This window comes from Oryza sativa, chromosome 10 (genome assembly GCF_034140825.1).
Source record: "Oryza sativa Japonica Group chromosome 10, ASM3414082v1".
Classification (NCBI taxonomy): Eukaryota; Viridiplantae; Streptophyta; class Magnoliopsida; order Poales; family Poaceae; genus Oryza; species Oryza sativa.
In genome coordinates, this window is record NC_089044.1 from 7,973,102 (window position 1) to 8,045,190 (window position 72,089).

Genomic DNA, 72,089 nt, shown 5'->3' on the forward strand with positions numbered 1-72,089 from the left:
ATGGAGAGGAATTCTTTTGGGTCAGTTTCGCCTGAGTAGCGTGGGACGGGTGGGAACTTGAACTGGGGTGGGATTGGACGGGTCTTGATTCCCCCACTCAGCGGTAGCCCCTTTTCGCCTCCTGCCCTGTTCACGGCACCTTGCTGCGGGTAAGGCGTGGTGAAGGGCGAAATCACGGCTTGCGCGTGAGGTTGGGCCATGGCATTCGGCTGCCCGGCTCCGATTGGTGATGCTTGCTGAGCCGCCATGGATGGGTCAAAAGTCGGCTGTGACCATGTCATGGCGACCTAGTTTGGTGCTTGGTTTGCTCCGAAGCCTGGCGTTGGTGCTCGTGGCCGAACGGTTGGTGCCTGAGCAGCATTGATGAAGTCGAACTACGGTACTTGACTCCACGGCAACCAACTAGGCTCACCTTGACTTGTATTCCCCTCCGTGTGAGCCGAAGGGGTTGCAACTGAAATGTTGTGGGGTTGGCTGAGCTGCTGAAGGAAAGCTTGGAGCTGCGCCTGCAGAGCCGAAGCCCCTTCTGCCATTGTTTGTGGCACTTGGCCAGGCTGTTGAGGATGTACTTGGGCAGCGAACGGTTGAGCTTGTAGTGTCGGCACTTGTGAATAGACTTGGGGTGGGACATAGCCTGCCGAATACTGGAGGATTGGTGCCAAAGTGACCTTGGACCGCCTTGCCGCCTCGTATGCTTGCTGCTGTTCTTGCATTTGGCGAAGCATGTCTTGGAGTTGTGTCATGTTTTGTCGCATGGCTTACATGTCGGCTTCGGTTTGTGTCTCGGGGTCAGGGTTGACTGGGGCTTGCACAGCGGCGAGCGCAGTTGGGGCCGCTGCCGGCTGCGACGGAGCGGCTTGGGGCACCAGCAGTTGGCTTATCGAAAGGATCTCCGCCCTGGTCTGGAGTGCCCTTGCCACCGTAGCCGCCTTCGCCATGTCAGCCGCGTTCAGCACCTGCACAGAAGTGGCAGGGGCCAAAGGCGGTAGTGATGGCACAGGTGCGGAAGCAGATGGCGCTCCTCCATCTTCGGCGACGGGCGCCGAAGGCTCTGCTCCCTCTTCGGCGGCCATATCCGCCCCGGCGTCGCTTTCCTTTCGCTTTGTAACCTTCTCCTTCACGACCTTCTTCGGTGGCATTCGCTCTCAGTGGTTTCGCTTAGAGGTCCCCACGGTCGGCGCCAGCTGTTACCGAAACGACAACCGCATACGTCGAAAGACGTGGTTACTCAACAGTGGTTGGGAAAGAAGTAAAGTCTATTAATTAGAGAATTTTTCTTCGGATCCCTCCATTCCATGGCCCTATGAGACTATTTATAGCCCCTATTACAGGTTCTTACTACTCTGGTTTTGGTTATACAGGGGAATTTACATGGTTACCCTTATGAAATGGACATTTACATGGGTACATAGTGTAATTGAGGTTCATGGACCCCTGATGGGCCGTCGGGCGATCGTCTGCCCAATAGCCCCTAGGCTTGATGGGTCGGAAAAGGCTTCTTCGGCCCTCGCGGGGGCGAGCTTGCTTTAGCGAAGTCGTCTCCCTTCGGCATATACTCTTCGCCTTGCATCCTTCGCCCAAGAGGCCTCTGGCTTGGCAGAGTACCCGCGCGATCCCTCGCCTCTCGCCGTCCTTGTTCCATAGTTTTCGCTATGGGGGGACTTCGCCCCGACTAACTTTGACGTCTCGGGCTTGAATCCCCACTCTTCGCATAGCTTTCGGTAGATCTTGGTCGAAGGGCCTCATGCCATACCGCCAACACTTATTATCACCAGGATTAGCCCTGTCCTACAGAGCAAGATTAAAAAATAGGGTGGGTGGTTGTATGCACTCCGACGAAAAGCATGAGCCTATTTGTTGAGCTAGGAAGACTCTCACTTGTTAGGCAGCTCAAGGATGTACGCTGGTTTTCTAGCAGCTTCAAGCCTCCAACTGTGTCTCTGTTCAGCAGTGAGGATCCCGAATTCAGCAGTGACGATAACATGAACACATCATGTAGAACTTTATGGATAGTAAGTTAAAAGACCATAAGCTTGTTAACTGGCAGTGATAAATGAATTTTGTTTGTGGAGACGCTTTTTTAATACCTTTTCATGCAAGAATTACTCTGAGTTTTTGTCCTTCAGCATATGCATTTTTTTGGATTGGTTTTGAAAATTATACTTCATCCTTTAGCATATTACTTTCAGTTTTTTAGTTTGCAGACTACTGAGAGTTTGTGTCCTTCAATATATGCAATGAAGCAATAAGAATTTATCTTTGGTACCTTTAATAGTATTTTCAGTTTGCACAGTTTTGGAAGAAGAATTCTCATAGTGTGAAAAATGAACATCAATAATCATCACTGCGCATTTCTCATTGTGAAGAACAAGTGCAAAATATCTGCTCATATGAATCGCACAAGGGAAAAATGGAAAATAGTTTGTTTACCTTAAATTCAGATGAGGAGATACTGAGGACGTCGAATGGAAACAACAGGATATGGGCACAAGAGGTCTCTGATTGGCGAGGTCACGCATGGCGGATCGCTGCTGCCAACGTTCTGAAAGCAGACGTTGAGACCTTCAGGGGATTAGGACTAAACCTGAAGCAGATCGAGCACTGGACCACCTTAGTGAAAGATCCACAGCTGTGCATGAAAAAATGGACCTGATCATCTAAAAACCCCTGTGCTAGATAACTTGGTATCAGCTTCACCCATAAGTGGAACAATAGAATACTTAATAGTGCTAACAACAAACCACCCAAAGTTTACATCTCAATAAATTGTACGTTTGCACTCATTTTTTTTTTCCAAAAAGCACACAAGCTCATCTAGCATGAAGATTTCACCAGCACAGACAAGTAAGCATCTTTACTTATTCAAGACTATCTTGCAAAACTTAAGTCTAATGCACTTGTTTATCAATGCAACAATTATTAACTACCACTGAGTATTCAATTAGAAATAAGCACCTAGAAGATAGTGCTAATTATATTCTAGTATATCATAAATTATATAACAATTTAACAATGACACATTTTCTCAGAATTTCAGAATTAACATTCTCAGAATTTCAGATAGAACCTTAGAGACATTATGTTGAGCAGTTCATTATAGTGAGGCGCGGAGGGCGGAGTCTTCTCCCTGTACGACGAGGAAATTCTGTAATTAGAGTACCAGTTAAGGACTTTAGCTAGATATGTATTGAATGCAAACGATAACATCAAAGGTATGAACGTTTCAGGGGACAAGGGAGTTGCTTGGTTAGTACTACAAACACGATCAGCACAGACATTATAATAGTAATGAAAAACAGACGTACACTTATAAAAGAACTAATTATGCCATTAATGATGATGATAACAGTAGTTGTTTCTTAGCATCTTACATATTAAGCTATCTGAAGAACAAATATGACAAGTTAGCAGCCGACGGAGGTCAGTCGACGGCTCCCGATGACGATGCAGGTGGAGCGGTCGGCGGCTCCTGTCGATTCGGCGGCTGCGCAGCCCATGGAGGAGGTCGGTCGACAGCTCCCGGCGACGATGCAGGTGGAGCGGCCGGCGGCTCCCATCGATTCGGCGGCTGCCACTAATGGAGAAACCATTTTTGCCCGATCGACAAAAAGCACAATAGTCTCGGATACAATAAAAACCGAGACTAAAAATGGTTTTTAGTCCCAGTTTATAAGTAGAATGGGACTACGTGATCTTTAGTCCCGGTTCACATGCTGTCAGGTGTTGTCAGCCCTCTCCAGGATCTTTAGTCCCGGTTGGTGTTACGAACCGGGATTAAAGATCAAAACACACTATATAATCCCTATTACTTACACTCTTTTCTCATCCACTCTTTTCTCATCCACACCAACTCCTCTCTCCCTCTATCTCTAATCTTATCTCTTCCCTTCCTCCTTATCTCTTTTCCTTCTTATCCCTTCCCAACTCCCCTTCCCAACTCGATCCGGTGTGCACAGCAGGAGGGGGTGGGCGGCCCGGCCGGCGGAGGGCAGCGCGGCGGCGTCCGGCGTGGAGGGCCACGCGGCGGCGCGTGACGGCGGCCAGGGCTGCGGGGGCCGGGGAGGAGGGGAGGCGGCAGCCGGCTCAGCCGGCCGGCGGCTTTGCTTCGTTTTTTTTTCTTTTTTTTTCAAAGAATTTGTGATCCATGTATAGATTGAGATGAAAAATCTGTGGTTCATTGTATGGATTGAGATGTATAATTTTTTTTTGGAATCTCATTGTATGGATCTGAGATGTACATGATTTGTGTATTTGGGATGTTTCTTTGATTTGGGGTTTGATTTGGGATGTATAATCTGTAGTGTATATGATTGATTGATTTGTGTATTTGGGATGGTACTTTGATTTTAGGGTTTGATTTAGGAATACGAATCCCACCTAATTTGGGAGAAAATAAATTAGAGATTAGATAGTAAGTAAATGAAAAAAAAACTATTGCCCACTCCCATCTTTAGTCCCGGTTGGTACCGGGACTAAAGATCAATCTTTAGTCCCGGGTATTTGAACCGGGAATCTTTAGTCCCGGATTTGTAGTCTTGGTTTGAAAACCGGGAATATAGGGGGGTTACGAACCGGAACTAAAAACGATTTCTCCACCAGTGTGCGTAGCCCATGGAGGAGGTCGATCGATGGCTCCCGACGACGTCGCAAGTGGAGCGGCCGGCGGCGCCCATTAATCTGGCGCAGGCGCAGCCCATGGAGGTCGTTTCATGGTTCCCGATGACGGCGCAAGTGGAGTGGCCGGTGGCTCCCGTCGATCTGTCGCCAACCCAGCCGATGGAGGCTGGGCTCCGCAGATCGTGGCAGCGCGACGGCGGTTTGGCGGCGGAGAATGGTGGTGGCGAGAAGGAACCGGCGAGGACTCCGACGATGTTTTGTCGGCGGAGATCGGGAACGGTGCAGAGGAGACCGACGAGCTGGGCGACGGTGATTTGGTGGCATCAGCGGAGCAAGGCGTGGCGGCGCGACGGTGGTATGGCGATGGAGAACGATGGCGGCGAGGAGGATTTTGCGAGGGCGAGGGCAGTGTGGGTCTAGGGTTTCGGCAGTGGAACGAGTTGGGGAAGCCCGATGAGGGCGGCATCGGGTGACGGGGTGAGTGCGAGAGAGAGGAGGGCGGTGATGGCAAACGGTCGACGGTGATGATGGCGCCGGCGCGGCGAGGTGGGGAGGCGGGAGGCGATGGGGGCGCGGGCGCGGCGATGTGGGGAGGCGCTGTTTCTTTTTTTTTCTTTTTGCGTTGATTCCGGATCTCGCGCGGCGCGATGGTGGTGCGGAGGTGGAGCGTGTCGCTCTGATCGTGTCGATGTACCTTTTTTTTTAGGTTGGATGGTGCGTCTACGTTGGCTTCACCATCACCACTATGAATTTTTTAGGTAGTAGAGATATAGTTAGTGGGTCGTATCTTTATAAAATAAGAGATTAGAAAAACAAGAGAATTTAGAATTTCAATCGATGCCACAAAATCAACCTAAAATCTCATGGAAGATTACAAGAATCTTAGTAGCACCTTAGGTTCTGGGTTCGACTCCCCATGGGAACGAATTTTTTAGAATTTAAAGGCTTTATGCTTCCAGTTGTTTGTGACATACCCGTCGACAGCGAGGCACATGTGGTGACTTCGTTGATCTCCAGGATTTACTGCCCAAGTCTTTAAAGATGCTCATAGAGGTAGGGTTTGCGTGCGTGCGTTTATAGAGATGAGTGTGCGTGTGTTGTGAGTGTCTGTATTGTACTCCCTCCATACCCACAAAACAAGACGTTCTGGGCTCTTGGCCCGTTTTCACAAAACAAGTCGTATAGTTTGGACGCGTATGCCCCTGATGCGAGAGCCGAGCGACGAGCGGCGAGGCAAGAAACGAGGCGACGTGATTAATGCCGCCTTAAGCTGAATGGACGTGATTAATGGCACACGCACGTCGCTCGCACACGCTCGCCGCTCGCACACGTGTGTCTCTCTTCCTCGCCGCCCGCTTGCCGAGCGCCATGATGGAGTACGTCGAGGCGCCGGACTCCGTCGACGAGCGCGCAAACGAGCACCATGCAAAATCAGTAAAAAAACAAGCCCACCAAGAATCGAACCCAGACACTAAGCCTTCAAACCTCGCTGTACTAGCCATTTGAGCTCTATTTGCTTCTCAAATAAATGCACCCGCACCCTCATTTAATAGGGGCAGACAAGGAAGAATAGCCCCTGATTAATCACTCCTTGGTAAGCACAATCTTGTTCTAAACGACTTGTTTTATGGGTATGGAGGGAGTACTGTGTAATTTAAAAAAAAAATCTCATGGGTTCCGACAGAAAACAACCGTACAACTTTCTTGGAGAAATGTTCACGCAGTACGCGTACGAGGACCCACCCAAGCAAAATGTGTACCCAAGTTATTCATGTTCCAGAAAGATCTAGCCATTGGACCGGCCGTTTCACGCACGCGAGCGAATCCGCGAGGCAGCAGCTTTTCCGACGCGCGGCGCGGTGGCGCCACAACGACGCAAGCCAGACCGCCGGCCACCTTTCTTTTCAGCAGGGGGTGAGTGGGGGTCGAGGGAATTATTGGCTGCCTGGATGACGACGGCCGGCGTTGGAATCAGGCAGAGGGAGTCGCATAACCGCACATCCATCCCTACGTCTACACTACGCTTGCAGCCTGTTGGAATCCTTTTTGCTGTGCGTGGAGATGAGGTTCCCAATTGGATTCGGGAAGCGTTGAAACACACGAGGGGTGTGGCCCTGATGGAATGGAATCTACTCACTCCGTTTCACAACGTAAGTCATTCTAACATTTTCTACATTTATATTAATATTAATGAATCTAAATAAATATATATGTCTAGATTAATTAACATTAATATGAATGTAGAAAATACTAGAATGACTTATATTGTGAAACGGAGGGAGTAGCTACCATCTTAACATCGTTAAGACATTTGGTTGCTAAGCAGCGTTCTTGTACGCGGATCGAGCAATAAAAATCTTGGCATGCTTTAACAACAGGTACTGTGCTGATCGGAATGAATTCTTTTTTAGACTTTGGCATGCTTAAGAAAGAGTATCTTCAACCATCCGTCCAAATGGCATTTACAAAATGCTTTACAAAATGTATACCGCATCAGTCACAAAATACAGTAGATTTCATCTACTGTATATATATAACAAATATAGTTACATGAACAAAATCCCTTATGTTTTGAAAAAGGTTAGTATATATTAAGGTTGTGTTGTTTGTTACCTTTTCCAACTCACCTCTCTCGTTTTTCACGTACACACTTTTCAAATTACTAAACGATGCATTTTTTACCAAAAAAAAATCTATACGAAAGTTGCTTTAAAAAATATTAATCCATTTTTTTAAAAAAAAGTTGCTAATATTTAATTAATTATATGCTAATGAGCATATATTAACATAATTAACATGTGCTAATGAGTACATCATCCAAAATTTAGGACGGACGGAGTAATACATAACATGTACATTTGCATGTTCGCTGCAGATCAATGAAAGAAATTCACTAATTATGGGTGTTTAGTTCCCACACCAAAACTTTACACGCTGTCACATCGAATGTTTTAACACATGCATAGAATATTAAACATAAACAAAAAAATAATTGTTTATACTCAAATTTGGCACATAGGTTAGAAATTGAATAGAGTTGCCAAAATTTGGAATCTACCAGTTATATCCTCTGGATGGCCGGTCTCACCGTCATATTGTGGCCAGTCAGACCGCCGGTTTGTGGCCGGTCTGTTTTCGTCAGGTCTTAGGTTTTCTTGCTTGGGAAGGAATATTTCGGATTTCCATTAATTTCTATTCCGAGTTAGACGTGAAGGACATATAGGAGAGACCAACCCCTATTTAAGGGCCAAGGCCAATTCTATTAGAGACACACGATCTAGTCTCAAGTAATTAGCCAATTGAATAGTTCTTTCACTTTTTTCATATAATTCTAATTAATTTGTCCATATTTATCGATTTGCGCCGTAAATCATTCGCCACCACTACAAGAGTACGACACCTCTTTGTAGATTTGTCTTGAAAACCTTCCGTTTACCCACGAGACGGGTAGTTATCCATCGTTCTATCTAAATTAGCTCCGCTAGCCGGTTTGATCTACAAAATCATGACTAACGATCATGTTTAAGCAGGTAATATGCAAAATACGGTCGAAACCTAAAAACCCAACAGGCAAGAAATATTACCTTCAGAATTCATGGAACATAATGCTGCAGTACAAGCACAAGAACTGTAGGACTCTTTCTGCATCAACAACGCTGCAAAAGAGAATTCTTCATGTTTTTCACTTCACAACGTTGAATCACTTGGAATCTATCACTGACTGGTTCCCGTTAGCAGAATTGTCCTCCTTCAAGGAATTTCTTAGATACGGCGAGTCTGTATACTTGGCGTATAATGGTAAATTCAGGGCCTTCTCTGCTATCCTTGCATCCTCGTGAATCCTCTCTATCAAGCTCTCTAGTGAAGGAAAGTTGGCCTAGGCATTTTCATAACAACGTGACAAGTCAGGAACATGAATTCACCATATAGTGGGATGGCTTTTGCAGTATAAATAGTCTGGTTCTAAATTACCTCGGGTCGTATGTAACCAACAATAACAAGGCGCAGCTCCTCTCCATAAAAGTCTTCACCAAAATCGTGAAGCAACCATGGTTCCTACAACCGATGTCTTTTAGAATAAACTAATATACTGAGGTACTAAACATGGAAGGGGCTGTATTGAGAAACACTCACAATAGTCTTCTCCGTGTTATCAAAATAAGGGTTCCACCCAATGCTCATGACCATCTTATATATACCTCGCGTTGAAAGTCCAGCCCAGCCAAAGTATACCCTTGATGTATGCTCTGATAGTACGTCGGAAAAGTTTTCTGCAGGTAAGTTGGCTGCAAGGAAAATATATAGCTATCAGTGACAGTGCTCACAATGGAAATTGGGCATGCTAGTATTGAAAAAATTAATCGGTTGAGTACTTTGACATGGTCCAGCAAATAAAGAAAGTAGCACACTACATGAGAAAAATCATTCTTGTGATTCATAGAATGTAAAACCACAAAAGCCATAGAGCTTATAAACTACTCTCTAGTTATATGCTCCACCATACCTGTTGGAATTCCTAGTACTTTAGAACCACGGCCGAATCCTTTAATCACAGATCCACCTATAAACCATGGTTCTATTGGTAAGGTATCATCAATCCCTGCATATAAAATATGTCAATAGATAAGATAAAGATGCCTGTAATTTTCTAACAGAAGTAGTCCCAAGAGTTAGAACATACAATCACTAAATGGCCGCAATCCCCATTTTTCAGGCCTTACGTCAAGGAGGGAATTGATCACCTCATCAGCAGAACTGAATTCAGCAGTCCTTTTGGGGACTGAAGGTACAGCTATACATGCATTCCTGCAGCTTTTCCAGCTGCAACACCTGGCCTAGCACAATCAATAATTTACAGTATTAGAGGTAAAGTTGTGAAGAGAAAAGTTTAATATGCACAGTTATGTTCAAGTGTAGATCAAGATAAAATGTACACAACTAATCATGAGGTGGAAATTTGCACATAGGAGAACCATATATAACAGGGAAAAAACTTACAAGGAATCCTCGATTACTAAGCAATTTGGAGGATTTGTGTTCATTCGTTTTGCAGCTTCCAAAAATCTTTAATATCAACACCCCAGCAGTTATAAGGAATGTCGGAACAAAATCAGATCAAAGCAAAGGAAATGATATGAGATGAGTTCAAAAGATCCATAAAGTACCAGTAACGAAAATGCTATATAGCACACTGCCTTACATATCTGGGGATGGCTTCCCCTTCTCTACTTCATCGCCACCAACAATTGCAGAGAATGACTCTTTCCATCCTAAACATGGTGAGAATACAGTAATTAATATATGATATATCTGTCGACAAAATCAATGAAAATAACATGCAAATTAACGAAAAAATTTTACCCTGAAGTATGAGAGGTTACCTTGATGGCAGGAAATTTTTGCTTCAATGTTTGATCCTGGTGAGTTGGAAGCCAAAGCAGCTGGTACTCCATTACTCTTCAAATGTTTTATCAACCGATTAGCTCCAGGAAGAGCTTTTATGTTGCACCATCTGCAATATGAAATTCATTGTGAGAACACGACAATTTTTCCCTTTTTCTACACAATCTTCTTTGCACAGTACAATATGAAAATTTTATCTTTTGAACAATGATTTAAAATCTTTCCAAAACTTCAGCTTAAAATAAAATCTGCATAAAGGGCTTTACTATGTTAGACATTGGACAATTCTTCTCCATTTATATAAAGTACTCTGCACTATATAGAAAGTTTCATGTTCAACTTGAATCGAAGGAGCTTAACAAACCAGATACTATAAGAAATTCGGCTATTTAGTGACACAGCCTACGTATAGTTTCTTCCACAGTGACTTACAAAGTGAAACTTGCATTTCATTATTTCAAACAAATGCTATACTAAAAACAGACATACTTCCTACATGGCACTGACAGTTTGACATGGTTCCATAACGTACTAGATGCTTGTTCATAGAGTAAGGTAGAAAAATTGAAATCCATGCTAATAAAATATAGAAGAATGTGTAAGGCCAACCTACTGATGACATTTTATATTACTATTATTTCCATGAATCATTAGGCACCAAATCCACCAGAGCATGGTGTGTTGATGCAGACATAGTAAAATAAGTACACCAAAGGAAGATATTTGGGAGATATCATTGAGAAGTGGTCTGTAAATGACATCTCTCATAATCTAAAATATTACGGGAACAACTGGCTGGTAAAACTACACATACACCCCTTCTTAAATATTAAAAATATTGAATAGACCGATGGGGTCTGGCAACAATTGATTCGTAACAAGTACTTGGGCTCAAAACCTGTGTCACAAGCTAAGTTGAGTTTAAAGTTGGGGACTCACAATTCTGGGCCAGCCTTATAAAGGTCAAGCGTGACTTTTTACGATTTGGCAAATTCATTATGAGAGATGGTGCCCAAATCAGGTTTTGGGAAGACAAGTGGTTGGGAGAAGCACCATTGCGAGAATAATATCCTTGTCTATACAATATAGTTAGGAATAAACATGATACTGTAGCAAAAGTGCTACAAAATTACCCTCTGAATGTATCTTGGCGAAGGGATCTCATTGGGCCAAAATTAGTGGCGTGGAATAACCTTCTTCCACGAATCGCTAACCTAGTTCTTACTCAGGATCAAGATAAGTTTCATTGGAATTTAACCCAAAATGGAGAGTTTTAAGTGAAGTCGCATTATCTTGCCTTGGTACATTCAGATTTGCCCAACATAAACAAAGTAATTTGAAATTAAAAATACCGCTTAAAGTGAAGATCTTCCTATGATATTTACGTCGTGGGGTAGTTTTGACAAGGGATAACCTAGCTAAGCGCAATTGGCAAGGAAGTAAGAATTGTTGCTTTTGTCACAAAGATGAGACAATATTACATTTGTTTTATGAGTGCAGATTTGCCCGTTTTGTGTGGTGCATTATACAAGTGGCTACAGGACTTTTCCCGCCACGTGGTGTATCCAATATGTTTGGTAATTGGCTACGGGGAATTAAGAAAGACTTGAAGTCACTTATCCTGTTAGAGGCAGCCACTATTTGTTGGTCATTATGGCTTTGTAGGAATGATATGGTGTTTGACAAAAGAAAAATCTCTTCTCCTTTACAGGTTATTTTTTTAACTATCCACTTCCTTCGTATCTGGGCTATCCTTCAGAAGCCTGGTTCACGGGATTTGGTTGCAGCGGCGTGTCAGCGCTTGGAGCAGGTGGTCAGGGAATGTTTTACCTAGGGACATGGGTGGCGGTCTAGCCTGAAGATTGGTGCTCCCTGATTTTTACTGCTTTCCTTCTCTTGTTACAAACTCTTTTGTGGGTTTATGTGTTTTGGCTGTGTACATCCTAGTTATGCAGAGGCCGGGAGTTTTCTTAGTATGGTTCTATCAACTTGATGTAATCGTCTGAGATTAATAAAAGCTTCCTTTATAAAAAAAAAAACAAAGTGAATGCAACCATAATAGAGAAATGTACGAAGATTCTCCATTGAGATAGCATGGCAGTATGCAATTTACAAAATGCAGGTTATATGAGTGCTAAGAAGTTTCAGCAACAGTACTGTTCATTGAACATTTGGAGTAAGCATTGAGAGAAATTCTTCTGTTGAGTAAGGGAGTCCATAATCTTCTAAAACAACAGCTGCTGCTTCATAAGGTGTCTTTCCAACTAATTTGTGAGCTTTCTTGCTATCCCACTTTTTCCCATTTTTGACTAGAAACGGTTTCAGCACTTGACTTACAACACAATCTGTCAAATGATTAAAACAAGATAAGAAAATATGACTTTGAGATAACTGAACGAAGCAAAGGTTAATGATAAACGCAAGCAAATTTTGCAACATTTTAATCACCTGTGTTTAAGAGGGTACCATCTAAATCCAGAATGACATGGGAAATAAGCCGAGCAATGGGCTCGGGAGTTGCCATTTGCAAAAATTGGAAGAGCCTAGTGCAGCAATAGACAGGCTATTTGGGAAGCCCAACCTGACAAAAAGCCAAAATATTCAGGCCAACATGACATTGGTAATAAGATGTAACCATAGAAGAAAATTGATGTTAAGTAGTAGCTCATATAGTAGCCATATAAGTTAAGTAGCTGCTTTAACATAAAAGGTGAGTCCAGTAATGCGTTTAAGAACGGATATCATATTTTCAATTAATTATAGGTTTAAACAGATCTTACACTATGTTCTTATAACTAAATTAGTAAGAAATCAGAATTAAAAAAAAAGGGTTTCAAGCTTTGATGGAAAATGAGTAATGTTCGTAGGCAATTAGTATACATACATATTAAGCTATGTTTAGGGTCATCATCAAACAATTGGAACAATTAAACACTTCGAAATTTCCATACACGTGGGCTTGCTATATTTTGTAGTAATAAACTTGGAACTTGTTTCAAGCTGAGATTTTGTTCAAAATTGCTGCTCTGTTAGTCCCCAACTGATCACACAAGTTCACTCAGTTTACTCATCAAGCTAACGAACTAAACAATGGTGCCATGCCATCAACACTAAACCGAACTCTACGAGGTGGCAAAACACTGACATGACACACTAACGAATAACCATCCAACCCATGTGACGAAGGTGAGCTCAAAACCAGGAACCTTCACCAACCCAGCAGCAACAGTCTACTGCAAGACAGCTCGAAATTTGGTTGCATCTCCAACTCGCCTGCTTTGGGGCGTCCGGCTCAACCCCACCACGCTTGGGCAATTCACCGAACAGCTACCGCGCAGAGGTGAGGTGACTCTATACCGTCTCAGCAACAGCCAACAAGGGGCGATCCCACAATCTAATCCAATCCCACACCCACCTCCCTCGTTCCCGTAGCTATTGAACATGCACCGCCAACGCACGCGAACCTCGCTAATGGAAAGGAATCAACGGCGATGTATACGCACGCCGGGCGCGCTCGGCGGAGGAGAGGACCGGAACGAACGTAGCGGCCACAGTGGAGGAGGCTTAGGAGGGCTACAGCTTTCCCACACGTGAGGCAGCGGCCGGTGCCCTGCCCAGCAGCTACCTCTCCAGCTGGCTTGGCGGAGGGAGGGGGATAAGAGCATCTCCAACCGTCTCTTTAAATCTAACTCTCCAAATGTCTATTTAGCTAACTCTCCATTTAATTAGCAAGTCAAATTTATTATTTACTCCAACAGTCTCTCTATCTGTTCTCTCTATTGTGAGTGTATGATAGTGGAATCCACATGTCAGCATCACCTCTTTCTTCCTCATTTTGTCTCTCTTTTTCCCGGAAGGACTACATGGAGCCTCCATCGCCGCGCGCAGGGCCTTCGGCGAGGGCTCCCCGGCCGTGGCCGCCGCATGGAAGCCACTTCACCAACCCTGTCCCTCCCTCCCGCCACCGCCGCATGCAAGCCATCCTCGCCGTTGGTCCCGGGGGCGCCGCCGCTGCCAGGGCGCTCGTCGTCGCCGATGCCACCAAGAAGGCCGTCGCCGTACTCAAGGCACCTCCCTTGAATTCTGTTTTGTTCTGTACAAACGACTGAATTCTGTTTCAATTATCAATTTGCAGTGCATCTAGCTATAATTTATTAACTGTTACCACCTCAATTACATACATACGCAAAAGTTTATTCACTTCAAAATTAACACACTAGAATCTATTAGTATCTGACTTCCGGCTAAAATGTCAAGATATCAGCATCAGTGTACATAACTACATTCACTATCCATCAAAAGAATCCTGATTTTGTCTCACTCTACTTGCTTTTTTATATCAGGTCCTACAACAGTGAATGGCCGCCGTCGCCACCCCCGACGCCTGGCGCACCCACGACTGGCGGAAGGCCGTCGACTACCACGCCACCCTCCTCGCCACCCTCCTCGCCAACGGCATCCTTTCCCCGACCTCCCGCGCCATTTGCCTCGGCGCCGTGCAGGAGGCCCTCGCCATGCGGGAGCTCAGCGTCTCCACCGCCGTCGCCGTCGCCAGGAAGCGCTCCCCGCCGCTCGCTATCGCTGGGAACGACCGCCGCCTCCCCTTCCCGGACTCCTCCGTCGACTTCATCTAAACGGCGGCGCGCTCGTGGCCGGCGTGCCCTCCGATTCTCCCCCGGCCGATGCAGCTGAGAGAGAGGAAGGATGGCTGGCTGAGGCTGGGAGGAGAGCTGGGAGTGATGGTGGGACCCACCTTTCGCTAGTGGAGGAGGCTGGCTACATTTGGCTAGCCGGTGGAGCAATTTGGCTATCCGAATGCCTTGGCCATCCGAATGGAGAATCTGTTAGAGCTTGTTTTTTCTCTGTAATAGCTAAATTTTAACTTGGAGAGTCAAATAGAGATTCTGTTGAAGATGATATAAGCCGTGGGAGTAGGTGGGCGGGTACAACGAATGAGACGGACACGAATACGACCTGTGTGGGGGTAATGGCCGATCAGGCAATGGGAAGAGGCGTGGGCCCGCGACCAGGCCGCGCGTGGAAGTGGGCCTCCAATGCGCCAGCGTTTACAGCCTCATGCGACGAAGCCCCTCGATTTTTTTTTTGTTTATTTTTTTTATTAGAATATTTACAAAAATAATTTTCTATTTAAAAGTTTTACGAAACTAGTCTCCCATCGCCCTCTGGGAGGGCAAGGATTCCGACGTGGCAGACGGCCGTTGGCTGGGCGCAACTTTTTGCAGGCGGCCCCCTTGTAGGCCGCCCTTTTGTAGGTGGCCCCCCGCACAGTTTAAATACAGGAGTAGGGCATTACACCTCACGGTAGCCTGAACCTGTATAAATCTCTTCATCTTCCCGCCATGGGGCCAGCTCGGGCCCCACGTGTACTCTCGCTTCCATCCTCCACCATACCTCGGTCACTGTCCAAGCGCCGACAAACCCCCTGGCCAAATCTCATAGTGGATTTTTGATACTGTTTAATAATTTCATCTTGATGGACATGTGGTTTGTTGATGTATATGGATTTTAAGTGTTGCAATGGCTTTAAATCGTTTGTTGCATACTTTGAACCAAATTATTTCATCTAGCAATCTGACTATGTTAACAACCAAATTTGGTAACATCAGCGTCGGGAGAGAAGATTAGATCGAAGCAAAGTCGGAAGCAGAGATCGAGTTTGAAAACAGAGCAGGAATCGGCTGAAGTCCAGATCCGCTACGATAAGATCGGTTGGGTCTGAGTCGGGCTAGGTAAGCCGATGTAGCCGATCCTGACGATATAACTTGTACGCGACATCGGGTTCAAGTTAAAGTACTTCAAGATGATTGCCACGCACGGATAGAGTCCTGGGAAGGCAATTGTATCTATTAATTAGGATATCTTCTGTAAATTCCTTCTAGATAATTGTGGGCAAGAGTCTGCCGTAAAGACTTATGGTATCTTAGAGTTTGTTAGAGATAATAGTTATGTCCGGTATGGGCATATCTTGTAATTCTCGGGTATAAATAGACCCCGAGCCCTATGTAATTATTAACACACACGTTCAATACAATCTTGGCGCATCGCCACCCTTTTTGCTTTAGTTTTGTTTCGACGAGTTCTTGCTTTCAGGTTGAGCTGCATCGATTTTGATCTTCAACAAGAGGTAAAATTCGTTATGACGGATTGCGTTCTTAGGATTAGTGCTTCCATCTTCATGACACTCTAATCTTGTTTATGTAATTCGCCGAGTTATCATATATCTTACATAATCACTAGAAATATCGCCAACTAATCTACTATCGGCCAATATCTGTATGCAGAAAGCAGCCGATTAGGTTAGATCTCGACGTTGATCTAGATTATATAAGATATCTACCATTCTATGAAACTTCTAGCAGCTTGGTTGGCTAGATATCGTTCTTCTTTTCATACTTAATGTTGCATCAGTTGAGTTTAACCTATTAAGTCGTGTTTAGAATATCGATCTCTAGCCTGCCTTCTAGTTGCCGATTAGAATAACATCAGAGTTTCAGCCGATCGTATCTGATTTAACTATATTTATTCTATATGCTTCATTGATATGTTAAGTCTGCCCTTTATATCAAGATACTTCTATATCTAAATATGTTAGGCCTTTGTTTGATATATTATACCTGCTTTAATATCCTGATATAAAGTAGTATCAGAGTATTAGCCGATACACGCTAGATCTATTTAATCGGCTACGCTATAAACATATATAGTCCTGTTATTGAAATATATTTCGATCTAAGTGATTTATACTGTCTCGGCATGATGACCGATCTATCCCAATCACTTGATTTAAGTATACATCGATATAAGGAGTATATAACGTTAATATCTACAGCCGATCAAGTAGATTTAGTCTTTCTTTACTTATTTATGACTGCCGATCGATACACAGATGACATCGGCCCAAAGATAAATGATATGTCATCAGCATCTAGCCGATCGGCTATCATTTATAGATTTAACCATGGTTTCTTTGCTTCTATTTCTTGTTGATTACAGGATCAAATCAACTCGCACGCTAATACATCCGAAGGCGAGCTTTGGACCTGGACTGGAGTTAAGCAGATCTCCCAGGCCACGTGTTTTCTGTCAACACGCTTTTGGTACGCCCGGTGGGACCTGTAAGAAGTCAGACGTCAGTTCTTCCTCATGGCCAAGAAACAGCCACCACCACCATCAAGCCCAGGTTCCGTTAAAGGCAAGGCGTCGAAGCTGGGATTGACTGACATCATTGATGACAACGTCATGCCGGTTCACGTCTCAGTTTGGTCAATTTGAGCCCATGCAGCAACAGCCACAAGAAGCAGCTCAGCAACGACCATGGGCCGATGTGATTGCCGATGTAATGAGGGAATAATTTGGACTTAATGTGATTGCCGAAGTTTGTATCGGCTGCCTTATCCTGAGTGGTTTGAAAGAGTCCCATTCCCCAATCGGTTTAAAGTTCTAGATTTCTCCAAATTTTTGGGGCAAGAGGGCGTGTCAACTTATGAGCACATCAGCCGATTCCTTGCTCAGTGTGGTGAAGCATCGGCTGTAGACGCTCTGAGAGTTAGGTTATTTCGGTTATCTCTGTCTGGATCAGCTTTTACTTGGTTTTCCTCTTTGCCATATAGGTCGATCAATAGTTGGGCCGATTTGGAGAAACAATTCCACAGCTATTTCTACAGTGGGGTTCATGAGATGAAGTTGTCTTGATAGCGATTAAGCAGCGACATGATGAACCCGTGCACGAGTATATTCAGAGATTCAGGGAGATGAGGAACAAATGCTTTAGCTTGAGTTTGACTGATGCTCAGTTAGCCGATTTGGCCTTCCAGGGTTTGATTCCTCCAATCAGGGAGAAATTCTCGTCCGAAGACTTTGATAGCTTATCGCATCTGATACAGAAGGTAACCCTGCATGAGCATAGGTCGGCAGAAGTCAGGAAAAGCTCTAAGAAAGTTAATCATGTTTGTCCATATATGTATGGGTCGGATGACGAAGAAAATGATTCCGAGATAGCTGCAGCCGAGTGGGTGAGGAGCAAAAAGGTCATACCATGCCAATGGGTAAAAAGCCCTGGAAAAGAGGAAAAGTATGACTTTGATATCACCAAAGCTGACAAGATCTTTGTTGGCGGATGGCATGAGGCCCTTCGACCAAATCTGCTGAAACCCGTGGCGAAGACTATGGAACAAGAACGGTGTGAGGCGAAGAGTCGTACGAGTGCTTTGCCAGGCCAGAGGCGTCTCAGGCGAAGAGTGCAAGGCGAAGACTATCTGCCGAAGGAAGACGACTTCGCCATGGCAAGTTCGCTCCCCCCCCCGAGGGCCGAAGAAGCCTTTCCGGCCCATCAAGCCTAGGGGCTATAGGGCCGGCGATCGCCTGACGGCCCATCAGGGGCCCATGAGCCCCTATAACATTATGTACCCCTGTAAATGTCCCTTTCGTAAGGGTAATCATGTAAATTCCCCTGTATAACCTAAACCCTAGTAGTAAGAACCTGTAATGGGGCTATAAATTGCCCCCTAGGGCCATGTAACGGGGGGATGCCGAGTGAAATTCAAAATTTAATACACTTCGTTTTTCCAACCACTTTTGAGTAACCACGTCTTTCGACGTATGCGGTTGTCGTTTTGACAACAGCTGGCGCCGACCGTGGGGACCTCCAAGTGAAACCACTGAGAGCGAATGCCACCGAAGAAGGTCGTGAAGGAGAAGGTTGCCAGGCGGAAGGAAAGCGACGCCGGACCGGACATGGCCGCCGAGGAGGGAGCAGAGCCTTCGGTGCCAGTGGCCGAAGATGGAGGAGGACCATCTGCTTCCACATCTGCGCCATCACAACCGCCTTCGGCCCCTGCCGCCTCTGTGCAAGTGCCAAACACGGCCGATATGGCGAAGGCGGCTGCGGCGGCAAGGGCACTACAGATCAGGGCGGAGATCCTTTCGACAAGCCAACTGGTGGTGCCCCAAGCCGCTCCATCGCAGCCGACAGCGGCCCCAACCGCGCTCGCCGCCGTGCAGGCCCAAGTCAGCCCTGACCCCGAAACACAAGCCGAAGCCGACATGGAAGCCATGCGACAGAACATGACATGGCTCCAAGACATGCTTCGCCAAATGCAAAAACAACAACAAGCATACGAGGCGGCAAGGCGGACCAAGGTCACGTCGGCTCCAATCCTTCAGTTTTCGGCAGGTTATGTCCCACCTCAAGTCCATCCGCAAGTGACGACCTAGCCCTTTCCGCCACAAGTCGCACAAGCGCCAATGTACTTTGCCGGGCAGCAATCGGCCGTAGCAGCGCATCTGGCCCCTCACGTGCAACTGCAAGCTCAACCAGTCGCTGCCCAAGCACACCATCAACCACTTGGCCAAGCGCCACAAACAATGGCGGAAGGGGCTTCGGCTCTGCAGGCGCAACTCCAAGCTTTCCTTCAGCAACTCATCCAACCCCACTGCATTTCAAGTACAACCCCATCGGCCCACCCGGAGGGGAATACAAGTCAAGGTACGCCTAATTGGTTAACATCGATTCAGCCGGGCCTGGGAGTTTCACCGTGGAATCAAGGACCGCAGTTCGACTTCGTCAACGCTGCTCAGGCACCAACCGTTCGGCAGCAAGCTCCAACTCTAGGCTTCGGAACAAACCAAGCACCAATCCAAGCTGCCATGACGTGGTCACAGCCAATTTTTGACCCATCCATGGCGGCTCAGCAAGTACCTCCAGTTGGAGCCGGGCAGCCGAATGCCATGGCCCAACCTCACGCACAAGCTGCGATTTCGCCCTTCGCCACACCATATGTCACGTCCAAAAACGACCCTAAAATATATCCTTTAAAATTATGCCTAGAATAATTAAAATCCTTGTGAAAGCCTCCAAAAATTAAAATGTGCAAAGTAAAAGTCAAATAAGGCTTAGAGGATTTTTGTATATTTCCTAAAAGCCTAAAATGTGTAAATAAATTTTAGTGGAATTTTCAGAGCAAAAATAATAATTGTTAAGAAATAAACAAAGTTAAAAAGGTTTTATAAAAAGAAAACCCTAAAAAGCCCCCTTCCCTCTCTTGGGCCGGCTCGGCCCATCTCCCTCCCCCCCTCTCTCTCTCCTCTCCCCCACGGCCTATTCGGCCTCCCTCCCAGCGCGCGCGCCGCTGACGAGCGGGCCCGCCCGCCACCCTCGCTGACGTGTGGGGCCCACCCGTCATCCCCGTCCTCCCGCCGCTCCCGCCGCCCCGCCCGCGCCAAGCGCCGCCGCCGCCGCCGAATCCGCCGCATCCCGCCGTCCCCGCGTGCAATTAAGTGGGGGGAATCATTCCCCGTGATCCCCTCCCCCTTGTAACGCCCCGATTTTCGTTCGGGATTAAAAAAATCATTTAATAATGCATTTTCTAGAAATTAAATAAAAGTTAAACCAATTTAATCAAGTGGAATTATGGAGGAAATTAAAATTTCCTTTAAAAATCATTGGCCGGGAATATTCTGTAATATTCTTTGTGCCCTAATGTACTCTCTAGAATTTTCCGTGAATTTTCGAAGCTCAAGAAATAATTTTAAAAGCACCAAGTTCATTTTAACCAACTAAATAAAAAGAAAAACAATTAAAATCCCCCTTCCTCTCGCGGCCCGCGCGCCCCTTTTCTCTCCCTCTCGGGCCGGCCTCCTCCCTCGGCCGCTCGGCTCTCTCTCCCACAAGTCTGCTTTACCTCCCTCGCCCGTTTCCCCCTCTCTCTCTCCCCGACAGGTGGGACCCGAGGCCCCACCTGTCATCTTCTTCCCCAACCTCCCGTCGCCCCAACTGCCGCCATGGCCGCCGGTTTCGCCCCACGACGCTGCAGCTCCCGCGCTCCACCCCGCCCCACGAGCGCGTGAAATCGATCCCCTCCAACTCCTCCACCTTTCCCCCCCACTCTCCCCGCGAAAAACGGCGCCGGTTAACCCCTCCACCACCCCACGTCGGCGCCCCACTTCGCCGGCCGATTCCGCCACGTCCGGCCTCGATCCCGCCTTCCCGAGCCCATAAAAAGCACCCCCGTGCTCCCCTCGTCCATTTCCCCTTGTTTCCCGGGCCCGGCACTCTCTCCCTCGCTCTCCCCACGCCGTTCCCGCGCGCCGCCACACTCCGGCGAACTCCGGCCGCCGTTTCCCATCGCTAGGGTCGCCGCCGCACTGCTCCGCCGCCACCGCTGGCTTTGCAACCTCAAGGACACGCTCGGCCGCCGTTTCTTCCTCCCCTTCCACCACGCGAACCACCTCTCCACCGTGCTCCCTCTCTCCATCGGTCCCCGGCGAGCTCCGGCCACCTCTAGCCGCCGCCCTAGCCACTGCCGCGCCGCGCCGTTTGCACCGCCGGCTTCTCCGTGCCTCGCCGCACCCCGGCCTCCGCTCCGTTTCCCCATTTAATCGCCGCAACCACCCTTCCACCGTGCATCCCAAGCCACCTCCACCCTACGCCGCCGGGCCGCCGTTCCGCCTTCATCCCGAGGAGCTCCTTGGTGAGCTCCTCCTCTCCCTCCTTGCCTCCCTCCTCTGTCTCCCGTGCGTGCTGCTGCACCGGTGGCCGCCGCCGGCGACCACCGGGCCGTGCGCCGCCGCCGTTAGGTCGGCTGGCCGGCTTGTCGCCGCCCCGCTCGCCTAGGCCGCCCGGATCCCCTTGCCGCGCCGCGCCGCCGCTTTCCCGCGTGCGTCGGTCGTCGCCGCAGGAGGCCGCGCCGCCGTGAGCCGTCGCTCGGCCGGGCCGGCCTGAGCTGTGCCCGTGCTCAGCCGCGCCACCCCGTGGCCGCCCGATCAGCTCGGGCTGATCTGGGCCGTCGGTTCCCGTGGACCGGCGGTGGACCACCCCGTGGTCCCGGTCCACGGTGGACCACTCCCTTGCCCGCTGTCGTGTGGGGCCCGCCTGTCGGCGCCGCTGCCCTTTGATGACGCCAGCAGGAGCCTTTTCCTTTGATAAAATAATTAACAATTGCATAATAATTCGTTAATAATTCTAGAAATTCATTTAAATGGCTCAAAACTTCTAAAATTCATATCTAATTCATTCGAACTCCGAATTGAGACATTCAACTTGCAAAATTCATCTAAAATTGAGCTCTACATGTTTGTTTACTTTTTATGTACTGTTTCCTTGGTTTTTATTAGAGTTTTTCCTCGTTTTGCGTGCCTGCGTGTAGAATCCGTCGTTTCGGAAGATCACGGTCGCAAGGATAAGAGTTCGGAAGATTGTTTGAAGAAGCAAGGCAAGTCACACATTCCCCTTGAGCATGTTGATCCCAATTTACAAATATTTTACTGTTTGCAAATAAATATGCATTTTTTGCTAATTACATGGGGTCAGGGTTTTACCTATCTGCTCGTTTGTGCCATATTTACTTGATATATGCCCTTTGTCAACATTGGGTAATAAATCGACTAGCTCATGTTACTTATGTGACCTAGCTAGAACTATATGCTTAGCCATGCTTAATTACCACTAGCTCAGTTGATGGGATAATTACCGTATTAGACCTTTTAGTATCAGAATGAGCTGCGTGCTCGAGATATCTGGCCATGCTTCATGGTCGTAATTATCCAACTAAAATGTGACTGAATGGTGGGTTGTGGGTGCATGGTTTTGCTGGTCGCACCCATGGCAGTTAAGGACCGGTTCGCGGGATGCCTTGGAAGAACTTATCGTACTTACCACAAGCCAGCGTGGGCAACGGCTGGGCTTGTAGTGTAGCTTTCCTCTAGTCGACGCATCCAGGCAAGGGTGGGCGTGATGGAGCGGCGCGGGCCCTACGACGGCCTCTGTCGCTTCCGGATTTACCTAGGCACGAGAGGGGTCTGCCCGTTGCCCGCTGGGGACGGGGGTGAAACCTGAGGTGTGGTGTGCTTGGCTAGAGGGGGTTATGTGAAGGGTCCTGTCACGGCCTCTTTCCGCTATGTCGTGGTGGCATATCGGCGCACGGAAACGTGTCGTGGGGCTGTGTCTTGTGGGTACAGTTGTACACCTCTGATCAGAGTAAAGTTATTCGAATAGCCGTGTCCGCGGTTATGGGCGGTCGACCAGATTCACACTGATTAGTCCCATCTTAATAAATCGACCCAATACACTGTAGTTCAGGTGGGTTGGTTGGGCCTGTTCAATGTGGTGTAGCGTTGATCAGTGGAGATTTAATGTTACTTTAATTACTCAACAGTTTTACTGTTTTGCTCAATAAAATGTTTTACAACCGCCTTTATGCAAATAGCCACAAACCATCCTTGTATCCCCTTGCACATCTGCATCGTTGGTGTGGCTTGCTGAGTACGGTGGTTGTACTCAGTCTTGCTTTTATTCCCCCATTTCAAAAGTGTAGTGCTTCTGAGCTGAAGATGGAGTTATAGGACCAAGGCTCATACCCCAGTTGAGTTCTGCCTGTGGAGTGGAGTTGAAGCCCCGCTAGGATCGCCTTTTTTTCCGCTGCTGTCGTTCTGTTTCGGTGTGAGGACTAAGTGCCTCTTCCATAAGTATTTTACGCTTTATTTACGTTTGGAACTGTATATTACTTATCGTTTTGTGTACCCTGGCTGGTCCTGGACAGGGATTTAATACGCAAAATAGTCTGAAAATTTGGGTTAAATTTCTGGGCGTGACAAAGTGGTATCAGAGCCAACTCGACTGTAGATTGAGCCAAATGGTCAAACCCTAAGGACAAGTTTTCTGAAAACCCTATTTGCAAATTGTCAAACGGTTTTTCAAAATTCTCCTCCCAGTCTCTCCAATTCTTTTAGTTGTCACACCTAGAGGATCAGCCGTCAGCTTCATGTCTGTTCGGAAGTCAAGTCAAGTCAAGCCTCAAGCTTCGTGCAAGGAGCGAGAAGATCAGTTCAAAGTCGTCGTTCCGCGATGATCAAGTGAAGTTTTCTCGGAGATGACCTAAACCCAATCCTTCCCAGGAGGGTAGTTTCGTTAGCTTCTAGATCGTGTGTTGTTTGCTTGTGTGTAGGGGTATGGTTTGCATCACTGGTGGGGATGCGACCATACTAGGTTGTTTGCTTAAACAACTTGAATCATAAAATCCATTCACAACAGATCAATAGGCAAGTGGTTTAGTACCTCATCTCTAGTAACCCCTCCCATTTCCCCCTCTCTCTGGTGCCTGCAGCAGATGGTCTGCATGAGGGACAATTTCATCGGATCAAGACCCCGTCAGTTTCATGGGGCAACTCAGTGCAATTCTAATAGTATTCCACGTCAGCCTCTTGAAGATCAGCCTCAACCCCAAGTCATGGCTAATCAAACTCAGACAGTGGAAGAGTTGTTACAACAGATATGACGTCGGTACCAAATATACCAGATGCAACAGATGCAACGACAATGTCAGGAGTCACGTCAATGTCACCCACCGCAGGTGCGAGATCAGATGCCAGCCCGGAACCCGAATCAGAGTCAGAGTCAGGAGTTCCCAATATCGGCATCGAAGACCCCTGTCAAAATGCTGTCCAGATCCCCGAAGATAACGACAGCCAAGTCAACGTCAGACCAAAGGAAAGTAAGTGCTACCTGTTATGACTGTGGTGAGCAAGGTCATTATGTAAGGAACTATCCATGGAAGGTGTTCGCCAGGTCACCTGAAAAAGACGAGAAGCAGTGCCCAGGGAGTAACCAAGCTCCAAGTCAGTCTACCGACAAGAAGGATGGTACTTTGCAGCCCAACTCTGGAGTGAACAGGACAGTGATATGGAAGATGGATAATGGCCGGACCATGATCATCACCGGTTCAGAATTTACTCCTGAAGACGCAGCAAGGATACCCAAGCGTCAGAGAGGAAGAAATACCTTCCGAGGAGCGCATCAGCTAACCCGTCATCTCATAAAGTACGGTCCGCCCAGACCCGAAGATGATGAATCAGGAGAACGGTTTTCTGCTGATGACGATGACGACAACGATGATGATAATGATGACAATGATGATGCGACCCTTGACAGTTTCAGGGAAAGAGAGTTGAAGTTCAAAGCATGTGCTAGATGTGGGATAGTCGGACACACTGCTAGTTTATGCTTCCCCACATGCCGCTGTGGTGAATATACCCATTACTCAGATGCATGCCCTTTAAGGAAGGTCACATGTTTCTTGTGTGAAGGAACAGATCATGTGCCTAAGGACTGTCAGTTGAACGCGGTCATAGCTAAGACCAAGAAAGAACAAGGGACAACCGTGCAACCCATTCGTCAACCAATGACAATCGACAACAGTGGTCACAATCCTTCTGCTCTTCCTCCAACTCCAGCTCCAGTGGAAGCCAACCATGGAAGAAGCAACGTCACCAAGGATGTTCATAAGTCTCTGCTTGTTCCCGTTTCAGCTGCCAAAGTGCATAATCAGGAGCCTGCACCCCGGGACCAAGCAAGTCGATTCTGTCGCAACTGTCGTAAGCCAGGACATCGTTTCAGTGATTGTCCTCTTCCAAGAGCAGCAAAGGCAGTTCGTCGTGATTCACAAGTTACCAGCACTGCCCATGACACCAATCGACACCTGAATGTGCAACCTCCGCCCCAACGGATTATCGTCAAGGGCACCGTCAAAGGTCGCATTGTTCCACCGGCAATCGTTTCAAGCCTACAGCACCAACGCCAGCAGGGTAAGCAATGCCAGGAGAACAACAGCTCGCTACAGCTACAAAGAGGCGGTACGCTCCTTCGTCAGCACCCGCGGCAAGTGTTGTCAGCACCAGGTCGCGCAACTGTTGTCAGATCTAGCAATGCACCTCGTATTGCTCCAATCTGGAGGCCCATCGACAAATCACCGCTCGGTAACCCCACGGGCAAGAAGATCCTACCCGTTACAGCTGACAAGACAGTTGCCCCTCCACCATCGAAGATCAACAAGCAGAGCAACGTTCCCGGTGAGACTTCTGGTAGTAGGAACTAAAGAAACAAGTCAGTCAGGTTTGAATAATGGAAGCAATAGCAGTTCTAGACAAGACTTCTACTTTTCAAGTAAGCAATAAGCAAGTCTATAGTGATCATAAAAAAATCCGCTTGATCCAATGGTCTAAACTAGTTGGAGTGACATTGCGACACCAGACTACAGGAAAATAATAATAACGACAGAAGGAGGATTTATTGGTATTTTTCTCTAGTTATAATCAAAACATCAAAGTGTAGTAAACAGTTTGGGGTTTGGCCAGTTGTATGCAACAGTGACACCTTGTATCTTCAGATCCTTGCAATTCTGGAGCATCTATGTTTATCGGAAATCAACACGCATAAAATCTAACACAGGTGTTAATTACAATAAAATTTGTTTCGGTACACCGCAAGCATCACAGAATCTATTGCTGTCACTTTTCCTTTTGGAAAGAAAGAAAGATTCTGCACAGACGTGGATTCTGAAAGCTGAAAATGAAGCAATTTCTCATCCACAACTACAGAAGACTCGAGGACACGGCAATTGAAGAATCTGCTTTGGCAGCCTATATAAACCCAATGCTGGTGTGGTGAAGCCAGGAGTCAAAAGAAGCAACAACTGCAGAAGTAGAGGGTGTTCTAACACAAAGCGGAACTTCTCCCGATTACAAGGTTGGCAACAGAATAACAGACATCAGCCAAAAAATGGTTGAAGTAAGTGCTGAATGATTTTGAATACTGACAAACTTTGATTTGTAGATAGTCGATATGCCGTCTTTACACACCTAGGCCCTGTCTCATCATAATATTCATATCTAAACCGAGCATTAAAACTGTAGTTTCCGTATCATTCTGCCCTATGTGTCGTTTTGACTGTAGTTATCCATGTTTGCTAAATGATAATGATAAATACAAAATTGACTAAAGCATGCTTACTTGTTTGTTATAAAGGAACTAAAGGAGTCTGTGAAAGAAGAGCAGGCTGAGAAAAAGGAGGAGGCAGCCAAGGAGAAGCCAGATGAACCACAAGAGATCGTACTGAAAGTCGACATGCACTGCGAAGGATGTGCAAAGAAGGTCGAGAAATCCCTCTTGAGATTTGAAGGTCAGAAAGCATTTCATACCGTCTCAAACTACGACTTCTGTCGTAGGTGCATATCGATCTTCCCTCCAACGCTCAAACATGGTATTCCTAACAATTTCCTATTGTTGCTGAAAAAAAATCACAATCAGGAGTCGAAAACGTCAAGGCTGACAGTCGATCGAAGACGGTTGTGGTGAAAAGCAGGGCCGCAGATCCCTCAAAGGTCTGCGAGAGGGTTCAGAGGAAGACAAAGAGAAGAGTTGAGCTGATTTTCCCTCTTCCTCCACCTCCAGAAGAGGAGAAGAAAGAGGAGGCTCCAGCACCACCTCCAGAAGAAAAGAAAGAGGAGGTACTAGTCACTTTCTGAAATGCACAACATAAAAACCATGTGATTCACCAATTGTCAACTTGAGCACTATACAAGAGAACATTCATTCAAAGAAAAGAAAGAACGAGGAAGAAGCAAGACACACCTTGCCGTGTTTACTGATCAAGACATCAAAGTAATACAAAATTTTCGGAGCCCTCGCAGTCTCAAATTTTCGTTGACATATCTTTCATCAAATTTTGCAGCCACCGAAGACAATAACTGTCATCTTGAAGGTCCAGATGCACTGCGACGCTTGTGCGCAGATTCTGCAAAAGCGTATAAGCAGGACAGAAGGTATAACGTACTTCTCTTTGACTCTTTGTAACCTCCTAACTCTTACAAGCCATAGACTATGTATGGTTTTCTTTGCAAGCAAAAGGCTTTGTCTCCAATAAATTAAAGTAGAATAGTCCAAAGTAGAATTAATTGGATATCATGTCTAGGAAGATTGCTCAGTTCATGCAACAATCTGTCACTCAGTGAAACAATGCATCTATCGTGCTAACAACTAACAAGGCCTAAGAGCAAACGGTACTTTGCAACTAAAACAGGTGTAGAATCAGCTACAGAATAACCAAAAAATTTCGTCCAAGCAGGTGTAGAATCGGTCGAGACTGATCTCCTCAACGGCCTAGTGGTCGTCAAAGGGGTGATGGATCCGGCTGTGCTCATCGAAAGCATCCAGCGGAAGACGCGGAGGCCGGCAGTCATCGTCGAAGAGGTGAAGCCGCGGGAGGAGGAGAAGAAGGCAGAGGAGGAAGAGAAGAAGCCAGATGAGGATAAGGCCGACGGCATCGAAGAGATCAAGAAGTATGACTTCTGGCCGCCCGTCCAGTACTATGTCGAGTACGTCTACCCATACCCGCTACCGCCGCCACCGACGGCACTGGTGTCCGAGGAGTTCAGTGACGAGAACCCGAACGCTTGCACCGTCGCGTGATACCATCTGAAGCTGTTCTTTTGCTTAGACGGTGGTTTCTATGCTAGAAATGCATGCTGATATGGTAATAAAATGAGTGGTTTTGAGAACTTGTACAAGATTGTGTTATTAAGTATCATGAAAAGTGAGCTCGCATTGCTCAATTGACTAGCTCTCCTATGGTACAACCTATTTACCCGGGTTTAGATTTGACACTTGTGCTCGTATTTCTCATTAGAAATATGGTCATAATTTGGTATATTTTAATATAGAAAAAAAAGATAATACACATGACATGTGTACCGTGAATTGATCTTGTGATAGTGCTAAGCATGAACATGTTAATAACTAAATTAGCATCATCAAGAAACATGTTTAACACTACAGTGATGAAGGTAACATTCCCGGAGAACACTTCGGTACTAGATAAGACCGTGTTGGTGTTGATGCCTCCGTTGGTGTTGTCGTTCTTGTTGAAAATATGGTCATAATTCGGCATATTTTAATCTAGAATAACAAGATAATAAACATGACATTCGTAATGGAATTTGATCTAGTGACATTGCTAGATGTAAGCAACATGAGCATGCTTTTTATAATATAAGCATCAACATTCACATGATAATGCAATGCTGACATTGCGATGAACATTAACAATAAAACATCTAGTAGAATTGAGAGAATAGAAGTATACCCCGAGAATGGTCCTCCGCTGGATGGTCAGGCAGTATTGCCTCCGTTGGTGTTGATGTTCCTGGATCCGTCTCCTCCAGTAGCACCACCGCTCCCTGCACCTAAGCCACCTCCAGCAGCAGCAGCAGTAGTAGTAGACATGTTGACGTAGACGAAGTAGAGCCTGACGTAGCTGGGGCAAAACAGTCGTGCCCGAGAGCGCTTCTTAAAAACTTGATCGCACGCTTAGAAACTTGATCACCCGCCTACGCGTGCAGTTACTCAAGTGGACGGAGTTCCAGAGGCCTGCCCGTCCCGTTTACCCGTGCACGCAGGTGAACAGGACCGGGGAAAGCAGTGGCTAGCGCATGAACAAAACAGAGAGGAACCAGCGAGGAAGCACATTGTGAGAGGATGAACAGGGTTCTCTCTGCCCGTCCCGTAGGTGAGATTATATTGTGCGTGAGGGAGTATCATTTAGGAGTAATTAAATCGAAATCAATCCAATTGAATTATGTAATTAACGGCGAAATCAATCCCTTGGAATTCATTCGCTCATCAATACAGAATTGATTAGCCGAAGTAACGTCGATTCAATTCTCGTCCGTTACAGAATTGATTAGTCGAATTAACGATGATTGATTTCTCGTCCGTTACAAAATAATGAGAGACAGAGAGAGCAGCAGCAGCCGCCGCTTGCCCACCTCGCCTCGGCGCACGCATGCACGTGTGGCAATCGTATCATCATCTCAACCAATCAACAGGGTCTCTAATAGCTCCTTTTTTAAGTTGAGATCTCACTATTTAAATTTCCAAGATGATATTAATCCCCATAGCATTAATTGTGGGCCAATAGAATTAATTGAGAATAAATTGGGCCTAGCACATTATTCCAACAATCCCTACCAAATTTAATGGCTCACAAAAATGCTCTCAAATCTGAACTTGTTTGTTATACCAATATTTCAGTAGAGACTGTTAAGTTAAACTTCCACCTAGAAAATGAGCTACACCAGACCAACTGAACTATGGACTATGCCTTGAATTGTCAGTTTTGTGCAGTCAGGCTTTACTCAAATCCTTGACTGGTACTAGGCCGCTGTTTAGAGTGTATAAGTCAAACTCTAGGCATTTCATGAGAATCTAGAGAGCACACAAATCTTATAGACTATGACTAGCAGTCGAACTCATATAGATGTGTTCCTTCTAAGATGTTTTGTAGACCAACATTTTTGCTTTAAGAAAAGCCACTCGGGACACATTAAGGTATATATCATCCTTCCATACACACAAGGAGAGAAGTACAGCCACTTTCAGGGTCTCTCCTCCCAGTAACCTAATAGTTTGTTTCTCCATCCTAATTCACGGGATCTGCAATCACAAAGGACGGGTTATCACTATTGTGCAACTCAAGTGGGTCTCAAACCCATCTCCCTCGATGCACTGTCTATCACATTGCGTGATAGTCCCTTAGTAAACTGATCTGCTAGAATTTTAGCTATCTGGACATAGTCCAAAGCTATAACTCCAGAGTTTTTCTGCTCTCTAATAGATTTGAGATTTCTTTTCACATGCCTGGATGACTTCATGTTCCCCTTCAAACTGTTCACCTTAATAATCACTGTTTGATTATCACAGTTCATCAGGATAGCTGGTACTGGTTTTTCAACCACTGGCAAATCCATTAGGAGTTCATGAAGACACTCGGCCTCAACTGTGACAGTATCTAATGCTATGAGTTTTGCTTCCATTGTTGACCTCGTTAAGATGGTTGTTGATGGTCGTTATCGATTAGTTTCGACCGTCAATATTTCCAAAATAAAGGAGAACTAGTGATGCTTACAATGCATATACATGTTAGAGTAATAATATTCCACTAATGTTTGTTTCACTAAACTTTTGCAGAGAATAACCATAAAGTGGAGGAGAATCGACATCATCTCAAACGATAAATCAATCGGACGATGTCGAGAATCAGACTTATGCATGAATGGGCCAAGAACTCAGAATTGACATGATGAATTGGGCCAAAATTCACAAGTCTACAAAGTGAAGCAATAGAGGAGGCCGCCAACCGAAGATGGGCCGGGATGGCCCAGCCCATGGTTCGGCCGAACCTGGTGGTTCGATGTTGGTATTTCTTAACGACATTACTAGAAATATAATTTCCAGCAATGGCGCAGAAATACTTATGGTATATTATGGTTACAAAATTCATCCGCAAGCGCACGGATATACCATTGTAGCATTTCACCCGAGAGTATTCCAAGGGTATCGTATTTATTTTATCCAGTGGGAAGATCATGTAGAGAGAACTTTGACTAATAATTTATATATTACTTGTGATAATCATATTCTAAACAGGGGTTAAGATAATCCAAAGGTAGAGTGACACACAAGCTTTAACTACTCATTCTCATAATATATTATCTAAGCTATGTGGAAAGAAAAGAGAAAGATAATCTATTCCTATACTTCTAATATACATAGTATACATACATTCTAGTTAACTGATATACTAGCTAATACCCTCTATCCGATGCCCTCCTGGTACTTCGAGAAGCCACCCTTGACTGCCGAGTTCCTTACGACAGCCCGTCATGACCATACAACTGGGGCTAAATACGGAGGAATACCCTCCCCAGGGAATTAACTTAGGATTATATACCGGCGTGGAGGAATACCCGTACTGAGCTGTCACCATCAGCGGCCCACCTCTCATCCGCAATATATAACCCTAAATAATGATATCCCATAATCTAGACACCACGTCTAAACTACCAGATACTACTCTAATATCATTGTCATGACATAGAGTAATTGCATAAGCAAATATTATACCCGCACCAAAGCATCTCCCAGATAAGCTAGCCGTATATTCAGTATAACAAGAACATAATGTAAAGTAGGCATTCATATACTCGGAAAGTATTTCAATACCATAAATGTATTTAGAAGAGTATTCTAATAAAAGTACAAAGCTTACAAAAGAGGAAAGGAAAGCTGCTAGAGCCATACCTGAACTCTTCCGAAGACTTCCAGACTCCTGATTTCTACCCTAATCCTATTCCACCAGCTAGATACTACTAAACTAAACTTGAGAGAAATGAGAGAGCTATTGCTTGAGGTGTGTGAGTGAAGTGAGAAGGTGAAGTCCTTTTATAGGCAGGTATGACGGTTGTAACCGCTGTGAAATGTCTGAAGTACCCCGCAATCACCATCAGGAGAAGATCTGGAGCGTCCCTGCCAAACCCCACATCCAACGTTGAAGAGGGAGGTTCGTCATGGTTCGGCCGAACCAGGGGCCGGCCTAACCTGGCCCAAAATCGGCAGGTGGCCTCTTCCGTTGCTTCACTTCGAAGACTTGTGAATTTTGGCCCAATTCATCATGTCAATTTTGAGTTCTTGGCCTATTCACACATAAGTCTGATTCTCGACATCGTCCAATTGATTTAGAGAGAATCCATTATATGCCACTGACTTTGTCACATGTCTATGATCTGCCACTGACTTTATCACGTTCTACAATATGCCATCGACTTTTGCTTAACTTCTACAATTTACCATCGCCGTCCGGTTAGTCTCCGTTAATACTGTACAAATTTGCCAAAATGACCAAAATACCCCTAGGACAAAAACATTCAAAATTTGGATAAAAATTCTGAAATATAAGATTTTAAGTTGTTGGCCAAATTTTGGATGTTTACAATCTTATGTTTATAATATGATATTTTGAATTTTTTATCCAAATTTTGGAAGTTTTTGTTTTAGGGGTATTTCGGTCATTTGGACAAAATTGTACAGTACTAACGGAGGCTAATCGGACGGCGATGGTAAATCGTAGAAGTTAAGCAAAAGTCGATGGTATATCGTAGAATGTGACAAAGTCGATGGTAAATCGTAGATGTGTGACAAAGTCAGTGGCATATAATGGATTCTCTCATTGATTTATCGTCCGAGTTGATGTCGATTCTCCTCCACTTTATTATCATTCTCTGCAAAAAGGTTAGTATACCTAATACTTGTGGAATGCTATTATTCTAACAAATATATGCATTGTAAGCATCACTAGTTCTCCTCTATTTTGGTAATATTGACGGTCGAAACTAATCGATAACGACCGTCAACATTCAGCCGAACCTATCCTGGCGCCGTTGGATGCAGGGTTCGGCGTGGACGTCCAGGATTGCATCCCAATGACGGTTGGAGGGCACTTCGGACAATTCCCCTTCCACAACCATCATAACTACCTCTATATAAGGACTTCACCTTCTCACTTCACTCACACACCTCAAGCAAGAACTCTCTCATATTCTCTCAAGTTTAGTTTAGTAGTATCAAGCTAGTGGAATATGAATAGAGTAGAAATCAGGAGTCCGGAAGTCTTCGGAAGAGTTCGGGTATGGCTCTAGTAGCTTTCCTTTCTTCTTTTGTAAGCTTTGTACTTTTATTAGAATATATTTATGGTATTAAAATACTTTCCGAGTATATGAATGCCTACTTTACATGTCGTAGGCTCTCCGGACCTTCCATTATAATTGAGAGATGAAGTGAATAATTCAAGTCATCAAACAAGAATAATGAAATATCCGATGCCTCGAGAGAGGAATATTGGAGATATTGCTGGTCCTTTAGCCTGCCAGTCAACTTTATCCTGAGATGTGCCCGTCAAACCATTCGAAGGCGGCGACCAGATGTGTTACACATTTAGGAGACTTGACAAAAATAGCTAAAGATCTACAACATCTCAAATATTCATAACTCATACTCATATGAATCTAGTTCCCAGGATGTGCACTAGATTCACACTTTCATCTTAAGCATGGACATACATAGCAAACACAAATAAAATGAAAGCGATTAAAATTACAACTAACTTAGAGATACATAGGCCGACCGGCCAAATAAATATATAGAACAACGGAAGCTTGTCTACCCAATCCACAAGCACACCGACTAGGGGTTTACCCCCATTAAGTTCAAATCCTAGAAGAAGCAGTCGATCACCCACATCACTCAAAGACTAAATCTAAAACCTGAAAGCAAAAGGTTAATTCAACAGCAAGAGTCAGTACATTATTAGAAATAATGTACTGGCAAGCACCAAGACAAGCCTAACACCCTACTTGCAAGGCATATAATCAAGGAAGGCATAATATGGTTCTTTTTAGCATAAAGCAAGTTTTATTTGCATAAAACATTTCCAAATCAGGTTTACTTTCAAATAAATTTCAGCAAGCTAGTACTTGACATATTGGGCATCAAAGTAGGCATTAATCATATATAAATATGCACCTCATTGCCTTCCATGGCAGCAAGCAGATCATTCTCAAATCTCATCACAATTTGAAGGTAAATTTCAGCATTTAGAAGAATAAACACAAGTCTATACTCAATACATATCCACACGCCGCTCATGTCCGCGAGCACGGCTAATCGATTAGTTTTAACTCTGCAGAGTTTGTACACTTTACCCACATGATGCGAAATAATAATCATGCAAGAGCATGGCACGCGATACATAAGTACCCGATTTATTACCAGCAACAAAGCTTTTCCAAAATTCATAATTTAGCCTTACACCAGCACGATACGTGTTACTCCATCCTAAGCCATACACGTTATATGACCTAAAACCGTTAAGTGGCGGGCCCACGCCTTAAACTTAACGCCGTGGTGGCGGACACAACGGGAACCCACCCACATGGCACAATACCGTTGTATTGGACAGACTTACTCACTTAAACTACCACGTCAGGGTAAATAGGAAGTTCCTCTGAGTTATCCGAACTCATACACACTGGCCTACCAGAATGTAAGGCTAAACCATAAATAATTTACTTAGCTTGAGCTATCCCATACTAGCACATGTGGTTGTACTGTATACGAAATGAACTGACATTGAGTGAAGTCCTTAGGTCGGTTTGGGTGCACTCTCCCACTATCGGTACACAACTAATCACCATATGTGCACCACTTGAGACCCAAACCTAAAATCCATGTTTTTCATCATTTTATTTATGAAAATCACAAGTATTAAAGTTCTGTCCAGATTATTTTAAAATCAATTTTTCATATTTGTAATGAGCCCATAATGACAAGGAAGACCATTCTAAGCATGGCTAAGCATTATAGTAACCTAGTGACTCCAAAATTCATATATATAAAGTGGTATAGTCATATTGTTCCTAAGGTTAGGAATGATGGATATGGATATATGTGGGGTTAAGGTGATAATGCAAATAATAGGAGTTTGTCTAACAAGTTTAACACAATTTTAATTTGTTAGTGTACAATCGACATGCAGGATTTGCAAACATTTTCAATAACCTCCAAAAAATAGGTTCAAAGTGATCAAAGAGAGAGAGGTGGGACTTGCCTTGAATCAGGAAAATGTCAGCACCTAAATCACTTTTTCACCGTTTAAGCAATCATCTATACAAAGTACACGTTATGCAATTAAACACCGAAATATGCGAAAAATCCAAAATGCTCTAAAATGCATGATTTGTGCACAGTGAATAGGTACTGGTCTAAAATGAATTTAGGTGAAAGAATTTCTATTTTATCTCATTTCATTTGAGAATTATGAGCGGTATAGTGTACGATTTACTTAGGTACTATTGTGAAATGCTGTTGTAAGGTGATTCTTATTAAGTTTATGTTTGCTGGGGTGAAGATATGTGCTTTCTAAGACTAACACATTTGGTTTCATAATTTTTAGAGTTAATATGAATTCTTTATGTATTTTTCAAGTTATAACGTGTTATAGGTGTATAGTATTCTATAGGTTCATGGCTAAAGAGGTTTAGGTCCAGAACTTGCCTCATCTAGCTAGTGATGTATAAAATGAGTACTTTAGTTAACTAATCTCACCTTAGCTCATAAGCTTATGGTCTTTATTATCATGGTTCATATTTTTTTTTAAACTAGGGAAGCTCTAGTCCATGCTAGCAATTTATTATATCAACCTAGAAATTATTATATGAGTTAAGTGCCTTAAGTTTTGGTGGATGGGGGTGAAACTATGACCTCTCTAGTCTAACAAGTTTTATTTTAGTTTATTCATAGCTAGAATGCATTTTAACTACCTCACACATATATTTTGCTTAACCATTACTAGGTGATTAACTCCTAGGTTATCTATTTAAAGATTAGAACTATAACCTGTTCAAAAGGTGCCATATTTTATTTTACTATGTTTAAGCTCACTATTTGCTGGTTCTATGGAAATTTGGTTCATTTCATTTGGACTAAAGATGATTTTTCTACAATTTTTACAAATTAAAGGCTACTCTATATTGGTTATTAATTACATAAATATTTAGAGGCTTTTATCATACAGTAAGTATATAATTTTATTTTATAACTTGGAAGTATATGTTTTGGTGATTCTACAGAACTTGGGTTTACTCAAAATGGTTCTAAGATGAATTTTATGTGAATTTCTAAAGTTCAGCTTACCTAAAACTAGTCATTTTAAAGATAATAGTTTCAGAGGCATTTGATCTAAAGTATATATATATGTTTTATTTTACTTTGTTTTTGGAGAACATGTTGGTGGATCCATAGAAACTAAGTTTGCTCTAAAATGAGTTGTTTTCAATTTGTTATATATTTTACATGTTTACATGTTTTTCTGTTGAAAATATAAAGCTTTAGGCATTTCATTTAGATTTTGCCAGAATTTAAATAGATTGGGTCCACAGGTCGGTCTCAGGCCAATATGCAAAAAGGCCCCTAGAATTTCAGGAAATCAACCCACAGTCCTGTGACTGTTCTGTGTGTGAGGTAGGTTTTACAAACTAGTACCTAGAGTTTTGATTCTTCTCAACAGAGGTCCTTGGTTTGAGCAGACACAGAGCTAGCCATGGCCGAGCTCGTTCTCGAGCTCGCCGGTGGCAAACGGCGGCAGATCTCGGTGTGCATCATAAGGAGAAAATGTAAATGGGTTCAAGGCGAGGCTATAGGTGGTATTCTTGCAAGCATTGGTCATCGGAATTAATGGCGACGGCGGAGCGAGCGGCGGTGGTTCTCGGGTGACGGTGCATGTGGAGCTAGAGCATTCATCTAGATGTTTAGCTACATGCATGTGCCTCTATGGGATCCTAGGATGCTTACCGAGCGTCCAATGAAACTTGGCGAGGTCCAGATAGCGATGACCACGAGCAGAACGACTCGGAGACGGCGGGGAGCCTCGGGCGATGACGACGCCGGCTTGATATGGCTGATGATCTACCATGCATGTATACACACGGTGTTGAATAGGTCTCAGGAAAGCTTCATGCCCGAGGAATTGAACTGTGACTCACCGGAGAGGGAGAAATCGAAGGTGGAGCTTGACAGCCGGAATTGGGGAAGACAATGCCGATCTCCAAGCTCGCTGCACCACTGGCAGGGGTTCATGAGGGATTTAAGAGAGGACACCGAGGAGATGTTGATGGTGCGGTGGCTCGGCTCGGCTTGCTCTGGTTCGACGGCAACGAAGACGATGTCCCAATGGCGGCGCCCAGTCCGCGCTCCAGAGCATCGTCGGCAAGGGTTTGCATTCCCACCAAACCACTGCATGAAATGGGATGAAACTTAGAGGGATGGAATCAGCGTGGAGAGGCGATAATGGAACGCAAGAGAAGAGGAAACGACCACGGCACAAAGGCGATGGCGACGGCCGTCGTCTTCACGGCCAGCGGCAAGGTCGAGATGGAAAAGAAAAGCCGGAGCTCTCCCCCTCGGTTTGCTCGGCTCAGGAGTGGTAATGGGGAGGAGGCGATGCAGCTGGGTGGAGGTGAAGCCTCGGTTCGGCGCTGCCACGTCGAGGCTGTTAGTGATATGCCCTAGAGGCAATCATAGAGATGATTGTATCACATACTATGTTTACATATTTATCCGACATTGTTCCTTGAAATAGATAACTCCTTATTGGTTAATGAATATGTGATTCTTTCATGAGACTCTTTATGTTGTTTGTTACTATTTCTAAAGGATCCCTGATCAAATATCATATGTGGAACAAATATGTTTATATGATCAGCACATGTATTAATTGATGATCATGTCTCATGGATCATGGTATAGAGATATCAAATTAATAATGTGGACACATGTTGGTGAACATGTTGTTGGATAGACCCAACATGAGACACTGCAAGAGCCATATGTGTTGTGTCATCAGTGATCTCATTGAGTGTTGGTGTTGAATCCTTAGACCTGAGATTATCATGGTTCTCAACATATGTAGTAGCTTACTAAGGGACTGCTAAACGCTACTCCGTAATTGGGTAGTTATAAAAGTAGTTTTCGGATATGCTATGAAACATGTAGTGGGATATGAATAATCAAGATGAGATTTGCCTCTCCTGTGGAGAGATATCTCTGGGCCCCTCGATGTTGTAGATTATGAAAGTGCATGGCCATGTCAAAGGTGATTGAGGAGTCAATCACAAGTTTTGTAATCTATTAACAGGTTCGAGTGAATGATTGAGCTATTAGAGGATGGCACATATCTAGCCTTGAGCTTAATCGATATCGTGAGGCAAAGGGGTTCATACAAGTATACACTAGAGGTTTAGCCGATATGATCTTTATGTATGCCCGGTGGGTCAATACGTTCTGCTAGGGGGCGCTGTTGACGCGTGGACCGAAAAGGAGTTTTCGGGATACAGCCGAGTATATATGAACCTATAGGGTCGCACGCTTAATGGGCCGGAATAAGGGGATTGGATAGAGATCCAATATGAGCTTAATTCGGATAGGAGTCCTACGGACCTTGGAGGCCCGAGTGATGGATCCTATATATTCGTGTGGGGTGTGACCGGCGGAGGCATTGCATCATGTGAGAAACCCTAGCCGTCACTTCCCTCCCCGAGCAAAACCCTAGTCGCGCGCGGGTGCTAGCACATCTGCGTGTGGCGTTCCGTCCCTGTACGTGTGGATACCGGTAGAGGCACCGCTGGTTTGCGGTGCTGATCGGCGTGGGAGTACGGCGAGGATGTCACGACCGGAAATAACCCAACGGGCGTTCCTTACGTGCGTGTATTATTCCTTGTCCCAGGAGGCAAGGTACACCAAAAGTTGATACATTTCAGAGTTTATCAAGCGGAAGCGTAAATAGTTAATTTATTACATGGGCGGCGAAGGCCCAGCACACCAGAAGACAAACGAAAAACAGCGGAAGACTAGGGCGACGACCACAGGCGTTTGACGGCAGGCACGAGCTAAACACCAAAGCCTTCATCATCTAGGGGCTCCTCTTCTGGGTTTGGGAAAAATTGAGCAAGACTGAGTACAACCACCGTACTCAACAAGACACACCCATAAGTGCAGGATAAATGCAAGGGAGTACAAGGGGGTTATAATATAAAGGGTTAGGGTTTGCAGTAAACAACATTAAAAGACACTTAGTTGCTAAAAGCTATTTTGTAAACACGATTCTAGAGCTATACAATATTATTAATCAAGGCCGTGAACCCACACGAACCTACCCTAACCTAAGGCCTACGATGATTCAGACCGAACTGGCAACCCGACCCTGGGTCCCAGCTCGTCCCAAGCCAACCCAGGCCAACCATTCCATATTTTAGTTGTTAAGCAGGTTTTAAGAATTAAAACACTAACTTGGGTACATTGCTCGGCTTGCCCATAACCGAGGGCGCGACTATTCGAATAGGTTATACTCTGATCAGAGGTGTACATCTTTACCCACAAGACACATCTTCCTCACGTGTAACACGTGCCACATACCACCACGGCATACGGACGGAAGACATGACATAGTTTCCAACCCATCCTAGCCATAGACAAGAGTACCGACCCAACCCCACCTACGGCCGGAACCCCCGGGACAGGTAGGCAGGACTGAGCCCCTAGCAGCAGGACACCGGCCCTGTGCCATGACATCTCGACTACTGGGCCACAGCTCGTGTAGCCTTCATTTGCCCTAGAGATGTCCATCGACCCCCGACTTCGTCCAGCTCCATCCGTGTACTTTTGTTTATAACCAGACTGAGCCACAAACTAAGCCTTACCCACTAGACATGTGGAAGTACGGTAGTGCTTTGCAACAGAGGCCCGAAGACCGGTCCTTATATGGCCGAGGTGCTACTATCAAAACCATGCACCTCGAGCCCAGCCTAAAACTATTTTGAGGGTTTTGAATAGAGGGGGAGGTGTGAATCCAATTCCACAATAATCCAACCATTCCATAATGTCCAGGTGATGAGAATATTCCCAAAGTCTAGAGTTGTAAAACCACCTAATATTACCTAATTAAGCGGCGAAGCATCTACCTAAACTCATACTAGTGGTACCTTGAGTAGAGTGTCCATTAGTTGGGGTTTTGTTTATTTTAGGATGAACAAGGTAATAATAACAATAACAATAATAAGGTCATAACAAAGGTAAATAGGCATGGCTAGATAAAACAGTGATAACGCGGGAATTTAAATAAAGCGATAATGCAATAATTTAAATCAGAATAATTTTATAAACTGGGATTCAATATGTTCAAGGATGATGTGACTTGCCTTGCTCGCTTTCCCAAACGTCGGCTTCAACCTCCACGAAGAGCGGATCTTCCGAAGCTGCAGCGTCTATACGACCAACGGAAAATAAAAGGGCTTTTACTCTAATAAACTCCATATAACAAGCAGGAACAAAGCACAAAAATGGGTTCTTGACTTCTTAAGGAAAAATTAGAGACTTGAACGGTCCAATTCCGAGTTCAAATGGCCAAGTTATGACCATTTGAAATTTATATGCTCTTTAAATGAATATTTGCGAATTTCTCCATTTAAATTTTAATTTAAAAAGGGTTTATTGCGTCAGCCGAGGGGAGGGGCCGCGCGGACCGGGTCCACGGGAGTGGGGCCCACGGGGCAGCCTCACGGTCCACGGTGGACCGGGCGCACCCGGGCTCGCACCGGCCGGCGCCGTGGGCCCCACGCGTCAGCCGCACCCAAGGGCGCGGGCGGCTGACAGCCGGGCCCCACGCGGCGGCCACTCGGCGCGCCCGAAGGTAGCCACTCGGCGCGGCCGGCGGGAGGCGGCGCCCGCGCCCCTATGGTCGCCGGCGGCGGCCATAGGCACGGCGGAGCGGCGGCCGAGAGAGGGGAAGGGAAGGGGGAAAAGAGGCGGCGGTCCACGGCTCACCCTAGGTCGACGGCGACGACGAAAAAGACGGCCGGAGCGGAGGAAGGTGGCGGCGCGGCTCAGGTCGACGGGTCGACGGCGTTCCGGCGAAGCCGGAGGAGGCGACGCCGGGGCGGGAGACAGTCCCGGCGAGCGGAGAAGGCCGGCCGGAGGTCGTCGGCGACGGAGGAGAGAGAGGGCGACGGCGCGAGCTCGAATCCGGCGAGGAGGAAGGGCGGCGAGAGGCGGAAACGGACGGAGGAGGTGCGGGGAGGGTTTAAATAGGGTTGGAAGGGGGAGAGGGCGGCCGGAGGGGAAGGAAACCGGCGCGGTGTTCTCGGGCTCCATCAATGGCGCCGGCGGGATTAGGGGCGGGTTTCCAAACGAATCCAAGGGAGAGAGGGAGGGAAAAATAGGGGGAAATGGAGAGGGGAACACGGGGAGTATTTCCCCCCACTTTATTGCACACGGGGACGGCGGGATGCGGCGGATTTGGCGGCGGCGGCGGCGCTTGGCACGGGTGGAACGGCGGGAGCGGCGGGAGGACGGGGATGACGGGTGGGCCCCACCCGTCAGCGAGGGTGGCGGGCGGGCCCGCCCGTCAGCGGCGCGCGCGCGGGGAGAGGCCGGATGGGCCGCAGGGAGAGAAGAGAGAGGGGGAGGGAAATGGGCCGAGCCGGCCCAAGAGAGGGAGGGGACTTTTTTTTTAGGGTTTTTCTTTTTATAAAACCTTTTTAACTTTGTTTATTTCTTCTTAATTATTATTTGTGCTCTGAAAATTCCACTAAAATTTATTTACACATTTTAGGCTTTTATGAAATATACAAAAATCCTCTAAGCCTTGTTTGACTTTTACTTTGCACATTTTAATTTTTGGAGGCTTTCACCCGGATTTTAATTATTCTAGGCATAATTTAAAGGATATATTTTAGGGTCGTTTTGGGACATGACAGAGGAGAACGCACGAGGCGGAGAAGGTCGAGCTGGTGCGATCGACTACTTCCTCTACATCGACGCGCGCTACTTCGCGAGAGTTCCTTCGACTTCTCAGTGTCTTCTTCCGCTGCGCAGCGCGTCGAGTGGTAACGATCTATGATCTAATACTTGCATGGTTCCTGGTTTACGCGATAGAAAATTTTGATTTATGCTATCGTAGCCTACACGTATCCCAACAGAGGCCACGTGTCGACGCCGTCCAGTGCCGGTCGGCGCTCTCGGTCTCTCTCTCTCTCTCTCGGCTGTCACTTTGTTGGATGGAGGAGATGCACAGGGTGTGGTTCAAGCCAAAGAGGCTGCTATGTGGGCCCAGGTCGATGTATTCTAGGTGGGAGTCTGAGGGATGGGTAAGAAACTGGGTGTTGATTGATTTTTGGACGATTTTCAGATTAATTCTCTCTCTCCAACTTTACATCTCAATATTTTAATGTGTGAAGCATAGTGTGGGTTTTTCTGAAGGTAGATGAATGTAGCTAGTTTCCATTTTCTTTGGTTGCACTTAAAAATTATCGATGGATTGCTCACAGAAAATAGGGGAAGATGGGCTCGATAGAACTTTGTTTGAATTTTTAGAAGACCTAAACAGAGGATAAATTCTGGAAAAATAATATATATTCATGATAATTAACCTAGTATTTTAATAAATTATTTCCCATATACACTTCCATGCAGTTAAATGCACATTTTAGTTATGTATGGTTTTAGCTGATTAAGAACTATATTTAGTCTATTATTTGACAAGTTTGACTTGTTTATTTAAGGTATCAAATTTAGTTATTAAATTGTACCAAAATTACAGTGAGTTGTATATGTTAAGTAGAGCCTACATAAATTTTCCCATGATTTTATCTTGCACGAATTATTTTAGATAATTAGCAAGACTTATCTCTTATATGTGATTCCCTTTTCCTAAATGCATGTAAATGCTTTTAAAAGTTTTATTTCGACTCTTCTTAACCTGAGGTGATGTTGATATGCTAGAATTACAGTTTACCTTACACAGGTCATAAGCTCCTTACCTATTTATGCATAAGTTTACTTTAGTATTAAATTAAGAGGATGCTTATAGAGATGATTAAGATAGAATATACCCTATATGAGTTAATTTATTTGTTCACTTTCATGTTCATGACATGTCTTCAGATGGATGTCCAAATTAGTTTAATGGGGCTTAACATTTGCCTTGTTGATATATTTTAAGGTGTATTATGGTTACTATGTATTATTTTCCAATAGTTAGCACTATGCCCTAATGGTTTAGTTGTTTGTCTAGATTTGAGTTATTATTCATGAGACCTATTATGAAATGCAAATCGAAAATCCAAATGCATAAAAAGGACTCAAGTCAAAACATGTCTTATGCAAGTATGCGTGCTTACACCTGTGTTTGTATTTTTGTCCTAGGTTAAAAATGGAAATTTTTGGCTCTCAAAAAAAATGGAAAAGTTAGCTTCCAACTATTTTGTCAAGAAATTTTTAAGGACTAGAATTTGGGTATGTTACATTACATTATGTTCATGTTATACTGATTATACTGCTAGCTTATCTGGGAGATGCTTTGGTGCGGGTATAATGTTTGCTTATACAATTACTCTATGTCATGACGATGATATTAGAGTAGTATCTGGTAGTTTAGACGTGGTGTCTAGATTACGGGATACAATTATTTGGGGTTAAGCTACGGATGAGAGGTGGGCCGCTGATGGTGACAACTCAGTACGGGCATTCCTCCGCGCGTGTGTATAGTCCTAAGTTAATTCCCTGCAGAGGGTACTCCTCTGTATTTAGCCCCGGTTGTATGGTCATAACAGGCTATTGTAAGGAACTCGGCAGTCAGGGGTGGCTTCTCAAAGTACTAGGAGGGCATCGGATAGAGGGTATTAGCTAGTATATCGGTTAACTAGAATGTATGTATACAATGTATATTAGAAGTATAGGAATAGATTATCTTTCACTTTTCTTTCCACTTGGCCTAGATAATACATTATGAGAATGAGTAGCTGATGCTTGTGTGTCACTCTACCCCTGGTTTATCTTAACTCCTGTTTAGGATATGATTATCACAAGTAATATATAAATTATTAGTCAAGTTCTTTCTACATGATCTTCCCACGGGATAAAATAAATACGATACCCTTGGAATACTCTCGGGTGAAATGCTACAATGGTATATCCGTGCGCTTGCGGATGAACTCTGTAACCATAATATACTACAAGTATTTCTGCGCCATTACTGGGAATTATATTTCTACTAATGTCGTTAAGAAATACCAACAATGGTCTACTTGCAAGACTTCCAGGAGACAGCGCCACCTCCAAGTGTGAACACATATCCACTTGTGGCTTTTACCTCATCAACATCAGTTATCCAGTTTGAATCACTTTAGCCCTCCGGTACTTTTGTGTACCCCGCATAGTGAATTCCATGGCTCATTGTTCCTTTTAGATAGCACATTACTCTTTCTAGAGCATACCGGTGATCTTCTCCTGAATTTGAGACAAGCCGGCTCAACTTGCTCACAGCAAATGAGATATGAGGCCTCGTTACACTAGGTAAGTATATCAATGAACCAATGATCTGGGAGTATCGTAGTTGATTCCTTGCTATTCTATGGTTTTTCCTTAATACCGCACTGGGATCATAAAGAGTAGGAGCTGGCTTGCAGTCACTATAACCAAATTGACTCAAGACCTTATCCACATAGTGAGATTGCACAATTGTAGTCTCATCCTCATCTCCTCTCAGTAGCTTAATGTCAAGAATAACATCAATCACTCCCAAATCCTTCATTTCAGCACCGCTTATCACCCCAGACAGATGGCAAACATAACGAATCCATCATATCCTTGAAGACATGCTTCGGACTTGTGTCCTTGATTTTGAGAAAACTTGGGATAAGAGTCTCCCTTATGCGGAATTTTCGTACAGCAGCAGTTATCAGTCCAGTCTACAAATGGCACCATACGAAGCTTTCTACGTCTGAAAGTGCAGAACATAGCTCCTTTGGGATCAGACAGGGGAACATCATGTCTTTGGGACCGATATTCTTACAGAAGCAAAGGACAAAGTTAAGATTATCTAGAAGAACCAAAAGGTGGCCCAAAATAGACAAAAAAGCTATGCAGACAATTGTCGTCAAGATCTTGCTTTCGAAGGCGGTGATTATATGTATTTGTAAGTCACTCCGCTTAGGGGAGTCAGAAGGTTCAACACGAAAGGGAAGCTTGCACCGAGATATGTTGGCCCATACAAAATCTTGAGTAGAAAAGGAGAAGTTGCCTATCAGCTCGACTTGCCAGCTTCATTGGGAAGTGTCCACGACGTGTTCCATGTCTCCCAACTCAAGATATGTCTCTGAGTGCCGACAGAGCAAACATATCCTACACAGATCGAGATCCAAGAAGATTTGACTTATGTTGATGTGACCATGGCTACTACGGATACATCCGTTGCACACATCGTGGATGAACAACAAGATATCGAGTTCAAGTCCTCCAAGTGCTGGAATCCGATTCGGCCACCTACGACACTGCTGACTTGAAACGGCCGCCGAATCTGCATACGACATCCGTTTTCGGCCCGTGAGTACTTGATGGAAAGTTCTCGGAGTCGTCTTTGCAATGGATCCAGCCTCACCGCCAAAATCCTTCTCAGTCATGTGCAATTGAAGGAACAAGGTGTTGCATCACCTGTCATTGGCCTATGGGCATGTAACTTCGTCTGGGATCCCGGCCCAAGTGCGGCCCATGTGGGGTGCGCCCCAACCAGGTGGAGCACGACCCTAGGGTCCCTTTGGTCGTCCTCCCACCATTATAAATAGCTAGGTACCGCTTCAGGGTTTCTTGGGTTTTGTTTAGATTAAAGTTTAGCTTTGCTACTTTGCCGTGTGTTCCCGTGATCGGTTAGATCGCCGGTTTGCTCGTTACGGAACCCCAACTTATCATTTGTATTCAATTCCTATCTGCAATTCAGATTGCTTTTATCTTGATCTTGCTTGTTTATTTGATTTGCTTGCAGGAATAAGGTTGATCTACATCGGAAGATCAACAACCCACGGAGAGGTGTATCGATCGCTAAGGCGCAACACAATGTCTAGTACGGTTGTAGTTGAGTCGTCAACGTTTTTCCCAAATCATAGTTATCATCAACTCACCGAAAGATTGGGCCAACAACAGCCTTGAGTGTCTCGAGTGGAGCTCAGGGTTCATCATATGTGGAGAATCCTATCAAAATCCTAGACACCTTAGAGAGACATACACGCGGTCGGGTCATCCGCTTTTCCAAGGTTCAGTGGAGAAACCACTCCGAAGAAGAAGCCACTTGGGAGCGCGAAGACGAGTTGAAGTTAGCACATCCCCATCTTTTCGTCAGTGCTTCCGAATCTCAGGGTCGAGATTCTCTGTAAGGGGGTAGGTTTGTTGCGTCCTGAAATCACCCTAAAATTTTATCGTCTAAATTATTTCTAGAAATTGTAAAAGCCAAAAAATAGACTTCAAGAATTAAAAATCACCAGCTTCAACTCCAATTGGTGTGTGGGAATTTTGTTCAATTCCTCATGCTTCAAAATATTTAAACAATCTTTACTTGAATTTTCAGAGCATTATAAATAATTTTAATGCAGCAATAATCTCTCCAAGATTTTTCTAAAAAGAAAAGTTAAAATAAATCTCTCTCCCTCTCCTTGGGCTATTTTCGGCCCATCTCTTCGTCTCTCTCTCTCTCTCTCCCACTCCCTCCGGCCCGCCCTGGCCTGCTCTCCCTCCCCCTCTTCCTTCCACCATGGGCCGCGCCTCCCTCCTTCCCTCCTTCCAGGCCCAGATGAGCTACTAGCCCACTACCTCCTTGCGTCGGCCCATCATGCCCACCAGGCCGAGCTGCCCACTCCCCAGCTCAGTGCTTCCGAATCTCGAGGTCGAGATTCTTTAAGGGTTGTTTGGTCTGTCGCATCCTAAAATCACCCTAAAATTTTATCGTCTAAATTATTCCTAGATATTGTAAAAGCCAAAAAATAGACTTCAAGAATTAAAAATCACCAGCTTCAACTCCAATTGGTGTGTGGGAATTTTGTTCAATTCCTCATGCTTCAGAATATTTAAGCAATTTTTACTTGAATTTTCAGAGCATTATAAATAATTTTAATGCAACAATAACCTTCCAAGATTTTTTAAAAAGAAAAGCTAAAATAAATCTCTCTCCCTCTCCTTGGGCCATTTTCGGCCCATCTCTTCCTCTCTCTCTCCAACTCCCTCCGGCCTGCCCCGGCCTGCTCTCTCTCCCCCTCCTCCTTCCGCCGTGGGCCTCGCCTCCCTCGTTCCCTCCTTCCAGACCCAGCTGAGCTGCCAGCCCACTACCTTCTTGCGTCGGCTCATCATGCCCACCAGGCCGAGCCGCCCCATCCCCAGCCCAGCCCAGCCGCTGCTACTATTGCACGCGAGGCTGTCGCGCCGCACGTGCGATGCACGCGCGCACCGCTGTGGGTCCCGCCTGTTGGAGGCGTCTCTCATGAACTCAAGCGCCGCCACCCCCATTGATCTCCCACCTCGGTTGATGTCCCTCCTAAGTAATTGCAAAAATCGGTTTCTTGTGTAGTGGGCAACAATTCCCCCAATAAATCACACTCAATCCCGCACTAACTCGCACTCAATCGTTTCTTCTAACCGGTGTCTTCAATAGGGAGTTCCAACATCGCCGGCGCCGTTTCATGTCCATGTGGTCCACCTTCTCCCCTTCAGCCTATATAAAGGGAACCCCCATGACCTCCTCCTCCCATTCCCCGTGCTGCTTGAGCGCCATGCTCGCTCTATCGCCGTCGTGCCGCTTTTCTTCCAGCACTGCCGCCGGCGTGCGCTCCAGCCGCCGCTTGGCATCGGGAAGGACGTCGCCTAGCCTATTTTTATGCTAATTTCCCTAAATCAGTAAAGAATCTATTTTTACGATTTGTTTCTGCATTTTATATGGTTTTTATTTATGTTTTGGCTCTTTTTCTTTGTGTATCCCGTGTAGACGCTGTAGATCCGGAAGAGCCGCTCTACCTCGAGGTTGATCTTGAAGATTTTGGTAGCGAGCTAGGCAAGTCATGTCATTTTGATCATATTGCTGCCCTAATTTATAAAATTATGTTTATTTAAATTAATACATTTTGCTTTATTAAATTTTGCGCTTATCATTGTTTTGTTTAGCATTACCTATTCTCCTTGTTATAGCCTTATTACTTGTATTATTACGATCCTTGATAACTCTAGGAAAAATAAAACTAGTGAGAACTCTATGTATGTGGTGCTTACTGTTAAATTTAGGAATAGGCTTAGCCCTGCTTAAATAGGAATAATTAGATGTTTTCCAATAATTAGATTTTGGGAATAACTTTTAAATAATGGCTAATATGGTTTAGTGGCTATTCAGCCAAGACATGATATTTCCCCTTCAAAATTCCCCAAACATGTTTACGGCTGGGCTCGGGGTGCTTGGTTTCACTATTCGCACTTCGGCCGTCATAAGGACCGGTCTTCGGGCCTATGTAGCAATTTGCAAAGCATATTTCGTACAACCACTTGTCTAATAGGCAAGGCTTAATGCATCGTCTAGTATGGTCATAAACAAGGAACACATGGATAGGGATGGATGAAGCCCTTGATGGGGTTGATGCCTCTGGGTGTATGCTCGACCCAACGCACCGGGCAAGGAAGTCTATGTCGGTCCTCTTTGTTTAGGGAGGTACTAAACGATGGATTATGTCATAGCTTCTGTTCGTATGCCGTGGTGGCATGTGGCACATGGCAACATGGGAGGAAGACGTGTCTGGTGGGTAACTATGATTAGAGTATAATCTATTCGAATAGTCACGCCCTTGTTATGGGCAAGCCGAACAATGTACCCAAGTTTGAGTTTAATTCTATTAAAATTTGAAGAACTAGAGTTATCACTTTTTGTCCTGGGTAAAGGCAAGATCACGTTGGAGCGTGGCTTGGTAATAATTTGGCATTGGAGCGTTTTATTCAAATGCCTTTAAATATTTAAAGAGATAATCTATTCTATACCATTGGGTTTGTGTGAGTTCAATGATTTGCCATCGACATTGTATCTTTCTATAATATACCGGCCACTTTATCAATTGTTCTACAATACGCCACTGGGTTGGACATTCTTTTCAAAAATACCCAAAATACCCTTATGAACATACAAGGTTAACAATTGATTTATCTCACTAGAAATTCCAAAAAAATATGAAAACTTTTATGTGGTCTCTTTACACAACATGGAAATTTGTATAGGAGTTTCAAGTTTTTTACACTTCTTTTTTTAAATTATAACTTATATGTTATATTGTATATAAAAATATTTTTTATTATCATTTTTAATATAAATCATCTTTCACACACTACTAAGATATTTTTATGCTATCATCTCTCATATACCACGTAAAAATATTTTTTGTAAAAAGATAAATATACCAAAAAAATTTAAAACTTGTATACAAACTTCCATGTTGTGTAAGGAGGCCACATAAAAATTTTCATATTTTCTTGAAACTTCTAATGAGATAAATCAATTGTTTATCTTGTATGTCTCTAAGGGTATTTTAGGTATTTTTGAAAAGAAGGTCCAGCCCAATGGCATATCATAGAACAATTGCTAAAGTTATCGGTATATTATAGAAAGAGATAATGTCGATGGCAAATAGTTGAACTCGAACAAACTCGATGGTATAGAATAGATTCTCTCATATTTAAATGTTTTGAAGTACTAGTTTTCTGGAAAAATAACCTTATATATGAATTCTTTGTACTCCCTTGCATTATATTTTGCATTTTCCCAGCATGGCTTGCTGAGAACGGTGGTTGTACTTGGCCTTACTCCTTTTTCCCCATTCCAGCAAAGGAGTATTTTGGAGATGATAGCTTTGATGTCTAGGTCGTGCTTGCCGTCAAGCGCCTGTGGTGGCCCGACGTAGCTTCCGGCTTTTTATTGTTTATCTTTCAGTGTTGTGCCTTTGGTCGCCCATGTAAGAAAGTATTGGGGCAATTGCATATTTGACCCTATTTTCAAAGCTAACTACCAGTTTGACCCTATTTTTTCAGCTTTGCTTTTTTGACCCTATTTTTCAAATATGAACATCAGACATGACCCCATTCGGTGAAATCAACTTGACAGTGTTAATTTAAGGTTGAAATACCATTTATACCCTTACTCATTTGACTATATTATGTCAAGAGATTTTTTTGTATATTTGACCTAGTTTTATGCACTTGTGAATATGATGCAACTTCTGGTAAATTCGATTTGGAATTGATATGTTTTGTGCAAATTTGAATTAGTTTTGAATTTTAGCAAAAAAAAATACAAATGATAATGCAAATCAAATCACCACACAAATGGATCTGGAACAACATGCCAGCATCGATTTAAATCCATATCAACATGCAAATAAATCCTTGCTAAGAACATCATGCAGCATTCAAATGCATGGATCAAATTCCCAATGCAAACAAGAGCTGGAAAAACAGCCAGAAGCAGCGCACTGCTTGTTGTCATTGCAGTGTCGTTGCTATCGGCCTCCACGCTCTCCGCTGCTGACTCTCTCAGCGATGGCGGCATCTTCTCCAGCCTTTGGCTCCCTCAACGACAGTCCTCCGCTTGCCGGCGTGTCTGCACCGCCGCTCCCTCCCCGCGAGCCAGCACTGCCGCAGATCCCTTCCAACCCCAGCGCTGCCACCGCTCCCTCCCTCTGTGAGTCGGCACAGGCACGAATCCCCTCCCTCCGCGTGCCGCCGCTGCCGGTCCCTCCGCGTCCTGCCACCGCCGACGCCAGCGTGGATCCCCTCTATCCGCATTCATCCGCCGCCGCCACCCCTCCCTCCCTCGACAAGCCGTCGCCGGCACGGATCTGAGCCCCTCCGCCGCCACCGCCGCTCCCTCCCTCCACGAGCCGGCGCCGGCGGATCCGCTCTCTCCGTGCCCCTCCGCTCCACCACCACTCTCTCCCTCAACGAGCTGGCACGGGCGTGGATACGCTCCCCTCCACCGCCGCCGCCGCCGCGATATGGAGTGAGAGAGAGAGAGAGAGAGACGGGAGGATAGGGCTAGGTTTGGATATGTTCCTCGAGGGCATTTTGGTCATTATTAAATTTTATTTTTTAAAAAATTAAACTTTAAAGTTGTAATGGAAGTAGGGTCAGACGGGGTGTTCGTTTTCGAAAAATAGCGTCAGATAAGCAAACTAGAAAAAGTAGGGTCAATTTGGTAGTTAGGCTTTCAAACGGAGTCAAATAAGCAATTGTCCCTAAAGTATTCTATTTACGCTTCCTCTTATATACTCTGTTATTTACCAACTTTGTAATGTGTACATTGCCTCCTGGGACAAGGATTTATGCATTCACAAACGGAATATAGTGTTCTATTTTTCAGGTGTGACATGGGGTCAACTCGCTCGTCCTAAGGTCAAAGGAGGCTCTGATACCAACTTGTTACACCCAGAAAATAGAACACTATATTCCATTTGTGAGTGCATTATTCCTTGTCCCGGGAGTCATGGTACACATAACCAAGTTGGTAATTAACAGAGTTTACAAGCATAAGCATAAATAAAGTGCTTTTATTACATGGGCGACCAGAGGCCTAGCACTGCAAAGATAAACAACAAGACGAAGACGGCAAACACACGGGCAACCACAGGCACTTGACGTCAGGCACGAGCTAGAAGTCGAACCCACCGACTTCGAAGTACTCTTCTGCTAGAGGGGGAGAGGAGAGAAAGATTGAGTACAAACCGTCGTAATCAACAAACCATGCTAGAACAATGCAAGTAATGCAAGGTACGAAGGGAGCATAAGTATAGGGGTTAATTTGCAGTACACCAGCATTTTCAAAGGTTCAATTATTTGAAGGCATTTTAGATAAACCATGACCTAGCTCTAGTCAAATTATTATCAAGTTGCACTCCCACATGTTCTTGCCTTAAACCAGGCCCTCATGTTAAAACCAGATGTTCCAACCTATTAGACTGAAATCTCTAACTTTGGGTCGTTGCTTCACTTGCCCATAATCGATGGCGCGGCTATTCGAATAGATTATACTCTGGGCAGAGGTGTGTCACTTTACCCACCAGACGTGCCTTCCTCATGTGTCACCACGTGCCACATGCCACCACGGCATACGGGCGGAAGCCGTGACATAACCTACCATCTAGTACTGTCCTAAACAAGGAGGACCTACATAGACTTCCATGGCCAGTAGTCCCTTGGACAGGTGGACAGTCCATGCCCCGGGTATGGCTACCAGGAATGTCCGTCCCTATCCATGTCTTCCTTGTTTATGACCGCACTAACCGATACGTTAAGCCTTATCCACTAGACAGGTGGTCGGACGGAAAATGCTTTGCCAATGTGCCCTGAAGACCGGTGCTTATGACGGCCAAGGTACTACTAGAGAAACCATGCACCTCGAGCCCAGCCAAAAACAGTGTTTTTTTTATTAATTATTTTGCTCATGACAGAACAAGGGGTCGACTGGGTGCACCACGTGGGCCCCACGGGTCAGCCCCTTAGCCCACCATGCGTCGGGCGCACGGGCGGCTCACGGGGCCGGAGAGGCAGTTGCTTGTCAGTGGGCGGCTGGGCGCACGGCAGCACCCACTAGCAACCACCAGCGGCGGCCACAGCGTGGTGGCATGGGTGGCGAGCGGCAAGCTGTGAGCGGTGGCGCAAGTGCACGAGGGCGCAAGGCGGCGGCGGCGCAAGCACGCGAGCATGCAAGGTGGAAGCGGCGAGTAGCGACACAGCGACGCGGCGAGCGGCGACGAGGCGGTGCAAACACGTGAACGTGCAAGGCGGCGCCGCAAGCGCACGGCACGGCGGCACGGCGGAGGAGAGAGGGAGCCGGTTGGGGTAGGGGGTGGAGAGGGAGTTCCCGTGCTCACCGAAGAAGGTGGAGGGGTGGATGGGGTGCGGACGGAGACGACGAGCGCGCTGGTGGCCTCGCCGGTGCGGCGGCTGGAGGCGGCGTAGCTCAAGCGGAGTGGCACGACGGTAGGGGAGGGCAGACGGGGGAAAGGAGGTCTCATGCCACCTCTTATAGGGTGCCGGGGAGAGGAACGGCCGAGGGGGAGCTCGGCCGATGGCCATCAATGGCGCCCGTTCACCAGCAGCCATTTACTCCCCACCGGCCGTGATTTCGCGGGGAGTAAATGAGGGGGAGAGAAGAGGATGGATTGGGGAGCATTTCCCCTCCTTCTATTGAGGAGGTAGAGTGGCGGAGAGGCGGCTCAGAGGTGCGGAGAGAGAGAAGGTGGGATCAGGCCCCAATAGGTGGGCCCCACATGTCGGAGGGAGCAGGCGGGGGAACCGGCTCGGCTTGGGCCAACCTTGGTCGGGAGCGCGCGGATGTGGGTCGGGGAAGGGGGAAGGCACCGGCCGAGCCAGGTCGCAAGGGGGAGAGGGAGGATTTAACTTTATTCTTTTTTAATTAAAGCTGAAAAGGGTTATTGTGACATAAAAAATGTTTATAATGGTCTGAAAATTCAAGTAAAAATTGGTTAGATATTTGGAGGTGGGAGGAATTCTACAAAAATTCCCATACACTCATTCAAGTTGAAACTTAAAGTCTTTTATTTAGTGAAGGCTAATTCGACTTTTACCATTTCTCATGAACCATTTTAAAAGGTAAGAGAATTTTAGGGTGCTTTAGGGCGTGACAATTCCACGGCAAGGTTCTTAATCCCCTACGAAACCTTGCCGTACAATAAACAAACTTTACAAACTCCAGTGTATCAAATTTGGACTCCCTCCAAATTCAATTCCGCATCACATACCCACACAATATCTCCACCATATGCCATATGGAATCTTCACCAACCACATGCATTGACCTTTAGCCTAAGCATCTAGCATGATATCTTGATCGTCCAGATGTCATCTTCTCCTAAGTTGACTCTTGATCCATCACCGACTATGCTCTCCCAAGGCATCAAGACTCACCTACACACGTATAGTATCCGTCTAGAAGTTATAAACATGAATTATCCATGGATATCCAAAGAAACAACCCGAAACCTCTCCCAAGTTGACTCTTGATCCATCACCGGCTATGCTCTCCCGAGGCATCAAGACTCACCTACACATGCATCAACCAAGATACCATATCCAAGCTCAAGTTCTCACCAACTTGTTTCATTGTTAGCACACAGCATTATTACATACGTATAGTATCCATCTAGAAGTTATAAACATGAATTATCCACGGATATCTAAAGAAACAACCCGAAACTGAAACCAACACAGTGTCAGCCGGTCTGACTGCACACATACCATCTGTAGCAGGGCCTATTTACACACACCACTCCACCTACACTTTCGTCCTCGCTCCATATAAAAGGGTTAGCCCTGGAGTGGTATGGTTGGATGGACAAGCCCTTATAAGTTAATTCCACTCTTGCTAAACTAGCAAGGTGGTACTAAACATGCGCACATAGCTCACATGGGCTACACAGGCTTCATCCTAATTAGGCCAGGATGTCACACACCCCCTCCCCTCAAAGGACCCGATGTCCCGTCTGTCTAACCCACCCACATAGCCACGTAGGCGTATAGGCAAATGTCTAGGAACACCCCTCTTAGCGCACGTCCGTACGTCCAGTGTCGGCGCCATGTGCCTCACATAGAGCCCACATGCGCCATGCGCCATATACCCACACACTAACCCATATGCGCAATCACGAGGGTCAGCTCTGATATCATTTGTTACATCCCTCCCTCCAGAACAGCATAGCCAACCCATCTAATAGGCGGGCCGACTTACACACACCACCCTACTTACACTTTCATCCTCGCTTCGTGCAAAAGAGTTAACCCGGGAGTAGTATGGTTGGAGGGCTTGACAAGCTCTTATAAGTTGGTTCCACTCTTGCTAAACTAGCAAGGTGGTATTAAACATACGCATACAGCACATAGTCCGGCATGGAGAAGAGGACGGTCTGGCCATGACGAGAAAATGGGTTTCGTCCAAATGCCATTATGAAAAGAGGATTCGCTAAATTGGCACTTTTAGCCAGAGGCTACATGCTATAATGCAATCCCAGACGAAAATACCCTTAGTCCTCTACTTCTCCAATTCCGGCATCCCCTCCGGCATCTCCAACTCAGGCATCCCCTTCGGCGCGCGCGCAGCTGCATCCAGTTGCCCGAGTGAGGAAGCTCCCCAGCTTCTTGCTGTGCTGCAGTGGGCCGGGTCCTCGTCTTCTTCCCCATGTGTTCCCCACACTCTCTTTCTGTTTCCCCTTTCTCTCACTGATTGGAGCAGCCTTGCTAGTTGGCTACTGGCTTGCGTTGAGAGGATGCATATTGGTGATGGTACGTCATCATGGATTTTAGTTGATTTCTGCTCGTTTTTTTTTTGCGTAATTTCGTGCAGGGATTTGTTTTGTGAGTGTAACTGTGGTTTCTTGGTTGGTTTGGGGCTCGATCGATCTGCTGACGGGCCTCGTCTACGTGGGGCGAGTCGCTGTTGCTTGTTCGGAGGGGCTCGGTCAGAGAGTTCGGTGGACGACGAGGAGGACACCGCTGGGAGGGAAAGGCGGACCGACCGGCATCGTTCCCACCGCTACAGCCAAGTTGGAGAAGTAGAGGACAAAGGGCATTTTTGTCCGGGATGATATTATAGTTTGTAGACTCCGGTTGAGAGTGGCAATTTAACGAATCTATCCTGGAGGATGACATTTGGGGGAAACCCACTTTTGATTTTTTTTTAAAGATATATACAACCTTTTTAAACTAGAAACTTAACCTATCAGACAGGAAACTTAGCCCTCAACTAATCTAAAATTCGCTCCTATGAAGATTTGAACTCAGGACCTTAAAATGCTATTTAGGTTACTCTAACCAATAGCTTACATGCTCTTTCAAATCGACTTTTGATGATAGCATAATATTCCAGGGCAGCACAGCCGGACTGTCCATCCAGTGGACGCACAGACCGTCCGGTCGAGACCCTAGGTAGTCCTGGCTTCGGACTGTCCTGTAGGCTAGCCCTGACTGTCCGTGTGGTTCGACATCCAAATTTGTCCGGTAAGAATGCACGGACTCTGTCCCGTGCTTGTCAATCTCCTGACTGTCTTACCAGATCGAATATCAACCTGAATTTTTACCATGACCGTCCAGTCCATGCCCGGATTGTGAGTGTTTTTTTTTTAATTTTTTCTTAAAAAAGAAGAAATTCTAGGCGGATATCACTGCTGGTTCTTGACACCCACTGGCAATGATAACGCGATGCCCCACGGTTGTCTAGCTGTGCTATCACTGTCAGTTCTAGGTGTGAACATACAGTGATATACCTTCTCATTGCTAGTAAGGTCCTGTTAATTTTTTCAGTGTACCTCTGGATAAATGTGGACCGTTGAAGAGATGAGATCTAAGGGTGAGGATTTGTTACTACTACACCTAATATTATGGTGGAGTAGTGTACTATAAGGGTAATTCTGGAAAAAAATATTTTGGCATTCTTGTAAATTCATCATTAAAAGATAGTGAAATATGTAATTGCTCGGGGTTTGCAAAAAGGCCGACCTGTTTATTCTGGATGGATCGGAGCCTAGGGGCGGCACCCCGATCTGGAGGTCAGAGGTATAGTTGGCCATAAGGCCCGAGGCCCGAAGGCCCGGCCCACGGCACGCCTTTTTGGCCCGGCCCAAGCACGGCACGGCCCGACTTGGGTCGGGCCCGTGCTGGCCCGGCCCGACCGTCGGGCCGTGCCTGGGCCTCCCCACCGGCACGCTGGGCTGGCCCGGCACGGTCGGGCCGGCCCGGCACGATGGGCCGGCAGGCCAGGCCCGGTACATAAAGTATAGGGACTAAAAATAGACATATAAATGTAACTGTCTAAAGAATAGGGACCTTAAATAGACTTATTTTAGCTATTTATATACCCGTCCAAAGAAGAGGGAGGTAAAATAGACTTTTTGTAGCTGTACATATGTCACAGCCCAATAGGAGGGAGGAAATTTAGACTTATTCTGAGGAAAAGCACGACGGCCCATCGTGCCTTCGGGCCGGCCCGGCACGGCCCGAGGCGTGTTGGGCCGTGCCTGGGCCGTGAGTGCGGCACGTGGGCTGGCACGGCACGGCCCGGTGCGTCGGTCGGGCCGTGCCGGCCCGACAAGCCTCGGCCCAGGCACGGCCGGGCCTGGGCCGTGCCGTGCCGGGCGGCCCACATGGCCAACTATAGTCAGAGGTGGCCAGCCGGCGCCGCCCGGACCCGCCTGCTAATTCATGTATGTATATGATGGATTAAATTGAACTATATGTATCTATCTGAATCATAGTGATATGCATGTTCAGTTAGGTTTTGTTGGCGTTTCGTTTATTTCCTAATTAATATGAGATAAATGGATCGATGAGAGTGTTTGTCTTGTGGCTATTTTGTGCAATGTTCATGCATTCCTCTGTCTTCTAAACTACTATTGGAGATTCAGATTCTTACTAGTAAGAGAAGATGTTTGAAATCTGAAGAGATAGGAAATGGAAATACAGTACTCCTTGTTGACACAATCTGATAATCAGATTACCTCTTGCAAGCAAGTTTTCAACTTTTAATGCAGTGGCAGTACTCAATTTAAAACTGCACATATTTTTGGATGCATAAAATCAATTGGCCCTACCATACACCAATTCTAATGGCCTCCTTTGATCCTTAAAAATGCAGACATCGAATGGTGCTGATGATGCTGTTAACTGATGATCATACCCACATCCCAGAAGGATAGTCACATTTGCAGAATCACGTGGACTGACAGACTGACTGCATAGTTAAATACGTTGCAAGATCCGAAATTTCCAGTTTTTCATACAAGACTCAAAATTTCAGCTATATGTCAACTGCTCCCAAGATTTTAGGAAATATGCAGATGGGAACTTGAGATGACATGAAACACATTGCATTGCATATAAATGATATAATATCTCAAACTCTACTGTTCTAATAGGAGAACAATTATCCACAATGAAACAAAGCAAGAGGCATTATTGAGTTCAGTAGCTTCAAGTATCTGAATTGATGTTCTTCAGTCAGTGCATGGACAACTTCAATTTCTAATGCATCACTGAATCAAAGCAAACAGCCATCACAAACCCTCTAGCTGCATGGCTCACCAATAATGCCATTGAAAAGCTGAAGTTCTCCATGGTCCTCGAGCATAGGAAGATCACAGATGACAGATATATCAAAACCACTGACGAATTCCAGTATGGAAACTTCTACTGTCGCCTCCACTCCTCTACAAAAAATTCCAAAAGACATTTATGTATCATGAAAGCTGCCATCAATGTTAGGTCAAAATTTACATGAACATCCAAAGGCACTAAAAGTTTGAGGACAGAAGATAGAAGTTGGAATGTACATATCTCATTTAAGATGTCAATGCTTTTTAACAGACTAGCTATTTTCCCATACGTTGCAACTTGAAACGGATGGAAAAAAATACTATAAGATCTAAAATTAAAACACAAAATAATTTAAATCTAAAAAATGCATAGATCCTACACACAAATCCAAGGAGACCCATGTCTTTTCGCTGGTCTCTGCACGTGTAGTTGGGCTCCAGTGTGATGATATGCTATAATTCAGGACACTGACAAAATTCAGATGGACAGCAACATCACATCTTTACAACTTACCCTCAGACACTTGACAACTTAAGAACTTTAACTAGAGTATTCTTTCATTCACTACAACTTCAGTAACTGTAGTTTCAGTACTAGAGCATAATTCAAAACTAGACAACTTAACTTCAGGCACTTCAATTCCAGTAGGTCAAGCCTAAATTCGGGATGTTGTTCATTAACTGGGTTATATACTGAATTCAGAGCTTATCTTTAGGTTATAATTTTTTTTGCAAGAAAATGCGAACTTGATCTTACATTCAGAACAAACATCACTACAACTTCAGATTTCAGAACTAAAGATGTAAATTTCAGAACAAGGTTCCCTTAATGTTGGGCGAAAAAGGTTTAGCGTGTAGCCCTCTTATTTGCGTACGACTCACGGCATGACTTCAATCTCATATACTCTATTGTCAATATGAAACTTACGGTATAAAATCAAGTTATAAGCTTACTGCTTACGGTACCAATCTAACAACATACATAGCAACAAATTTAATCTAGCACAGTTCACACCATTCAAACATTCCTGTCTTTATGTAATCCATGGCAAACATTCCTGTATTTCTCTAATCGATGGCAAATAGCAAATACTTCAGACCTGTCTTTCTATAATAGATAGCAACTAGCAAATCCTTAAGGCCTTAAGATTGCACGGTAATTAATCAATTACGGGAATAGATATTCTTGCTCAAGAAGAAGCCTTCCTAAAGTTTTCCCTGACCAGCTGGTACATTACCTGAATCAAATGGAGAGGTGCCGACGAATCCGAATCCAAATCAGACGAGGGTCGGTGACTCCATGCACAAGGAGGGCAGGCGGCCGGCGGGGAGATCACCGAGAATCTTGGCCTGGGGCAGCGAGGTGTCCGGCGGGGGCGGGGGAAGCGAAGAGGCCGGCGAGGGGCAGCAAAGCGCCAGGTGCCGCACAGTTCGTCGGCGCCGGGACTTTGATGCCTAAGGTGGACAACAGTGGAGGGGGACAACGGCGGCTTTTCACCGCTCTGGTGGAGGAGCAGCGCGGCGGCGTCCTCGCGTGAACAATACGAGGAGGGAGATGGCGGCGGCGAACAGAGGAATGCGGGTCGGGACTCGGGAGTAACGAACAGAGAAAACACCGGGAACGCGATTTACCGAAATACCCTGCCGCCAAAATTAAGAAAAGGGCTAAAATGCCCACGACAATCAACGGTCAGATATGATCCTACCACACTACTGCTCGTATAAGTGTGTGCGGGGGGGGGGGGGGGGGGGGGGGGACTGTAAAACGCTCCTAGTTTTAGCGGTGGAAAATTTTAGCGTTGAAAAGTTTTAGCGTGTCACATCGGATATACAGACACATATTTGAAATATTAAACGTAGACTAATAATAAAACAAATTACAGATTCCGCCTGTAAACTGCGAGACGAATTTATTAAGTCTAATTAATCAGTCATTAGCAAATATTTACTATAGCGCCATATTGTCAAATCATGAAGCAATTAGGCTTAAAAAATTCATCTCGTAATTTACACGCAATCTGTGTAACTAGTTTTTTTCTATATTTAATATACCATGCATGTGTCTAAACATTCAATATGACAGGGTGAAAAGTTTTTACGTGGAACCGAAAACCTAAAAAGTCGATAGTGTTTCCTGTCAACAAGGAAACCACCCTCACGAACCGGCAGTGTTAGCCCATTCTGTTCTCAAGAGACATGAGATGGTTGGGGGCCTTATTCTGTGGAGTGTTAACAACTGATTAGGGGACTAATTTGCATGGTACACGCATAGAACTCGCACCTGAAAACCCTTCCACTACATATGTAGGACGTGTGATAATCAATAAGTTATAAGTTGAACATAAATTAGACAAGAACATTTTGGTAGACTTTGTTGAATTGACCAGATACATCCATTACCAAGGAAATGAAACCGAGAATATCAAGAGATACATTGAAGTCACCATGTAGTAAATTAATTGCCTGAAGCTTTCGTTGTCGATGCTGTCAACTTGACAGTTAAATATGATTAGGACTACGTGCTTCGTTAACATTAGTCGTGGACAATGGTAGCTCAAAAGTTTTCTGCTTCTCAAAATTGTCATCTTGATCAACTTGATTGCCATGGTCCTTGTTCTTGCCCCAAATGAGAGCATACAGGCCCACAACAATAATTATTGCACCAATCACCCTATATGGAAAATAAATGAATGAGATAGTATGTTACTACTTGTGGGCTTTCACATTAAACAGAAACCAGTGGAATTAATTTTGGAGTAATCATACATACCTTCCCAAGGTAACAACCTCACAAAGAATGAAAGATCCCAAAATAGTCACTATAATCATGCAAAGAGGGCTAAAGGCAGTGACAAATACGGGACCCCTCTCCTTTATAACCATACCTTGCACATAATAAGCCACTCCAGAACACATTATGCCCTGCAGGAAATTCAGAGACTTAATTACATGAACAGATATATGCACCATTTCAATTCAATCTTAAGAGAACATTCATTAAATTCCAACCACGATCTGATTAAATTACATGCCTAGTGAACCACAGAACTTACAGAGTAGACAGCTGTAAAAAGCCTCATATCAAAGACAATTAACCAGGCCTTGATATCACGCTCCATGACTAGGGCGACCGCCCCACTCTGTGCTACACCCATGGCGCATATCAGTGTGGTTAGAGAAAGCTCTGCTGGGTAACCCCTCAGTGTGTATGACTGAAAACAAGTAGTTCTGTTAGAAAAGACATAAAATAAAGTAATCAGATCTGATGAATAAACTAAAAGGTTTGTTAATTACTTGTAGAATGAAGAAGGCAGACCAGCAAAAGCAGCTTAGCAAAATCATAAAGATACCCATAAGCCAGTGGCCATTATTGTGGTCACTACTATCAGAGATGTTGTGATTGGCATTCTTGGTCCACGGAAAATTGATGACAGGGCCCTTGAAGAGTATCATAAGCATAGCTCCCCCACTGTTATCAGTGTGCCCGCTATTTTTGCCTGACTTCGTCGTTCCTTGATGCTTATTCTCTCCATCCTAGTTATGTTCAACAAATTTTTATAAAGCATTTTATTATTTTGAGGTAAGATAATATAAAACTTATAGAGCTATTGATTATATTTTTGTTCAGAATAGTATTATAATACCCTATATCCCACCTTCATAACTCTATCCATAATCACTATTTAGGTCGGGTTCACTTGTGCATATCAAACCTATAAAACTTTTGTCGTTCTATATAAAAAGTTGGCCCGTGGTTACTATGCTTTCAAGAAAAACAATCTACTCCTCAAATTTCGTTCGTCGATGCTAAAATTGGATGAAACACCTATCTCAATTCTCAAAACGGGGTATAACTCATCTCTCCAGGTTATTTTGCCTGTGATCTTAACCCGTGGTGTCACAAGTACATATATGCTAGCCTATCTCTCTACTTCCATGATCTGGACTGTTTGCATAGTGGTAATTGTGTTTTACTAGGGCTAGCTACATGTGCTAAAATCAATGAGGTCACCAGAAAAATCGTTAGGAGAGGATTAGATTTTAAAGCACACTGTTGCCTAGCCCTTCCACACGGTAGTCCCAGATGCATAAACACCACCCTGCTTAAAATTTTGCCTGGACTTCATGCAAAAGACATGTAGATGAATTTATTGAAGCATTATGTATCAGGGCTAACTAGACATGCATGGTGACTAGTGTGGTGTATGGGCCACAAATACTAGTGTGATAATACAAATCTGACGATTCACCTCAGTATGATGGCATTTACAAACGTTACAGCAGGTAATATGTTGGTGAGTGCTGATGAGAAGCTCGCCGACGTGTTCTTGGCTCCCATATAGAAGAAGTTTTGGTCAAGCACAGGCCTTGCACAATTTTATGAAATTATAAGTGTGATTTTAAAATATTAAAATGTCATTAGAATGTAATTGTATTCGATCATTACTCGAGTAGTCCCAGAGCCATAATCTTGAAAAACACAGAAAGCGTCATTTTGGGCCTTGTTTTCCTATCATGGAAAAGGGAGAAACAGTTAAGAAAAATGAACCTGCTTCCTTCCATCTTTAATTTCTCTCTGTTGAAAACAATGAAAGATCTAGTATATATAACTTAAATTATTTTTCAAAGATCACTAATTAACTTCGTTATTTTTTGAAACTAAGCAGACTATATTAAAAAAATAGGAGTACAAACTTGTACTTGAAAGAAATAGATAGTAACATAAAAACATGCCTACGAATAAGAAGTCCCCATATCCTGGAATGCCACATGAGATACTAAGGTAAAATCTCCCTACTTCTAACCAATCCTGGAATGCACCAAAGCTTAAAGGAGTAGTGTAGTCAAATTCCAATGACAGTTTGAGATGTTATGTCTTAATGAAAAATGAGACGACTTATTTTGTTACTGTCATTTTGCTAGTTTTCTGTGGAGATCAGAATATTTTTCTTCTAGTCTATATCCTCCTCATACTATATCTCATATATTACAGAATTGGCCTCTGGGTATTAATGCGAAAACAAAGAAACTAATCTTTATCTGCTGGAATCTTTGGCTTAATAGAAATGATATGGTTTCTGATAAATCTCCATCTATATCTTATATGCATGTACTTTTCAGGACAACGTACTGACTTTGGTTCTTGGACACAACTACAAAGATGTAATGAGGATAGTAAACTCACACATACTACATGCGGTAATCTAGAGGCAACCAGTTATACATATATTCGCCAACTTTGTATATTTACAAACTGGTTTAAACAAGTGTTGCGTCTTTGTCTAGTGTTGGTGGTCATTAGTTTGTGTTTCACTTTCTGTATATTTTGTGCTCTTAATTTGTGGAGAATATGCTTCGTGCTTATTGTTGAGTGGATTTTTTAATAAGTAGTTATAGCTTCCTTGAAACAAAAGGTCGGAATTTATTTCATTTCCCAGCACGTAGCTCAATGTTCGTCCACGAATCATATATATGGTGAACGTTTGTTCATATATTTTATGGTATAAAACAGTACTATGTGAGATATTTGTGTTCGTCTAGTAGTTGAGACAGCAGTTTTCTAGCTAGGTACAAAAAAAAATGACGAAACCGATGGAAAGCTATACCTAGTGAAAAAAAAAGGTGTAAACAGAACTCCATTTATTAAACAGATGGTAATTAATTACTTGAAACCTGTTTTAAAATTCTTTTTAGAAAAGTTCAGTCTTTAGTGAAGAGTTGGACGTAGCATACATATAATTATCAATAGAGACTAAGTACTGTAGACACACATATAGTTATCAATAGAGCATATGTAAAACTGTATCGACCGATCAAGAAGAGATGCATGGGTTAACCTCTCGAACCAGAGCGCGAATGGTGCCATGACGACGGCGGCGACGGCATTCCGGTATACGACGAGCACGTAGTGGCTCATGCCTTGCCGTAGCGACGCGACGGAGATGAGGAACAGCCCGGCGAAGCCGAACTGTAGGAAGACCATCGCCATGTATGGCATGGCCTTCCTCCATTTCCCATTAAGTCCCATGCTATCACCTTCTTAGGCTGGCCACGGGCTAACTGCCTTCCTGTATAGCTCACTCACGCCGCTCTGGCCTGCCTGTCTGCCTGCCTTCTGCTTGTCATCAGAGCGCAGCACACACATCCTTTATATACACACTCAACCCAGCCTGCATGGCCCCGGCCAACCAGATTTGCCCCATACGCTGCTGTCTGGCATGCAGCTATACCTCACCGAGACACGGACACTAGAGAGGACGACTGTTACATTCTTGATCATCAATTATATATATTCTTTAATTTTCTTTACAAAATATGACAGGATCCATGTTAGATAGCTCGATGGTGGATGGCGTGGTCTATCTACGCCGTCAAATATTGATCGCGCGACTCTGTGATTGTACATCACTGCCAAAAAAATCATGCATATCGGAATCCGCATTTGCACGCACTAATTTCCTTCCATTAGTCCCTCCTTTCCAAAATGGAGAACGTCAATTTTATTCCAAATGCAATAATCTACAAGATATAAAATATATCTTTTATGGCAAAGCTACTATCACTAGCACGGGATAGGTCTCAAACGGGCGGCAAGCCTCATCAGTGTCGGGAAAGGCTCCCGTTACTAAGCAAAGGTCACTGATGTTAGAAGTTATCTCAATCGGGCATTTGGCCGTCACGGATGAAAGTTATCTCCATCGGGCCAAGAATAACATCCATCACATATAGATTTGACCCAGCAGATGAGTCAAACTAGATTAGGTTAGGCGTCCGTCACGAATGACTTATCTCAATCGGTCTTTCCGTTAAGCTCATTACGAATGATAGTTGTCTCAATCAGGCCTTAAAGTGAGCCCGTCACGGACGACTAATATCTTAATCGGAATTAAAACCAGTCCCGTTACCGATAGGTTTGACCAGCAGATGAGTCAAACTATGTTAGGTTAGGCGCCCATCACGGATGAGTATATTACCAAAATAATAAAATTTGTTTTTTTGCTAGCCTCAAGCCTTCGCTAGCCATGCCCGCTGCAAATGACAGAAGCATATATATATATATATATATAATTTATTTCCCAGCAACCCTGCAACCCCATGGATATTCACATTCACATCCACATTGTACATATCCTTCACATATGCCATTCACAGCAATTCATAAATCAAATATATATTAAGATCACATCTATATTCACAAATTCATATGTACATTCACATATATATTACTCCTATTATCTCTCGACACCTCACTACTGGAAAAATGATCTTTGGAGGGTCGAGCGATTTCCACAATAGTCCCGGTTCAAAGATTGTTTTTAGTCCCGGTTAAAAAAAATGATCTTTAGTCCCGGTTCATCCTCTGTCAGAAGCCTGGCAGGGAGCCAAGGATCTTTAGTCCTGGTTGATAATACCAACCGGGACTAAAGATTACCACTTTAGTCCCGGTTGGTACTATCAACCGGGAGTAAAGATCATTTAGATGTTTAGTCCCAGTTGGTACTACCAACCGGGAGCAAAGATTTATCTTTAGTCCCGGTTGGTGTTATCAACCGGAGTAAATATTTATCTCCCATCTCTGATCGGTTAAGTCCTAGATAAGATTCTCCTCGATCTCTCCTCCCCTCAGATCCAATCTCATCCTCCTATCCTCCCCTCCCCTCTCCTCCTCCCCTTCTCCCCTTCCTCCTCCTCCTCTCTACTCCCCCTCCTCTCTCTGCGCAGGCCGAGCGGCCGCTGGCGCAGAAGAGGGGCGAGCGGCGGGCTGGCCGGCGGCGGCGGGCGCGCGGCGAGCCAGGCGACGGCTGGCGCGGGCGAGCGGCGAGCGGCGGGCCGGGCGGCGGCCGGCGCGGGCGAGCGCAGGCAGGCGCCAGCTGCGGCGACGGCGGGTAGGCGGCCTGCGGCCGGCGTCTTCCCGTTTCCTTTTTGGGAAAATTTGAACCATGGCACACAAATTTTACAAAATTTGTGATATGCCACCCTGACCCACATGTCATTGACTCATGTGGGTCCTACATGTCATTGAGATATGGGTGGCATATCTCAAATTTTGCAAAATTAGGGTGGCATGGTTCCAACAAACCCTTTCTTTTTTTCTTTTTGTTTTGTGATTTGTGATTCACTGGATGTATAAATTTGTGATTCATTGCATAGATCTGTGATGTTTTTATTTGGTGTGTAATTTATTTAAGGATTTGTGATGTATTTGATTTGTGTGTATATGTAACTTAGGATTTGTGAGGTGAATGATTTGGGATGTTACTTGATTCGGGGTTTGATTTGGGATGTTATTTGATTCGGGGTTTGATTTGGGGATATGCATCTCACCCGATTTGGTAGAAAATATAGGGATTAACTCAGTCGGTAGCAAATTAACAATGAAAAAATAAGGGATTATCCGGGACGTGGCTCAGCCATCAACCGGGACTAAATATGAATCTTTTCTCCCGGGTATCTGAACCGGGAATAAACCGGGAATAAAGACTGCGATCTTTAGTCCCGGATTCCTTCTCCCGGTTCGCTACCCGGGAGTAACGGGAGTAAAGAAGGTTGCGAACCGGGAGAGATGTGGGGTTCTCCAGTAGTGCCTCTACCTATGCCGAGAAACAAAAGTCTTTCTACCATCTTCTTAATACCCATATCATCTCTTAAAAACAATGGAGGAAGTATTTAGTTTTTTAATAATAGAAATGATTTATATCTTCAGCATCTGATAGCGGGTACATAGGCAAAAGGGAGTAAATATACCGTTTTGACATACAATAGCCAATGGTGTTTTCTCTTTTTCCTTTCTTTTCTTTCGACAGAGTGAGAGACAATGAGATGCATCCATGCCCCTTTTTTTGCCTGGAATTAATTTCCAAATGCATGGTGCGTCGGTCACTTTAAAGGAAGTGGGGATAAGCTAAGTGGGAGCCAAGAGTGAGAGCGAAGTTGGTTCTTGGCCTATCTAGCTATAGGCAGGCAGCAGGCAGCTCGGACGATGCATGGTGGCAAACAAGGCGTACAAGATCTGCCTGCCTGCTTGCTTTGGCTGGTGGTGCGTTCATGTTAGACTCGCAAAGTTGAGCGGTCGCAAACTTATCCGGTGATGGATGATGATGCATGCTTGCTTCAGTATCGATCCATGGACAGCAGACATACCGATTTAATAAATTTGTTTTTTCAATTCATCCAAAACCGGCCTACCTATCCGATCAGGGTAAGAGCAACAAATTAAGAAATTATTTGACTACACAGATCCGATACGATATTGCGACGAGCGCTGGCGCAGTGGTAGCTCATTTTTTTTCTGGGCAATCTTAACTTACTAAAGCTCAAACCGATTATCTCGTACCCATCGTCCATCGATTGATTAATTAAGAGTTCAGAAGTCCCCTCCGTTTTGGTCAGGGAAGCCGTTCATAATTAACTCCACATGATCCTGATGCAAAGCGAACCATACGTGTACTTACTCTCTCCAAGTACTAATTAATATATAATCTGTGAAAAAGAGTACTACTAATCAATAATATAAACGATTGTGACGATCGTCCTTAGGGTACGTACAACGGGTCTTTATTAGTGGTCTATCTCTATTATTATGTAAGTAAATTTGATGACATGAAAGAAAGATAAAGGAGGAAAGAGAAATATGGTTGTTATATATGACAACGGTTAAGAGTCGACTCTTAGTATTTATTAGAGCAAATTTTGTTCTATGGTGGTGAAAGAAAGGAAGCAAGAGTAAGAAAAAAAATATTTTGATGCATTATATTAATGGTAGAGACCATATTGTATCCAACTGTTGTATAACGTTAGGCTCTAGAAACGTATAGCTCATACCTGTCTCTACCTTTGTACATGTCCTTACTAGCGAACCGTTGGCAGAGACGATAATATTGGCCTGCATGTATAAATATAAGCAATTTTAAAATTAAGTATGGGAATTTAGGGTACTATTTTTCCCAATGACCACCTCCCATATAATTTCCGCGCAGTCTCATTAGCGACCGCTCTTCTACTCCTTAAGGCCTCATGGTTGTTTCTATTCATCCTTAGTTTCTCCAAATGAACCTATATATTTATATATTTGTAGATGCAGAGGAATTACTGGTAGAGAGGAACATATATAATCCCTTCGTCTAAAATTATAAGTAATTTTAGTTGTTGCCCTAATTCAAACTATCCTAATTGAAAACAAATATATATATACTCTCTCCCTCCAAAATTATAAGGTGCTCATGTATTTTATAAGATTTGACCTTTATAATTAAGAGAGAATCTATTCTATACCACTGAATTTGTTCAAATTCAGTGATTTGCCATCGATATTGTCACTTTCCACAATATACCGGAAACTTTATCAATTGTTCTACAATACGCTATTAGATTGGGCCTTCTTTTCAAAAATACCAAAAATACCCTTAGAGACATACAAGATTAACAATTGATCTATCTCATTTATAGTTTAAAAAAATATGAAAATTTTATGTGGCCTCCTTATACCAACATGGAAGTTTGTATACAAGTTTCAAGTATTTTATAGTATATTTAGTTTTGAGAAAAAATATTTTATGTGGTATATGAGACATAATTTTCTTATATAAGAAATAATAGCACAAAAATATTTTATATAGTGTATAAAAGATGATTTATATTAAAAACAACAATAAAAAGTATTTTATATAACATATAATAAATAAGTTATATTTTTTTAAAAAATGTAGAAATGTAAAAAACTTGAACCTTCTATACAAATTTCTATGTTATGTAAGGATGCCACATAAAAGTTTTTATATTTTCTTGAAACTTCCAATGAGATAAATCAATTATTAATCTTTTATGTCCATAAGGGTATTTTGGGTATTTTTGAAAAAAAGGCCCAACCCAATAACGTATTGTACAATAATTGATAAAGTCATCGGTATATTATAAAAAACGATAATATGGATGGTAAATTGTTGAATCTGAACAAACTCAGTATATATTCTCTATATAATTAATAGTGGACCAACAATTAGACTATTTCGATCCCACGTCCTGTCATGTACAGCTTCTCCATGATTTTTCTGCATGATCCTTGCGAATTAATAAGGGTGTGTTTGGTTGGGTGGATGAGTCTGGATGGGAGATGGCCGCTCGATTTTTTGAGGTGTTTGGTTGTAGGGCAGGGTGGATGGGGCGGCCCGAAATAGGGAATATTCCCTCAATATGCTAGATGAGTGCATTCGACCGATTTGGCTAGATGAAGCCATCTAGTTTTGGTCTGGGTGATATGTCCTATTCTGATTGGCTGCGGTTGGTTTGATTTTCTGTTAAGTAAGCTCCAAATGATTTTTCTCCTAAACCGTTTATCTAATTTATGATTTGATTACACCATTATATTTGTTACAATTAAATCTTTAAAACAAAATATCGGATGATTATATTTTAATAAAAAATATATGACAAATGGGTCCCACTAACTTTTAGCTTTTCCCATCCATGGGATATCCCTCCAATCAAACAAGAAATTGGATCGTTATATCCATAGAAACCAAACAAAAAAGTTGGATGGCCATATCCAACAAAATATGAATGGCCATATCCATCCATATATGACCGTGTGAACCAAACACACCCTAAAGCACGCAGACGTACGCCGCTACAGCAAGCAAGCAAGTGAGCCCGGCACGACACGCCCTACCTTTCGTTTCATAACGCACTCGATCAACGACGCAGACCCAAGTTTGAAATTTGCAAAGCATGCACTAGGGCGGCAGCAGCTGCTTTTTTATCCTGTAGATGCTCTGATACGCAAGCACTTTAGGGTGCATCTCTCATCCACGTAAAATGTTAATGCGACAATTGTATTCCCATTCTACTAGCTAGTGGCCAGCTGCTTTTAACTACTTGTGGTGAAAGTAGATAACGTATTATTTCTACCAAGCTAGTCCAAGCAGCTGGCCAAAAGACAAGAAAACAGCGATAAATCAAACCATTAATATGCTTGTTCAGAAACACTGTGATGAACTCTACGAAATGCTTATTCAGAAACATTGTGATGAACTCTGTAGGTTTGGAGTATATATGAATTAATTCTTCCTTGTTTTTCTTTTTTTTTTAGTCCCAACGACCTTTTTTCTGAGATTAGTTATCGCTGTTGATTTGTTGAATAAATCATGTTCCTCGATGTTTGTATGGAGTGATGTTGAGTTGAGATGGTGAAATATTTTAAAGCACCCTCATTTCACCCATTAGTCTCAATCCAATAACTGTTGCTATCGTCAGTCAACATGGGGTCACTTAACTTTAATAAAAATGATGATTTGATGTGTTGCTTGCCATGCCGAATTATGGCACCAACTAATTAAGTAGCGTACTATGGATGTGGCGATACGGATACGTATGTAAACCCACACCCACACACGCACGCGTGCACACACACATTAAAATTAATTAGGGCTACATGGTGCCTAGGCACCAATATTCAAATTGAATATATATCTAATTTAAATGAGTATAAAATGTTCTAAAAATGTTTAGCTAGATATGAACATTAACATTTTTACTAACTAGTTCAAACAAGTTTGAATTGAATTTGAATATATTTTGGTTAGATTTTGATTCTAAACATATAGCATCCAAACATATAATTAGTTAGATACAGCGAAAATCCGTTATATTATAGGACAGAGGTAGTATATAATAATGAATTGTGAAATAAAGTTGAATTTTAGTTGGTTGTTAGGTATAGATATATACTCACAATTTTAAAAAAAATTAAAATTTTGAGTAAATTAGTATATTTCATAGCTTGGTGTCCGGGTACCACGGTGCCCCCGTATGGGTGTCATATATATTATATCGATGTGACTGTGACTAATCAATAACGACACTAGGACTTAAAAGTTAGGAGCGGAACAGAGATTGATCAAATAATTAAGTCTCGAATTCGATAATAAGCTACTTTAAGTAATGTCTAGTGTTAAATTAACATACCACAACACTTTGAGCTAACTGCAGTTAAGTGAACAGTATATGTACTAATATACAATACAACCTACTTAATTTTTTTTTAAAATGTTTCGAATAGAGTTTCCTTGAACAACCCCATGTTGACCGAAGTTATGTAATGCTTTTCTGTCAGTAATAATCTCGTTACTTGGGCTGTTATTAGAGCATATATTAATGTTGCAACTTCAGTTCTACCATTAATTAGAGCAGTTACACTAAATCCATAGCAGCAGGTTATAGTGTTCTACTCCTCCGTCTTAAAATACAAGCACTTTTAGCATAGTACTAATAGTAAAAAATAAAAAAGATCAATCATATAAAATTGATGTAACTATATTTATCATTAATCAAACTATCATAATATGTGACTCTTTTTATTTAAAAATTTTTATTTTATAGATATTATTGGTTAAAATAGCATCCTGAAGAATGTGCGGGAGTTAAAAACACTATGAAGTATTAGTTAGAAGAGAGAGAGATGCAGGAGAGATAATTGCCAGCAATTGTTTTATCGCCGGGCTGCACACTACTCCCTATGCTGCGCCTATCGATCTGTGGGTTAACGAGAGGTATTTATACGCAAAGTCAGAGTATTCCTGTTTTCTGATTATACGCTAAATTTTTTCTGTCAAAAATCAAAACGGGCCCGCCTAGTGGATGCGGTAACAAACTTCATCGAGCTGGCTAAAGAACCAAGTTCATATGCACCATAATTCTCAGCCATTCAAAGGTTCCAAGATGCACGCCACAACAGCTAAAGGTTTAGCACAATTGAGTATAGTACTTGAGAAAGATTTCATTAGTTAATTACTCCAGCAACACGTTATGGTGTGTACAAGGGGTGACAAGCATATATGGCTGTGTCTTGTCTTGTCACTGATATTTTTGATCAACTAGAACAGGGCATTGCACTG

The 72,089-nt window shown here is 44.2% G+C and overlaps 3 protein-coding genes and 3 long non-coding RNA genes across 7 annotated transcripts; 2 read left to right on the forward strand and 4 right to left on the reverse strand.

Annotated features, from left to right (window-relative positions):
* Nucleotides 1–8,207: 8,207 nt before the first annotated feature.
* On the reverse strand, nt 8,208–9,224 carry LOC4348281 (bifunctional riboflavin kinase/FMN phosphatase-like; the record flags this gene model as incomplete). Its single annotated transcript, XM_015757821.3, has 4 exons — nt 8,208–8,494; nt 8,590–8,673; nt 8,752–8,903; nt 9,122–9,224. Coding segments are annotated over 4 exons (516 nt in total), but the record flags the coding sequence as incomplete, so codon positions are not given.
* A 2,823-nt stretch (nt 9,225–12,047) lies between these two features.
* On the reverse strand, nt 12,048–13,651 carry LOC112936568 (uncharacterized). The gene is made up of 3 exons (XR_003238858.2): nt 13,524–13,651; nt 12,469–12,601; nt 12,048–12,365 (listed from the first exon to the last, which is right to left on the reverse strand). It is a non-coding gene; the product is annotated as an uncharacterized lncRNA (long non-coding RNA).
* On the forward strand, nt 13,002–14,939 carry LOC107277630 (uncharacterized). The gene is made up of 2 exons (XR_001540394.3): nt 13,002–14,087; nt 14,364–14,939. It is a non-coding gene; the product is annotated as an uncharacterized lncRNA (long non-coding RNA).
* Nucleotides 14,940–26,416: 11,477 nt separating this feature from the next.
* Nucleotides 26,417–28,429, forward strand: LOC4348282 (heavy metal-associated isoprenylated plant protein 7). 2 transcript variants are annotated; one of them, XM_015757717.3, is made up of 5 exons: nt 26,417–26,557; nt 26,837–26,990; nt 27,119–27,318; nt 27,543–27,633; nt 27,936–28,429. In XM_015757717.3, exons 2-5 carry the CDS (start codon nt 26,936–26,938, stop codon nt 28,277–28,279), a joined length of 690 nt encoding a protein of 229 aa, XP_015613203.1. In that variant the 5' UTR covers nt 26,417–26,557; nt 26,837–26,935; the 3' UTR covers nt 28,280–28,429. The 2 variants fall into 2 exon arrangements, with proteins under 2 accessions (XP_015613203.1, XP_015613202.1); XM_015757716.3 differs by having other exon boundaries at nt 26,423–26,599.
* Nucleotides 28,430–35,097: 6,668 nt separating this feature from the next.
* Nucleotides 35,098–37,687, reverse strand: LOC107279151 (uncharacterized). Its single transcript, XR_010737182.1, has 4 exons — nt 37,577–37,687; nt 37,243–37,492; nt 37,052–37,165; nt 35,098–35,365 (listed from the first exon to the last, which is right to left on the reverse strand). It is a non-coding gene; the product is annotated as an uncharacterized lncRNA (long non-coding RNA).
* A 20,138-nt stretch (nt 37,688–57,825) lies between these two features.
* LOC4348283 (WAT1-related protein At4g08290) lies at nt 57,826–64,341 on the reverse strand. Its single transcript, XM_066304863.1, is given in 9 exon segments — nt 57,826–58,314; nt 59,439–60,871; nt 60,971–61,122; nt 61,254–61,412; nt 61,495–61,667; nt 61,670–61,734; nt 62,451–62,567; nt 62,648–62,710; nt 64,038–64,341. Coding segments are annotated over 8 exon segments (1,092 nt in total). The 5' UTR covers nt 64,229–64,341; the 3' UTR covers nt 57,826–58,314; nt 59,439–60,699.
* Nucleotides 64,342–72,089: the final 7,748 nt, after the last annotated feature.

Excerpts from the sequence above, each read along its gene's own strand:
- LOC4348282 (XM_015757716.3), top strand. Across the intron at positions 26,991-27,118 it reads ATCCCTCTTGAGATTTGAAG|GAGTCGAAAACGTCAAGGCT; the intron begins GTCAGAAAGCAT and ends AATCACAATCAG. Across the intron at positions 27,634-27,935 it reads GCGTATAAGCAGGACAGAAG|GTGTAGAATCGGTCGAGACT; the intron begins GTATAACGTACT and ends TCGTCCAAGCAG.